Raw genomic sequence first — 72,089 nt, 5'->3', positions numbered from 1 at the left:
GTTTTTTAAAAAAGTTATTTTTATGTATTTTATATAGAGCTGAGATTCCTGCTACTTGAATTATATATATCTCCTATCAAATTATTAATGAATGTTCAATTTTGAATGGTTTGATTGAAAATTCCTAGAAAATATTTATGAAACTACAAAATCAGGCATAAGCCACCCATTAACGAGACAAAGAAGTGCCTGTGATTGTTGGAAATTGTACCTATTCCTATGCCTAATTTATTTTATAACTATTAGATATTTTGCTTGTGATTTTTTAAATAGCTTCTTATGCCAATAATTTAACATTCACAATTTGTTAAGTCATTGTTCAGATGTAAGATGATGGCTATATTAATATTTAATTTTATTTTGCAGGCAGTGTCACTCAACCCTGTTCAGATTATGAAAGACCAGGCGGAGGAGGAGCGATCAGAAACTGCTCGATTATCTTCATTTGTTGGAGCCATCGCAATTGGAGAGCTGGTGCGCTCCACTCTTGGTCCTCGTGGAATGGACAAAATTCTATATTCAGTAGGACGCAGTGAAGGTGTGTTAGAAATTTTTTTTAAATTAAGTATCCATTTGCCCATTCATGGAAGAAATTTTTTATTTTTATATTGAGTTTTTCTGAAAGGCAACATAATTTTTGATGTTGATGATCTGTTTCTTTAAAAATTTTAAGATTATGCAATTGCAATATGATGCAAACTAAATTTGTGAAGTAGTTAGCCTTTAGTGGAGTTTTGACATGACTACTTTAATATAAATAATCTGCTTCAATCATCTCAAAGCATCCTGTCTTCAAGTGCTAATGATAAGGTCTGTGCATCTGTGTTATTTCTTACAAACAGAGAAGCTTATATTTCTGATTTCTTCCAGTAATATTGAATGATGTCTTTGTCTTCACAATGTGTTCTCCAGTCCAATGCCAATGTCAAGGTGAAAGTGGTATTTCTGAAATGAGGAATTTAGTCAAAAAATTGAATGCCCAAAATTTCCATTCAAAATAATTACCATATATTAGAGTTGATAATTCACAAATTCTACTAATTTTAAAATTTTAACTTCATCACATAAAGCTGTCAGTAACATTTCCTGATGTTCCATCTTTCCTAATTCTCCAAAATCTATATACATGATCATTATCTGAGGCAAATCATTTTGATGATATTAAAATTTTCTATAGAATTTAGTAGTACTTTTGTATAAATCTAGTTTATTTTTCTTTGCTTCTATAAAAATGATTAGATAGGTTTTATTAGTGATGTACCGTAAAATGGGGTAACTTAGACCACTTTTTTTTATAAATGATGCCATTTTTTTACTAGCTAAATTAAACTTGAATTGAAACATGCAAAATACAATTCTATACTCTAGCTTCACTCACCATAAATTGCTGGCTCCTGCCTCTCATAGTCTTTATGTAATTTCAAAAAATGTGATGGTCTTTGTTACCCCAGCTTGACAGGCTTTAAATAATAGCTTTTTTTTCGTGGGTCACATTTTTAATTTTTTAACCTATTAGATATGCAAACTTTTCAAATTTTTCTATTGTGTTATGTAGCCTCAGTATTAGGCCTTTAATGCCCATTGACAAAATTTTTCTATGTCAAATAATTTTTGAGTTGTGGGGGTTTTTGTTAAAAAAACAAAAAGTGGTCTAAGTTACCCCGCCGGTCTAAGTTACCCCATTTTACGGTATTTAACTCCTACCTTGTCTCTTATATTGACAACTGATCCACTTTATTATTCTTTATCCTTTAAACATATATCTGATGTTATTCTATTACAATTATTTACAACCCCAGGCAATGATTAGCAGGATTAATTTTATGCATTGTTTTTCAACTAGAATGATATAGTGTGTGTTGTGATATTTTACTAAGATCGCAGTTGTCATGCTAGTATATTAATCTGAAATATTTTTTCAGGTGAAATTGAAGTCACAAATGATGGTGCCACCATCCTGCGAAATATTGGTGTTGACAACCCTGCTGCTAAAGTGCTTGTCAACATCAGCAAAACTCAAGACGACGAGGTAGTATTTGTGTCCATGTCCTGCTCATTAAATATTTATGTATTGAGTGATACTAGTAGTTAGTACTGATAACCCACCAACTAGTGTAACCTGAGTTGATTACCATTGTTAATCAAGCAGCTAAGAGACTCCTGGGTTGGTGGTGTTCAGTTTAGATGTTGCAAAAAACAAGTGGCGCCCGTCTTGCTAAGCTGTTCAAATGCACAATGTCCTGGGTCCAAGACATCAGTAGGCACCTCTGACTCTGAGCATATAAATGATACTGTGTAGAGTGCGTGTGTCTAACATTAGGAATATCCTTGTTGTTTGTATTGTTGTGTTTGTCTGCTCTGAATTAACCCTTTTAAGAAACAAAGAAACCAAATTAATACTCCCAAAAAAACACTTCATGTACCTGACACTTCATAAAACGACCCAGGATGCCTCCATGAAACTAACCACGACCTCTTCCACCCCTGAAACAACTAAGCCTCAACCCTCGACCTTCATAAGCTAGAGGAATGAGCAGACTGTCCTATATTGTGTTCTGGGAATGAAACTCAGTTTATTCAGACAACTATAACTGAGAAAACGGCGGAAACATGCCACGGGACCCAGATGAGGGAACAATCGTTCCTTTTCTGTAGACCCAGTTTATTGGATAAAAACCTGATTGATCATCTAACCAGACATTCTGTTACAATTTCGTGGAGTTAGGTATGTGTTTGAAGCTCATTATAAACTCCTTTTGCTTTAGTTTGTTGATAAGGCTTGTCATCACATGATATCTCTTGTATAGATTATTAGATATTAATGCAGTAATGGAAGCTTTCTGGAAATTTACCCTGAATCCCCAAAATTTGAAACACAAGGGTTTTGTATCAATAGGTAGCTCTTACCATCATCAGCGTGATCTTCTTGCACAGCTAGCCATCGCCTCTGAGGAGTCCAAGACCTTTTCCAACGGCCATTTCCTAACTATTGCCAAATACACGCTGAAGTGGTTGCAACTAGTGTCCACATGTGCTGTTATTTCACTACCTGCAGTTTTAAATTAATCAGAAACGTGTGGATTTTCAAATAACTATGATAATGCTAGGCCAATAAATAAGAGTATTGGTTGACACAGGTTGCGGCAACACCAGCAATGCTTGTGCAGTAAAGTTGTTAAGGCCCATTGCCACAATATGATGCTTTAGGTTTATTCATGGTCGCAATTAGAATTGTGACTGAGAAATGCATGGTAGACAATTCAATGAAGAATAGTAAAACCCACACATCGCGCCTTATGCTAGCTGCGGCTGTGTGGTGTCCTCTTCTCTGACAAGTTGTAAGGAGTGCCCCACCAAGTTCTCTATAAAGCTAGTGATTGATTTTTGCATACTTAAGGGAAGTATTAAACTGTTTAATTATATAATCAGATTAAATATCTCTCATTTTCTAGTATCAAATTTGTGTAATCTGTGTACTGTGAAATTTGTATGCCATTATCCGACGTAATGACGCGGCCAAACCATAGAAAAGTATCAAGAGTCCAGATATAAGAACCATCTGACTGCTCCGAGCTCTACTCAACACCCAATCATTCTAGTCTAGTGCTATTCTGACCTAGTCGCAGATGCCGCCTCTCAGCCCAGACGATATTGTTCCTAGTGATGCAAGTGATAAAGCAGGAGCTATGGTTGTTGGTGATGGCCCTGACGTGAATAGATTTGATGTTCCAAACTCAATGAACGAGAGCATCATGCCTGTTGCTGCGCCTACAGTCTCTTACAGACCACTTCCATCTGTTGTATACCGGAACATAAATCTGGAAAGCAATAATACCAATTCAACTAATGTTCCTAATAACCAATTCTACTAATATCCCTATGTATTTTCGAAAATCTCAATTTCAATGTGCCTCCTAATGCTGAATTCGTCAGAATAGAACCCATTGCAGATCTTGATCTACCTAATGCATGTTCATGGTTTATATACTATGCTAATAATTACCCTAAGCACAGCTCTTGCTAATTCACCATTTGGCAAAGATTTCTAAAAACCCTAGGCGTTAGCTTCTCCTTAAGATACAGGATGACTCGCCTGAAGACATGAATCAGCTCCCAGGGGCAAGCAAACTGGGTTTGTGGAGTTAAGATACCTCACCGAACCCGGAGGGGCATATCAGCTGACACTGGGAGTGATACAGGACCTGCACTAGGAACCTCAAACGCAACAATATAATTAATCTATCTGCAAGAACTATCAAAAAATTTCAAATTATGCCTTCGGAACTAAATTGAAACTACCTACCCTCATATACAGGCTTAAGCAGGGGAAAATGCTGCTTCTGCATTCCTTTCCCATTAACAGAAAAACAACAAAAATTCGTTATTTAAATTGACTTCAATATAAGAACACCAGCTGAGGACCAGAAGACATACACTGCAGAGTGCTAAAAAATTTAACTCAGTACTCACTGCAGTGAGTGACAGAGAGCGCATTTTCTCGTCAACGAAAACTTGAGGTCACGGACAGATGGACAGACAGACTGACGGACATGGCGAGCACAATAGTGCGTTTTTTCCATAAATAAGAAAATGTGCTAAAAAGAAGCCTTCCACTCACTGCCATAATTGCCATATGTGTGGACTTTTGACTCCATGCTAACACAATAGTGAACAGTCGCTCTTGTGGTCCGTAAGCTAAGCAAATCACCCTTTATGTAAGCTTAGAAAATCGCCCGAGCTACCAACTTATTGTACTGATTAACTGATGCGAGGGACAATAATGAACAACACACAAGTGCAAGACACAAATGCAACACAGAAACGCTAGTATCCATATAACAATAAACTAACCATTAACTAACCATCAGACTGCAAAATACGTAGTTCAAACCAATACTGAAAGAAAGTATACCGTGTGCATATTTCATGTAATGTAAAAAGTTTGGAGATCCAAAATGCTATCCTAATTACTATCCTATTTTTTTTGCAGGTTGGTGATGGCACAACCTCAGTTGTTGTACTGGCCAGTGAATTGCTGCGTGAGGCCGAAAAGTTGGTGGCTGCAAAGCTCCACCCACAAACTATCATTGCTGGCTACCGCAAGGCCACAGACGTCGCCAGGAAAGCCCTGGACGATGCAGCTGTTGACCATTCCAGCGACGAGGAGCGCTTCAGATCTGATCTCATTAAGATAGCCAAGACAACACTCAGCAGCAAAATCTTGTCGCAACAAAAGGACTTCTTTGCTGAGATGTGCGTTGATGCCGTGCTCAGACTTAAAGGCTCTGGGAACCTGGATGCCATCAAGATCATCAAAATGCAAGGGGGAACTTTATCAGACTCATTCTTGGATCAAGGTGGGTCCATATTTTTTTTTTTTGTCCTTTTGATCAAGAACAAATTATGTTATTGAAATGAGTTTTTTTCTTAAATTTGTTTCATTTTATGATGAGCTCCTTATACTTTGATTTGAATAAAGGATTCGTGATTCATTTTATTTGTGTGTAATTTATTTGGAATTAATTCAGGTCTCATCATACTTTTTGTTGATTGATGCATAATAAGCGATTCATTGCAATGATGCACAATTAACAACTGTGTTCATTAAAGCTTATTAAGGTGCAATGAGCTAAATATTTGTACAAAATTGTGTTCAAATTCTTTAACAGATATCATACTTTAGTAGTTATTTTTTTACATCTGGACTGTTTTTTTAGGTTTCAGTCAAATCGATTTCTGAGGCCTGGATTTTTTTCAGGTTTCATTCTAGAGAAAACCATCGGCGTCCATCAGCCGAAGCGCATCGAGAATGCCAAGATCCTTATCGCAAACACTCCCATGGACACTGACAAAGTCAAAATATTTGGGTCTAAAATTTCCGTGGAGTCCACTGCTCAAATTGCTGAAATTGAACTTGCCGAGAAGGAGAAAATGAAGAACAAGGTTGATAAAATTCTCAGCCACAACATTAACGTCTTCATCAACAGGTGCCATTCAGAACTGCCTATTGTGGCCCTATTAAGACGCATTATATATATATATATATTTTATGCATGCGTTGGTTGTGAATTAATATTCTGCAAAATTTGCATAGTTCTAAAATTTGTGACCATGGTTCCCGCTTTGTGGGAATCTGTTGAATGTTCTAAAATTTCTCATAGTTACAGCATTTAATTTTTAAAGTTTTGTTCATTTGATGCTAAAGTGCTAAAAATACTATACAACCTCTTAAAATGTGTTCAGTATCTGGTTTTGTTATTATTTTATATTAATATGTAGTAACATAACTCTTCGGCAAATTAGTCCAACTTAATCTATATCTATGATATAGTTCTTTACTTTTTTAAAACTTTATTTGCATGTATGCTCTTGAAAAATACAATGCTTGACATGAATTTACATTTACCTGTTGGTTTCACGCACTTATTACACGTTTGTTTGTATAAATGTCACGTGGCTTGGGTAGGCCCAATTTGACACACTAGTTTGTGGAAACTTTTTCCTGGAGATGAGAGGTATGGACGCTCATGCGTTGGGTGATGTGCAGGCAACTGATCTACAACTACCCCGAGCAACTGTTCGCCGACGCCGGCGTCATGGCCATCGAACACAGTGACTTCGATGGCATGGAGCGTCTTGCTCTGGTCACTGGTGGCGAGATTGTCTCCACTTTCGACCACCCTGAGCTAGTCAAGCTTGGCAAATGCGATCTCATTGAAGAGGTAGATTCTACAAGTTGCCGATCATATGTACAGTTGAAATGACTTCCTATCATTTAAATTTTCTTACTTAAAAACTTTCTTATCATTTAAATTTTATTCTCTTCTAATATTTACTAATATAACCTGGCATGATATCAGTTCTGCACTGCCTATAATAATGACTACCAGATCTTTCATGATATAACGTTTTGCTTTTTTTGGTCTGTATTGTGAAGGCAAAACGCAAGATAATATTGGTCAGAAATCTTTTGTTACAGAGCACATGACTTACATTAGTATTGGCATCTTTTTGTGTCCTTACTTTTATTTAGTATTGCAGCAAGCTTACACCTTGGCACGATGAATATTTCATATGAAGAATTTCAAGTCGATGGTAATCTATTATATTCCGTATTAACGGTATTATGCAAAGTACCATAGAAACGATAATGATGGTTGTTATCAGGTAATGATTGGTGAGAAGCGCATGATCCGGTTCAGCGGAGTTGCCATGGGCCAAGCCTGCACAATCATCCTGCGTGGAGCTACTCAGCAGATCCTAGACGAGGCCGAACGTTCCCTTCATGACGCGCTGTGTGTGCTCACGCAGACTGTCAAAGATCCGAGGGTCGTTTATGGTGGAGGTGAGTGCTCTTCAGGCAGATCTACTCCCTTCACTTCGGTTAGCGTAAACTACTCACTTTAAAAGTTCCCTCTGATGAGAAATGAGTAAGCATTACATGCGTCTAGAAATTGGAACATTCAATGATAAATTAACGGAGTAGAAAGGTGGCATCATTGCTGTCACCTCATGTCGTTAATTCAGAGAATATTTTACCTCACAGGTTGCTGCGAGGTGATCATGAGCCGTGCCATTCGTGAGGCGGCCACACATGTCGCTGGGAAGGAAGTGTTGGCCATGGAGAGCTTCTGTCACGCGCTCGACATGATCCCCACCATCATAGCCGACAACGCCGGCTACGACTCTGCCTTCCTGCTGGCATCTCTTAAAGCTGCTCATGCCAAGGAAGGTGGAGCTTCTTACGGCCTCAACATGGATACGGGCGCTGTGGGCTGCATGGAAGACCTCGGTATCACCGAAAGCTACTTGGTGAGTCATGCAACAAATTTTGAGGGGTCAACATCTGTGGTCTCTTACTTAGAACTCTCTGGTGCCTCAGCTTAGACTCGCCGTATGATGGGCTTGCAAACTCTTCGTCATCCAGCCATCACTTGTCCTCTATGTGAATTTGTCAACAGAATTGCCAGAAATTATGAGTAACGAGTCTTGACTGCTCAATAGAATCTGAGCATCTACTTTCATTTTCATTATCGAGCTGTTTAGTTAATGGTTAGAACGGTCACCCATGTGCAATACCGCTAATGCTACGTATAAAATAATACAAACGTGCAAATCTTCATTTAAGATGTGTTTTCTTGCAGGTTAAACGGCAGGTTCTAATTACTGCCTCCGAGGCGGCTGAGATGATCATTCGTGTTGACAACATTCTCAAATCTGCGCCACGTAAGCGAACCACTGACCGCAGTCACTGCTGAGGCGTGAAGAGCTACCTTCTTTGTCCTACGCTACACCTAACGTCTGCTACTCACGCCTTTCTTGTGATTAATTTAACGCTATTTTCTACCATGTTGTTCCAGAACAAATTCAAGCGATGAACTAACTGTACACTAATATCTCAGACAAAAGAAGTGCGATTAACGAATGCTGGTTTTATTGTCCTGACATAATTGCCACGGTAAAATTCCTACGAAATTTTTGGTTGATTACTGCGCACAAAAATAATCGTTGCTGAATTCTATTTGCTACAATCCACTTTGTGATCTGAGGAGTTGTTCTAGAATCTAGATGAATTATAAAAATGAAGCAATTTCTAAATTGTTATGACGCTTGTCTCCGCTAGTACAACTTTTGGTGGGGCTGGAGATATAGCTTAGCTATTTTGACCAGTTTTTATAAGTGTAACTTTTTGTGGAGATATGCATAATCCGTACACCTAAAATTTTTGGTTTAATCTGATGCTCATAATCTCCCTTCGTCTCTGGAAAAACGTACGAGTTATTTTGGGCTCGCACATGCCATGCTGCTGTACCTCGCTCGATGGCCATCATGCGCTACCTCGAATCGTGGATAAAAGCTTGTATTTAAGCGGCAGCTCTTCCAAAAAATTCGTTTTTAATGCTTGCATACGTTTGCACCGGCCCGAATTTTTAGGGCAACTGTAGATTTTTGCTCCAATTAAAGTTTTACTAAGAAATGTTCAGTCAGAAGACAGATTACAGATTAAAAAAAATAAGAACGTAAGTATTATATGTGCTCACGTCCTATTAGAGTGGCGGCATAAAATGGAAACTGCCACTTCGATCGTAACTGATGTAACTCAAATGTTATTAAAATAAGGTTAGTATTAGCTGCTGCAATTTAGTTCTGACCAAAAAAATGACTTCTATGAATAAAATTTTAAATTACTTGGCCGCACAAATGACATTTGTGAGGTAATTGTGACTGTGTTTAAACTTGGAATGCAGATTAATTTATTCGAGAATCCAATCAAATTTATTGGATAATATTGTGATGGTTCCCATATAAGTAATTTTAGAACAATTTTTTACATCTGCCAGATGATAACTTTATCTACGAAAATCTTCTATGAAGCGTTTCACGAGAGTGTTATGGGTAACTTATAGTGTTCGATTGTTCATGGATAGTTATTCACACAGCAAACAAGCACGGTAGTATTTCCATTGGCTAAAGCAATGACATTTCCGATCTGTCCTTGGATGATTAGGAGTTACTTAATGAGACAGCTGAGGCTAATCCAAATCTCACAAAACTTTAAAAAATATTCAATTTCACTTGAAAACTATCATTAAATTGGATTGAAAGTTTTGTTTGTACAATTTTTGTCCCCCAATTTGCGACCTACTTTGCGCGTCGGATGATTTTCAATTCTCCCCGAGAGTCATAATACTATGCCAAGAATAATTGTTCGTTCACAGGATAAAATAACTGCTTTAACAATAAAACAATTAAAGTTAGTAAAATGAATATTTAGCACGATTAAACAGATGTTAGCCATATTAATGCATGTAAGTTTACATCACAGATTTCATTCTGAAATGAATTTGCCTCAAGTGGATGACGCCTTGCGATGATTCCCGCGGGTCGGAGGTGGTTGTTTCTTGTTTTTGTTGTTGTTAGGCTGTTGAACGTTTGTTGAGTGATACGTGTTCTGATATTTGCCTTTTGCAGTGTACGCACTACCTCGATACTCGTATTAAATATTACTCATTCCAGCTTTGACATTAGTAATATGCGGACGTATGATATTCATAACTTTTTACATCATTCGAAACCGTGTACAAATGACTAGCTCTACAAGGCTACCTCTACTTCTACAATAAAACTTAGCTACTCAATTTATAAGTTATGTGTGACTTATGACAGAAGTTGTGAGTTTGTCCGTATACGGGTACCTGGTTAATAAATCCATAGACCATAGTCGTTTATAAAATGACTTTTCCAATTAATTACAGTAGAGTGTCTGCACTGTTACCTGAATATTTGTTCAAAAATTACAATTGCATCACTCGACCAATTTTGTTGGCTGATGTAATCTAACACTGACGTGGCGTTTCATGCAAACCCGAAAAGAATAAGGAAACAATCACTCTTCAAACGATGCCACTATTTTTGGAGCATGAGACCATGATGATTTGACGAGTGTAGGCCTATTGATTTTGTACTGGTGATAGATATCCCTGTATCAGTCAGATGAAACAAGGCGCACAAATTATGGGTGAAGTCGAAATATCCTATTGTTCATTTAATTTTTTTCGTGTTTGAAAGGCTACAATTCAGGTTTGTCCTAAGTTTATACTTGCCACTGCGTGTTTTTAGCTGTAAATTTACTAGCTTGGCCATGAAAAAACTGTTCAAACTTAATTTAAACTTATTTACTCATAAGTTGTAATTCAATTGTTGTTCAAGTTGCCAAAGCAATTATATCACTAGCCTTCAAGTTCAACATAAAGAATTAATGTTATAAAAAGAACTGAACCACAAGGCACAAGCCAGTGAAGCCACAACTAGCCTACTAGGTATGTGTTAAGCAATAAGCAGGACTGCAGGATCAAAAGAGCTTGGTTTGCCTATCAAGTTATTAATTATTATGGGGCCATCTGCCAGCCCATAATTCCCATAAATAATCATTAGGTATAATTATGGAAAATTGGGTAGAAGCTACCTGCGATGGGGGGAAAAAAATGTCCATGCTTGTAGTTGTAGCCATTCAATTCCACTAATTTTTTATGCATGCCTAATTTATTTCTAAAATAATAAGTGAAACTGGTATACATATTTTGACCAACAATTTTCAGAAAATGTCCATGTTCCATGAAACCTTCAAAATCATGTAGGTATTGTGTTTTGAGCAAAAAGATAGTGGTCTGCAAATGTTTCATTTCACTAAGTTTTTAACTTTATTTGTTCAGTACTAACATACTTAGAGACTCATAGTGAGTACTACTTATGCTCTTTCAAAAATGTCCTGTACCAGTGTACCTACATTATATGCACCCAAATTTTTTGCTTCTGATCACACACACAGCTGCAGAAGTGCACTGTGCAGTAATGTCAGACAGTCAGACTGCAATATAACTGTATTGTTTCTTTGAAAAATTTGTGAGAAATGCATTATTGCATAAAGTTCAAAGCATATTACGTGGCAAAAAAGGTTGTGCGATTTCCAGGATAATGTTAGAGATGACGTAGATCATAGAACATGTTCATGGCTTGGAAAATGAACTTACAGTTTGGCAAATTAGTTTGTGGCTTAAAAGTAGCTTCCAGAAGCCTGGAAACTGAATTCATGGCTTTAAAAAATGGGAATGGCTCTAGTATTCAAGAATTCACTACTTCACGGCTCCAAAAATTCAGTCTTTCAGCCGAAAATAGATTTTTTTATGCTAAGAGAGCAGAATCTTTTTACCTAGAAATTGCATGAAAAAAAACTTTAGCGTTCAGAAATTTCTGCCCTATCTTTCAGATTGGTCATGTGGTACCGTAGTTGAACAATATAATATTGTAAAATTTTAGATAAGGAGGTTCTTCTGTCTTTCGTAATCCCATGTACTCCACCCATGGTAATTTGCTCAGTAGTTGGTATGGAGGCTCTAATCTATAATATTGGCTAGAATTTTCCAAAGTTTCCCAAAAAGAAGTTTAAAACTATTGTTTAATGGGCAATCACCAAAACTGTGAAGTTTTTCTCATTTTTCATGGAGGAAATTAGGCAAGGGCTATAAAAATGGGTGAAATTGATTGCAAGCATGGGTATTATCATCTCATTCTTAGGTCACTCCTCCTGATTTTCCAGAGATGCATAGGCTCACAGTGGCTTTGTGGGATGTTGTTTTTTGGAATGCCATGCCAATAGTTTTTATTTCTTACAAATCAATCTTGTTATTTTCTTGGGCACACAATTTTATCCATTGGTTCACTTAATCCCACATATTTGGTAGATCATACATATTACTTGTGTTGGATGTGAGGCAATCTATGAAGCTCGTGCTCTTGCTACTCTTTTTGCCAGAATAGCCTGCCCTCATCACAATATTTGGGATGCATCAATTCATGCAATTTTTTATGCATTTAAAGTATTTTCATTTAAAAATATGGTAAGAATAAATTTTTATGTGTTGTGTCACAGAACTTAATAAATATAAAAAATATAATTTTTTAGTTATTACGTGGTAATAGAACTCAATAAATCATAGTTCTGGCCAATATTATACGTTTTTTTAGTGACGACCGGAGATTCGAATGAATTATTTTGTAATGGCGACTCTTGTGTCATTGATGGTAGAGAATGAAAAGGTTCTAAGAAACAGCCATCGTTGAAAGTTGCAAATAAATTTGAAAATCACATGTTAGATATAATATATATATAATATAATATTAAAATAATTTTTAAATTCATTTTTTCATATTTTGCATTGGCCTGAAAATTCATGATTGAAGCCAAAATCACTTAATTTGTGGTCTCTAAAGATAAAATATGTGGGAATAGTCAGATGTTGCAGTTCATTGCTATGCCATCCCTATGTGGAGTAATAGCAGCCTATTCTGTGAGCAGCAGTTGTGAGGTACTGCTTCCTTGGCTATGCTTTCCTTACCAACATCACATTGAGGCTCATAAATACTTGTGTATTATCTAACTTCTGCTGATCTAAGCTTTCATATTCCACTCTTGTCCCCTGGCAAGCCATAAGCTATTACAAGCACAGTGTTGCTCATCATAGATGCTTTTGTCTTTGGTTTAAGTGAACCAACTTTTTTCTAAATTATATGCATTCAGGACTCATCCTGTTCATTATTTGTGAATTGGTAAAGATGCTAATTGGTTGATTAATTTTTTTATAGCTTGTATTTATCATGTATCAAACTTGAAAAATGTATGCTTTTGTTTGAGCAAAAGAAAAAAATGGTTAAAACTCTATGATTCCCATTGTTAGGATATTTATATAAATTGCGGGTGCTGTTATTTGGATAGCTAAGAATGATCAATCTTTGTGTAGTTTCTAGCATTGGCACTTTCCTGCTAGGAACAAGCCAGTTGTTGTTGTTGTTGTTGCTGTTCCACGGTCTCACTTTTACAAGTCACCCCCCTTGCGCAAGTACGACACCACCGACAGGGGGTCGCTCCAGAGCTGTAGGACTGAGGTTATGTGGTGGTATTGTCTGAGGTCCTGCCAGAGCGAACATTCCAGGAGAATGTGAGTGATTGTGTGGGGAGCTCTCTGGCAGGATGGACAGGTGTCTGTGTCTGCTTGGCCTATTCTGTTTGCATATGTTTGTAGTGAGGGGTGGTGGCCGCAGCGCAGCCTGGCTAGGGGTAACTCTCTCCAGTCTTGAGAGCTATATAATCCCACTTTGCGGGTGCTGCTTATGTCAGGTGGTGGGTGTCCAAGGACTTTGTTGTTGCTGGCCAGCTCCAGCGTTCTCTGTGGCATAATTGTGTGCAAGTGTTTTTTTATGCTGTTGTTGCCTTGGGGTGGGGATACTGTGTTTATTTAGTATGTTGGTGTAGTATCTGTGTGGGGTTTGCATTATTTATCTGTGTGTAGGTGGGTGGTCTCGCAGGTAGTGGCATGGGTGTTCTGTGTTGTTTATGGCTGCGGCTATGAACTGTGTTCCTCTCATGTCAAGGTGTGCTTCTATGGGAAGTGTTTTTGTTTTGGCATGAAGGTGTTCGATGGGGGTACTTTGTGTGCAGCCTGTGACTATCCTGAGTGCTTTGTTTTGTAGTGTTTGGAATTTCTGTATGTTGGTGTTGGATAGTGCAGGCACCCAGGCGAGGCTGGCATATGCCAGCACTGTTCTGATGAACTGTTTGTATGTTGGTGCTAGTGTTTATTTGTCTTTGCCAAATTTGGTACCGCCTAGGGACCGTAGTGAGTTGAGTCTGATGTTTGCGTTGTTCACTATGTTGTTGATGTGAGGGCCAAAAAAAGTCACAGAGGTGTTGTAAGTGACTCATAATATTTTTGTTTCGTGTGGGGAACACCCAGTAGACAAGTATTGCATCAAAATCTGATTTGCTTGCTCCCACAAACAACATTTTTTCCATTTTTGGACCACCTTAAATTCAAAGGACCTTATCTCGCTTTGGTCTAAATTTTAAATTTTCATCATTAATGTAAGCCAGTCATTGCGTTACACCTAATGACAGCTTATCAAAGCAGTTTAACGATTTCCGCACATCCTGTTATCTGGATCAGGGCTTATCTCGCCTATAGCATCATCAAAAGTCGTCCATTGAGCTTAACTCCTTTAGTACGTGTATCGTTAATTATATCAACTAAGTCAACGCTATTACACAGTCCAACACGGTAGTACTTATTTATTTACTAATTTGTGTGCGTGAATACTATACCTCACAGTCCAACACGGTAGTACTTATTTATTTGTTCATTTGCGTGCGTGAATACTATACTTCATTACCGCGCTCGTGGAAGACCTTTCTTGGCGATTGATGTCTACCTTATACGAGCATCAGCTGATGTAGTGTATTATATTGAGGAAATGACAACGTTCCAGCTGCAGCGCGAGTTCGTATCCCTACTACGGTGGCGTGTGGGCTACCCGCACTGTGGTCGTGTCGACCATGTGAGTGTCAGTCGTGATCTAGCTTCGTGCGAGTAAGCACCTACTTTGTCCCGCGGAGTGAATTCAAATGCCCGTGGTTATCGTCGTTCTGTGCTCGTTCATGACCAATTGAGCGTTCTAAGGAAACAGTTGAGGTAATTGTGATGGGAATGTGACTTAGAGAAGTTAGAGTCTACGGTTTCTTAGTGTGGTGTCAACTTGGTCACGTTTTCACTTGTGTGAATTAACAAACAAACGTGGTTTGGTTGTTGTTTCGTGCATAGCGATGCCTGGTTTTCTGATTTTATTCGATCACTCGCATGTTCTTGTTGCATCATCTCAAGGTCATGGACACTTTGCCATCTTGGTGCTCATCTTCATTTTCGTGATCCTGTCGTGTGTTCAGTAACAAGATGTCTCCGAATACCCGCTGTTGTTCAGGTAGAAATTTACGTATCCCCTCAATTACTACGCACGCTGTCCAGGACATCAACAGTGCGGCCTTCGAAAGTAGAGTGTAAGTAGTGTAAGTAACAGCTATTAACTATCTACAATTGCATACTTTGCAACGCTCAGAAATTTCACCATTAAATAACATGTTTGCAAAGTGAATAAATTTACGGGAGTTCTTGCCCGGTATTGTTTGATCTTCTCCAAGATTTCAATGCATGTAATGTGCTAGGCGATAAAACTGCTGCATTAGTCAATGTATTAAATATATTATTTATTATTTAAATAAATATTTAATAATATTATTAAAGCATTCATATATAAACATATAAATGCTTCATTAGTCAATGCATTAAGTATGCAATATGCATAGCATATCTAAGAAAAAGCTCTCCCATTCACGGGCTTCAGTTAGCTTGTACGACTGCGACTGTTGACCTGCCAAATAAACGTAAATATGTGCCAGCGCTCAGCCACCTGCCTGTGCTTCCTAGTGAAAGCTCAACCAGCTGTATGGAGCACGTGTCTCTGCCACCAGCTGTATGGAGCACGTGTCTCTACCACCAGCTGTATGGAGCACGTGTCTCTTAGCACGTGTCTCTGCCACCAGCTGTATGGAGCACGTGTCTCTGCCACCAGCTTTATGAAGCACGTGTCTCTGCCACCAGCTGTATGGAGCACATGCCTCGCATTGTTTAGACTAAGGATACGTGGGCTCTGCTGCTAACTCCGTAGAGGTAGAGGTAGATCGCTGATGTATCTACTAGCCTTTCACTTATTTGGGATTCCGGCAGTAACAGCCTTGTCGCGAACCTGTCGCATCGATTAATACGTATTTAATACTCGACGTATTGCAGTAAGAAGTTGATGTACTATTTCTCATACGCAACTGGTGCTTGGGTATTTCCCTGATCCTGGTCAATCCCTGGTAATTTTCCATGGGTAAGTTTTGTCGTTGAGTCAGACGCCAGGTGGGGCCTTGACCGCAGGCATTTAATCATATTTGTCCGGTTACTTCATTCTGCTCGGTCAACCGCTCGAGTTTATGGGTAGTTTTCGTTTGGTATTATTAATTAATAAATGACTTTATTTTGTTTAGTACGAATTGATTTCCTATGGAGTTTTGGATTTTCTAATCGACATATTTTTAATTTCGAGATTTATTGAGCGCGGTCAAATTAGGAGACGCTAGGTTACCGTGAAGTTGGATACCTTCTTAGTACGGTCTGCGAGCCACTCTAATATATATGTTATATTATTTGAATAGAGCAATTTACGTCAAAATATTAGTCTACACATCATAAATATCCCGTATCCTCACTTTCTTCTAAGTACTTATATCATTTGTCTGCTTATATCGCAAGTTCACAAGGAATTTAAAAGCAAAGAAAACGCCAAGAAAATTCACCATATCGATATTGAAAACGTTTCGGAGTCCAGCTCCATCATCAGTTCGACTAAACTAAAAATGAATAAAATCNAGGCGCACGCGCTGCTCCTCCATAATACGCATGAGGCGCACGCGCTGCTCCTCCATAATACGCATGAGGCGCACGCGCTGCTCCTCCATAATACGCATGAGGCGCACGCGCTGCTCCTCCATAATACGCATGAGGCGCACGCGCTGCTCCTCCATAATACGCATGAGGCGCACGCGCTGCTCCTCCATAATACGCATGAGGCGCACGCGCTGCTCCTCCATAATACGCATGAGGCGCACGCGCTGCTCCTCCATAATACGCATGAGGCGCACGCGCTGCTCCTCCATAATACGCATGAGGCGCACGCGCTGCTCCTCCATAATACGCATGAGGCGCACGCGCTGCTCCTCCATAATACGCATGAGGCGCACGCGCTGCTCCTCCATAATACGCATGAGGCGCACGCGCTGCTCCTCCATAATACGCATGAGGCGCACGCGCTGCTCCTCCATAATACGCATGAGGCGCACGCGCTGCTCCTCCATAATACGCATGAGGCGCACGCGCTGCTCCTCCATAATACGCATGAGGCGCACGCGCTGCTCCTCCATAATACGCATGAGGCGCACGCGCTGCTCCTCCATAATACGCATGAGGCGCACGCGCTGCTCCTCCATAATACGCATCAGGCGCACGCGCTGCTCCTCGATAATACGCACGAGGTGCACATGTTACGCACACGCCACGCTACTGCACACATGTGCTCCTCTGCGTATTACTGCGCAGTTGCTTGTGTTGCGTCAGGACTGCTTGCCACGCCGCCGCTGTGTCGGGGGCAGGGCCTCTTAGGCCGTGTGCATGCCCGGTCTGGCCTCCCTGAACTCAGAGAAATATGCGAGATTTTGTCTCAATAGTGATGCACTTCTTGCCCTTGTGTGGGTCATCTTGACCCAGTTTGGCCTGGTAAAAATGCGTATATTTGCTACGTCCGCTATCTGTTAGCGCTGTGGGTGAGAATGTGTCACATTTTGGACACTATCACCCATTACTTTTTTTTAGTGCGTGTGCCGAGATGCTTGTGCGGTATTTACTGTCAGAACCGTCACTCTGGCTTATAGCTTTCTGAAGATCATCTGTTTTCTTTCTCATGGCTTCTGAAATTAGAATTCAACGAAACACTTGCAGAGGAAGTTCGTGTGTGACGCCTCTGAATATAATGTTCGACATAATCTTCCTCCTTAACTTTTATATATAGCCCCGTATAATCGTGTAGTATCAAGCTCATTTCATTATCGTTGACATTCATGCACTGATTTTGAGTAAAGTATTTACTTAATCCCTGGCTTTAATTTGAATTACCGATCTGTGCCTTGATTGGTACTTTATACTGCGACGTTATCGATTGCGGTCTTTCTTTTAGTCGGTCTCCGTCTTTTTTATTTAGACCGTCTCCGTCTAAATAAACTTATATTCCTCCGTGACTAGTGTCGACCATTCGATTGCTAATGCAGCGAATGATAAAAACTTGAAAAATAGCTTTAAATCTTGCCAGATTTGAAAATCGACATTTTGTCACGTACAATACAGTAAAAATTCCTTGTTAAATTATAATTGTTTACGTCTAATTCTAAACTATATATTTACTGGGAATGACTTTTTCAGAAGACGGTCATACCCAGAACACATGCTGCTGCTAGAGTGCAGGGTTTGTACCGCAACAACAACGTGGTCACGGTCAAGTTTGCCTTGCCAGACCGCTGTATTTTTGAAGCCGGTGCGCGCTCTTTGCTCACGTGCAGCCTCAGCTGCACGTGAGATGAGAGTTGCTTGCGTTACGCAACGTACAACTCGAGCTTTTAGTGGGACATGCTTTTTAATTTAGGTAATATACGCGTTTTGTTACTGACTTAGACGTCGTGTCCTGGATAATTGTTCGGTGGCGTTCGTAGGCTTCACTTTCTACCGGCTAAATGGGCCCATAACTTCATTTGTTACGCGGTCAACAGTTGAATTGTTAAGAAGTGGAGCGGTCTAGAGGCAGCCCGCGACCACCAAACGAAACAATGCATCCTTAGGCTGTTGTGTTTTGCCGAGTGGAATTATCAGACTGTGAAGCATTAGCAATACTCTCGGAAACAGTAGAATATATTGACAGAATATTTCTTTTTCGGCCGTGTGCAACTTTAACGGTAATTGTAATAGTTTTTGAAACGATATTGATTGAGAATGAGTCTCGTCAATATGTCTCGTCGGGAAAAATGAAATTACTTCGCCATTATGTTCAAAATTTGAAATGAAGTTAGAAACCCACTGCACTATGATTGTTATATTTTATTTATTCATGGCTTACCACGAAATTTATATGACCTTCCAATATTTCCAATTGACTTCAGTGATGATGATGTCAATGATAATTAATCGCCTTTGATAACACATCCACCTGTGTGGGAGTGTTGTTATACACATCCACCTGTGTGGGAGTGTTGTTATACACATCCACCTGTGTGGGAGTGTTGTTTCATCACCACCACACCTAACACTCATCACTACCACACCTAACACTCGTCATCACCACCACACCCAACACTCGTCATCACCACCACACCTAACACTCGTCATCACCACCACACCCAACACTCATCACCACCCCCCACCGCTACCAGTCACAGGTGTTGGCTGGGGTGGGGGAGGTGGGGGTGTTCAGTCGTCGCTGAGGCTGCAGGTGCATGTGCTGCTGTCCCTGTGTTGGCTTCGTGCCGACCGTCTGAGCGCGTGCACTTGTAGACGCCAGTGCTGTGGCCGCCATTGTAATGGACGCCAGTGCTGTGGCCGCCATTGTAATGGACGTCAGTGCTGTGGCCGCCATTGTAATGGACGTCAGTGCTGTGGCCGCCAGTGTTGTGGACGCAAGTGCTGTGGCCGCCATTGTAATGGACGCCAGTCTAGTGGCCGCCATTGTAATAGACGCCGGTGCAGTGGACGCCTGTATCAGTTTACGCTAGTGTAGTGTACTAGTGTACGCCTTTGTAATGGCGGCCAGTCTAGTGGATGCCAGTACCAGTGAAATTGCAACGATGTTTGTGTTGACCCGAGCACGACGGGAGTTGCAAGTGATGCTGGTCACATACGCTGTGTGACCGCACATACTGACATGAGAGTCAAGATTGGCGTCGAGTTTTCACTTGCATGGGACGTACACTACTACACTTTCTTGAGGTTGTTCCTGTCATGTTATGTTTGATTTTTCGGCTTGTTTGCTACAGTTTTCGAATATGATTGTGGGTGGTTGAGCTTTACTATCATTTATGCGGGATCTTTAATATCATTATTAACTAGGTATATTTGCGGTGCCATCATGTGACGCGAGTCTTGCTTTAAAGTCTCGCTTGACAGAAGCACTTTCCACGCTATACCTCATTATTGTCAGCGTAATTCGGCGTTTTATTATTTAGTATATATTTCAAGAGGGATTCGTTTCCATTCCCGCTGATATCTCAGTGTATACTGGGGGATTGACTCGCTCTATCCTTATTATGTACGTTTATTTCTTGACCATTTGTGTGGTAACGCACGTGATGATCTGCACGGAGTGTACGTACAGTAATTTATTGATTATACCTCGTGTTAAAAATTATAATAAATGTATTGAATTCTCCCTGAAGACGTGTTCATGTCGGTGCATTGAAGGTCCTGACGATGAGATTCCTGAGATTTTGAACTCTTGTATGCCTTCGTCTGTAAGGACAGAATTCTTTCTTGATCCAGGGTTCGAATTATGATTGAGTAGCGAAAATAAAGGTGAGCCATTTTCATGATCCCGATCATCTGAACGATTTTAAAGCGTGTAGTTTTAGCATGAGAATATATTTTTTACATTTCATGTAATGTAATTCTTACATGCAGGGTTTCCATACGCCGAAAAATTTCCTTGTCTATTGTTTATTAAATGCTATGGACTTTCACTTTTGGTATTGTATCGTGCTTAAATTTAACCCTAGCATATTTAGAACCTGTTGAGTAATCTGTGTGCGTTTAAAGTTGTGTAAGCGTAATCTAAAATCTTATCACAGCTGCGCGAGGCTGCATACAGCTTGCCGCTCATACAAAGTGCTGGCGCGTCACTGATCAAAGCTGCACGATAGGCAAGTGCTCTATCTCCTGATATGTGGCATTGTGAGTGTCGTGCAGCCCTGTGGTGGAGTGTGGCATTGTGAGTGTCGTGCAGCCCTGTGGTGGAGTGTGGCATTGTGAGTGCCGTGCAGCCCTGTGGTGGAGTGTGGCATTGTGAGTGCCGTGCAGCCCTGTGGTGGAGTGTGGCATTGTGAGTGCCGTGCAGCCCTGTGGTGGAGTGTGGCATTGTTAGTGCCGTGCAGCCCTGTGGTGGAGTGTGGCATTGTGAGTGCCGTGCAGCCCTGTGGTGGAGTGTGGCATTGTTAGTGTCGTGCTACTATGTGGTGGAGCGTGACTACGGGGGCACTCCTGTGAACTATAACAGCGAAACCCAAACTGTATAGCAAGAAAACAACATATAGCAAAATGTTATCTCTTCCATGCCGTGCGGTGTTATCACAACACTGACAACAGTGATGGGCGGAGTTAAGTTGTCGCAGCTGAGCAGTGTCCCGTGTTACACCAGAATTCACGCCTCTTGCTAGACTTCTTGTTAGGCCACAGCTGTGGTGCATGACTCATGCTCCTGGGCGCCGACTTCACAGCAGAGTGCAATGGCTCACCGGACAGTTCAGTGGCCGTAGTGGCAGTGCAGCTGATTTTTGCGCCGTTCAGTGGCCGTCCGGTTAGTTCAGTGACCGTACTAGCAGTGCATTTCCGTGTAGTTCAGTGCCCGTACGTACAGTTTAATGGAGACGTTATACACAAGTTTATTCGAAAGCGAAAAATAAATTTACACGAAAAAGGACGAGAACGGATAAAAATGACCAAGCACCTAATTCATAGGCTCTACGAAATAGTTTTGTCTTCTGGCTTCGACGAAACACCTGCGACGAAGGATCCGATGTTACGGAAGTCGGCAGACTGTTTCAGGTTCTGCCGGCGGCGACCGGAAATGCTCTGTCGCTGGTAGATTAGACGTGTAGATGGAACGACGAGGTCCTCTGTTGATGACAAACGTAGTCGTCTTCTAGAAGGCAGATCCGACACGCGCTGCAGACATTCCGTGGACATGCAGACATAATAAGGCGCCTTCACCGCCAAATCCTGAACATGCTGAAGGAGGTGGCCTGGGTGGACGTGGTGTATTTAGACTTCGCGAAAGTGTTTGACAAAGTTGACCATGGAGTGTTCTTCATAAAATTAAGACTACTGAGGGTCGGAGGTGAATTGTTGGCGTGGATCCACAGCTTCCTAACTGAAAGACTACAAACTGTCCTTGTTGGAGGCTCAAGATCGAGCGAGGCTAGGGTGAAGAGTGGAGTACCGCATGGAACGGCCCTCGACCCTATACTCTTCCTCATTCACATTGCCGACGTAAATGCGGCAGTGAACCAAACCTCTGCATCGTCATTCGCGGACGGCACCGGGATACTAATGAATATTACGGACAGGACAGACTGCGAGAGGTTGCAAGAAAACCTCCGCAATATATGACTGGTCCCAAGTAAACAACATGCAGTTCAACGGGACCAAGTTTGAGGTTCTGAGAAATAGAGGTAGCGGAAGAGCTAGTATGGAGCACTGCTACCTGGCTCGGAAATCGAAGAGAAGCGATTCGTTTGCGATCTAGGAGTGTTGATGAATACTCAGGTCAAGTTTGGTTATCACATCGCGGCAATAACCGCAGGAGACAGGCGGCAGATGAGGTGGATCTGGCGGACGTTCAGAACAAGGGAAGCGGACCCGACGATCACACTCTTCAGAACACTTGTGATCATCTCCTTGAATACTGCTGCCAGCTCTGGAGCCCGTTCACTCTCGGCGCAGAGCGGCAAGTGGAAGGGGTTCAGCGAACCTTCACTTCCAGGATCAGAGGGACGGAGGAGTTGAACTACTGAGGGAGGTTAGAGCTCCTGGGTCTATACTCACTGCAGAGGAGACGGGAGAACTTTGAGAGCGAGACCTTCAGGATTGAAACATACCATTACATTACGAGAGAAGGGGAAGACTGTGCAGGTTTCGCTCACTACGAAACGGATCCGCGGTCAGATTTCAATCCCTGCGGGAAGGATCTCTTTCCGTGGCAGGGCCGAGGCTGTTAACGTCCTACCAAAGGATCTAATAGAGGGTTAGTTCACCCTGGAGACCATCAAGAGACGACTGGACGTGTTCCTGGGCACAATCCCAGATCGACCTCCCCTACAACGCTACCAGCGGCGAGAAGCAAGCAACAACATCGTGCATCAGCTGGCCCAAACGAGGGCGGATACGCGATCCATCGTGGCCTGGGACTGCTACGTGCTATTAAGGAAACTGGCAGTGCAGTTGACGTCTGAACCCGATACGTGATTGGTGGACGAATTACTTCGCTAAATTCACTGTTTCTGGTTTTCTTAACAATTAATGCCTAATTTTCTCAATTACTTTAAAATTATTTATTTGTCAAAAGTAGCACTCGTTTTAGGTTCATGCATAAAAAATAAACGCGATTTTTCATATTCGCTGTCGAACACCCGTATTCCTGGCGGCTAGACTCGCTTTATTTAGCTTGCTTACCCATTATATTTAGTCTGTAGTGCTTGTACATCTTGTGTGAATACAAATCGGACGTATGTTTACAATGTGCATTAAGCCTATAGATATCTGATGACAAATTTTTAAATTCTAGACCTTACATGACAGCTTTTTGAGGTTTCGTTCTCCACAATCGCGCTGTACGTGGTACGATGTCCAGATTAGGCTTAGGGAGGTATAAGGTCTTCTGGTTAGTGTTAACAGATTGCTGGTCTCACCAGGTTAAGGTTCGTGTATACTCCTGGAAAATTCGACTGATAATTTTGACCCTGCCCGTTGATTCTGCAGCTGAATATCGCACAAAAATTTGCTAGAAGAAACACTACATTTGCTATAACTATCGATATTGCACGTACGCACGTATACGTAACATGTTTTTGATACGAATGTATCGTATTCGTATACATTTGGGCATGGCATGGACATGCGTAATTTAACTGCCTAACAATAAAAAGAAGACAAGTTCTGGCTAAATAGAACGTAAGTTTCTAGATAATTGCTGCGATGCAGTAAGGAGCCTATTCGCGAATCATTAATATCAATTATCTCGCTCATGAAAGACGCAACAGAAAAACTAACCATCTTAAGAGATCGTCGTGAACGCTGCTATATAGGAGGCGTTTCCGTGCTGCCTCCCCTGTATCTGCTGATGTTGCTGTTTAACCCAATACAAGGAGGCAGTTCCGTGTGTAAACACCTCTGCCATATGCTTCCTACTATTAGGCTAGGTCTATTTTGTGCAGTCAGCGAAGTTCGCAGCGAGCTGTAAACGACACCCATGCATCTACGAAATACGACCTATATCGAGTTACTCGTAGTCGTTGTATCTAATTTTATCGATTCGATAACTATTTCGTATATTTGTTGTGGGTGATTTGTCTTTATGAAATGGGTCACGTGTGTGGTTGTGTTACCATGTATTTTTTTAAATGTTGCGTTTCTAATCTTGCTGACGTCATCAAGCGATTTCAAACTAATGGTACAAGTTCCATTCCACCATGCAAATATTTCTACTATGAACCTTTCGTCTAATTTCAGTCGCTTTAATTATTCTCCCTTGTCGTCTGATGTTCTTAGGCCTTATTTTCTAATTTAGTTCGTAAAATTGCTTCAGTTAAGTCACTTAAGTGGCACCCATTCATATGTTTGAATTTTCATTGCATTTCATAAGTGAGATCATCACTATATTTCGCACTCCAGCTCCCACTATAAATATATGTACCTGCATTCAGCTATCTATTTCTAGAAGCATATCAACCAGTGTGCCTTATCTCACTGCTTATCGTAGACTTTATAAACTCAGACATTGATAAACTCTGCCGAATAGTTGACATACGCAACGCTGTGACGTTATCGCTGCTGAACTGTGATTTTCTGTGCTTGATAAGATCATATCACTCAATGTGCTCCCCGGAGCAAGGTTTGCGAGGGTTCCATTGTAGTTACTCCCGAAGTCACTTCATTTAAATAGGATGTTTAGCTTTATTTGTCTCAACTAACTATTCATCTCATATACTACACACAACAGTCATGTTAGAAATTCCAGGAACTTGGTGTTTTAATATACCTCAAATTACTCTAGTCGCACTCTCACTTCAAGTTTTCTGGACTTTTCGTGTGGTTTCATAGCCGCCGTCTTGCGGAGTGCGTGATGCCTGTGGTCGGACGTCAATGGTTCCGTCAGGCAGTAATGCTAACTAAATACGAGGCTGCTTTCCTGCTCACATTATTGTGCCATCTCAATGTGCGTCTCGAGCTACGTGATGCACGAAGGCTCGTGTGTCTTACAGCAGGCTTTTTACTCAGTCTTCCATTGATGGCATCTTGTACGTGAGGCCTCTCACTCTATGCCGTTCCTAGGCTGTCGATTTCACCCTGACAAACGCAGACTTTTTCGGCCCTCCGAAAAGGACGTCACATTGTGTTCTAAGATGCCAGTTTCCTAAATATGTGTATTATACAGTGCCGTCGGTATGTATTCACTTATATAGATTTATTTATTCGATATGCTATCGTGTTTTGGGTGCATTCCTTAAATTTTTTCAATGTGACCAGGTGCTGGAATTGTCTTGAAAATATTAACGTAAACAGTTATCCAGTCTGTAAACGCAGCCTACCCTATAAAAGCTCTAAATTATTTGTACAGTTTGTGAGTGGCCTCCGTACGTTTGTTACGAAAGGCATGTGGTCTGTATGAATTTCACTCCACTAATAGGCTGTTTGAAACAAATCTTATTTGTTGAGTAAACTCCAAAGTTACTGGTTGCTGTAGGTTTCAGGCATGAATCAATGTTACAATGTTCATAATTGAGGATTGTTTTCATAATGGTTATTCCGTAAACGATTTGAGTAAAACGAGAAGAATATTCGAGTTATGTTGACTATTTGGAAAGAAAGAATACTATTTTAAAAACAGTCCCACTTGCCTCCCTGACTCCTGCCAGCGCCGAGCTTTTTATAGTGCCATTTCTGATAGTACGAGTTTCTGGTGCAAGATATGCTAAGCAAAGCTGCTGAATGTAACTCTCAAGTTCAGGTACCTGTAGCTTGTTCTGTATCTTCACTTGTTGCATATGAGACGAATCGTTTCATCTGATGTATTTTTAGAAAACATTAGTAGGTATTCTAACTCCTAAACGTTTTGACGAGATTGTACTTTGATTGCATATCATATAAGAAGTATTTAGATGAGATTAATCAGGGATGATATTGCCTCGAATGTAAAGGGCGCTAATAGTGCCTCGTTGGAGCCGTTCGAGATTTTAGGTATTTCCGATTGACTGGAGAATAGATGTTGGTTTTGACTTCATCTATAATGTCGAGGTTGGATGCAGCCTCACGAGTTCGTGCTTTGGACTACGATATTTTATTGGCCGGTTGAACTATAAGTGATGAGGTTTCCTTATCTTCATCCGAATACTAATGTTCCTGTGATCGTGGTTTATGCATTATGATGAATGTGATTTCGACGTCTGGTGTGAGAATATCTGCAGCGCCTCAGAAATAAAGTATTTTGTGTAGTTTTAATAGCCGTTCTTTAATCTGGCATGCTTTGACAATATGTACCTTATATATGATCTGTTGGTAGTGCTATACCGGGTGTTGTCTGAGAAAGCATGCAATAGTTCGTAGATTTTCTGACTTGTTTATGTCACAAGTTTAATAAGTATTTGATGCACAGCAAATACCAAACGTTACGTAACTCTCTTGGCTACGTATCCTTCTGTCATATTAGCGATTACGCCCAAACGATTCTTACCACCATAGAAGTAAGAGGAAGTTCTTCTGTTAATTATAAAGAAAAGAGTTTATTTCGTTTGTTTTCTTTATAGTAATTCAAGGTTCTTTGGATCAGAAGATTTGCGATGTTTAAATGCGTGCAGGTTTTATGCCGGATGTGTCTGCACATATTTTATCGTATAATATCTGCTAAACCAGGAATCTGGTGATTTCGCACCACCACTAGAAATCAATGACTCTAGCAATCAACCAGTATCAGGTGCATATTGTCAATTCTAGCATACTGTTCTGCCGTTAAATAATAAGTACTGACTAACGTCATTGGCTGACTAACGAGTAACGACTAACTGTCGTTAGTAACCAATGATTAACTTGAGGTGTTGTTAACATGTGCAGGTTCTTTTTTTTACGGGAGTGCAGGAGGCATTAGAGTTTTAGTTAGCATGTTGGTTGTGGGGGCGGTCGTGTAGTGGAGAGTCTCTGCTGAGTGCGTCGCCTCGCCAGTCATGCGCTGCCCTGCAGTAGCGGCCCTGCTACTCCTGCTCCGGCAGGTCAGTCTCATTCACCGCACACGCTTCTTTTATTATACCATTTTCATCATATCTTTGTCTCTTCAATGTCTTATTACAATTTTTTAGTACGGTGTTATTATAATTTAATGTGTTTTCAATTGTTGTGATCTATTACAAGTGTGATCTATCTAGCTTCTGTTAAGCCAGGTTTACGAGTAGCACATTTGGAATCACAGGTTGGCTGCTTACCGAAAGTCTTGTTTTATTAGTGTGTCACATCACTGCTACTACTGAATATTGATTGCCGCAGGTCTCAATTGTTGCTGCGATTGATGCAATGTTGACTTCTATAGGTAGTAGGAATAAACCTATCAGCACTTTCATCATCAGCATTGTTCATTATTTATGACGGTGGACTTTGGTGTAGATAGTTTACCACCTCTGGTATTATTGCTGCCAATGACATACCGTTGTTTTTGTATTGCTACTTATTCTTGCTATTGCTACGTCTTCGCTTTAAAAACGAACGTACTAAACTCGTCGCTCAAGATGTAGGCAAGATAACTGGTGGCTACTTCACACACCACAGACACTGTTTCTAGAGTGCGACTGTTGCAGCAATGTTAACACTGTTATCACTATGGTCGTGTATTGTTAACGTTTTACTTATTAGTGCTGACTCTGACGTTGTTACGTTTCATTTACAGGCGTTGTTATGAGGGTGCGAGAGTGTCAGTGGCCGCCAGTACCAGTGGTGCAGTGGCTGCACTGTGAGCTGGAGAAGCGAGCTATACCAGGCCCTCTCTTTGCCCACACTCTGCTCTCTCTACTGCACCCCCACTACTGCCCCTACTGCTGCTACTGCCTCCTCCCTGCCACCACTGCTGCTGTCAAGCCCGAACACTCCTCTGCCAGCTCTACCGCCGCCACTCTAGCCACTCCGCTGGATGGCGATGCCCTTGCGAGCATCAGGTGAATATTTGTTGTTTTATCTACTAAGTAGGGGCCATTTCAAGATCATATTCAATAATATTTCATGTTGTATTTGAAATAACTCGTGTGCAGTTAGATGAAGCGTAATTAATGAATCAAAATCAGGTTGAACCTTATCACGCCTTTCCAAGGCATTAATGAGAGTTTGTTAACGGGTCACACAGTTGGCTGGCCGAGCCTTGCGCGTCTCTTGAGCAGTGCCACAAATGTTGTGGTCCATCTCGCGAGACTTGCCATCGTCTTGGGGTAGATCCTCTTTCACGACCTCTCGCTCCCACTGAGCAAGTGCCACTCTGCAGCCAAGATGGCGGTTGCCTGAGAACGTCCTCATCCTTTCATAAAACCAATCCTATCCTCGAAAAAAACTCTCGGCGTGAGACTAAGAGCATCAAGTCTCCTCGTAAACTCTTCGACGCTAAGAACCTCCGTGTGTTCGTTGCACGCTCTACCAGCGACGATCCGGAGGTGCTGCTAGAAGAAGAGGAGGAGCTTCTATTCGGCCATGGTCTTCACCCGGACGCGGACTTCCCTCTTGAACCTCACCCTAAAACACCCAGAAAAACGCCCGCACCCTCCGACCAAGCGGTCAGTCCGCCAAAACCTGAAATGTGCCATGACAAGTTTAGGCTCGATCAAAAATATGATTCATGTACATATATCGGAATGGAAATATCGGAATGGAATTGTTTTATGTATTATAGGTGTACAAATTGGTTTATTTTTACAGCCGTGTGGCTGCAATGCTGTGAGTCGACGTGCTCGTAAGCGTTACAAGAAGGAGCGGAAAGAGCACGAGCTTCTCTCTGCGCAACACTCGGACCTGTTGAGCGCCTTCCATCTTCTGGCCTCTGCTGCTGATCAGGTACGTGCGCTGTAGCAATACAAAGAATGTTAACTTTTATCTACCTTTATGAATTTCAATACTTTTACTCTGTATACACAGGGGTTGTCAAAATAAAGGAAACACCTGACATTTTGATATCGTAATTTTTGAACATGTAATAAACAATGAAAACTAGAATTATTTTTATGTTTTATTGTTTATTGTTGCTGCGAATTTATATTTTATCCTTGCACGGATATTTTTTAGTAAATTTTTCAGTATATAACCTAACCTATAAATGGCAAACCACTCTAGAGACTATAAAAGAGGCCAAATTGTTGGTGCTCGTATGGCAGGTGCTAGTGTGACAGAAACTTCCCGAATGTTTGACGTTTCTCGAGGTACTGTCTTGAAAATAATGACTGCTTTTGAAAGAGAAGGGAAAACGTCCTCAGCAAAGCACAGGTCTGGTCGAAAGTTGAAGTTGTCTGAGAGACACCGTTGGTACCTAAATCGAATTGTGAGACACAATCGAAAGACCACGACTGTTAAAATTACAGCAGACCTCAATGGACACCTACAGAACCCAGTTTCCATAAAGACTGTCCGCCGAGAGCTGCACAGATCTGGATTCTATGGAAGAGCTGCAATTAGAAAACCTTTGGTTTCAAATACAAATGCTTCAAAGCGTTTAGAGTGGTGTAAAAACCTTCAGAGTTGGTCCCTCAAGCAGTGAAAATGTGATTTTCTCTGACGAATCATCATTTACCCTATTTTCAACCTCTGGCTGAATTTACGTTTGGAGACAGCCAAAAGAGTCATTTAATCCCGACAGCCTCCTCCCAACCATCTGGCGGACCAACGATTTCTTTTCATGGAAGAATCAACAGCCATGATTATTTGGGAATTTTGGAGGACCAAGTTCCTCCAATGGTGTAAGCACTGTTTCAAGAGGAGAACGCCGTCTTTCAAGATGATAATGCTCCGATCCTTATAGCTGGAATTGTTGAAAAATGGCACGAGGAACATTCTAATGAAGTTGAGCATTTCATTTGGCCACCACAATCACCAGACCTGAATATTTTCGTGCATTTAGGGTCGATTTTAGAGATGCAAGTCAGAAGTCGATTCCCGCCGCCATTGTCTTTAATAAGAGAGCCTAACTGAAGAATGAGTTAGAATTTTTTTGGAAACAATTCACAATTTGTATGAATCAGTACCTCGGAGAATTGAGGCTGTAATTGCCGCAAAAGGTGGTACTACACTATATTGAAATATATTGTGTATTTATTCAGGTGTTTCCCTTATTTTGTCTAGCCCCTGTATATTGTATTGAAGCCATGGTCGCCTGTGATGTGGTGATTCATCACTCATGACCTGATTGCACATCTACTCACTTGTACTCTAAGTACAAGCTTGTTTACACGTCTGCAAGTGCAACAGCGGTGTCACAAACGTGACGCCCGTGAACATGCAGTATAACAAATGTGTTTAATTGTTAGGTATGTCATCACACATTGTGATGCACAATTGTCATAACATAAACCATGATGTGTCATAACAGAAACTATTAATGAATTTTCTCCAAGACACGAGCCGTGTTGATGTTTTTTTTTTGCAAAAACTGTACCCTAGTTTAAGTATGTCTTACATGGGTCAAGCTCGGTAACGTTTATATTTTCCGTGTATGCGCTTTGTCATACAATAAATGCTCAACAACGTTTTTTTATACCCTACGTTATGTTATGACACATGTATACCTTATTAACAACAAAAGCTAGCTAACTTTGATGCACATCCAAGACCGGATGGCCAAACTTTTGTTGATGCTACGCCCTGTGTGCAGGAGTGCGAAGACGCTGCCCAGCTGTTGCACGCGCTCTGCAGTTTGCTGGACCAGCTTCAGAACAACAACAACAACTGCCCTCTAGACGCCCCCACCTGCGACCCTCCTCCAGCACCTCCCGTATTATCTCCTGCACGCAAGGTGAGATATTTGTCCTAGAGTTGACTTATCCTCATACGTCATACCTTCTCATACGGTTTGAGTGTTGAATTCATAGTAATTCTTTATTTGTCGTTCTCGTCTCTCTGTGGCTCTGGCAATTCTTTTCTCTTGTCAGATCAGCGTTGATCCCAAAACCAATCAGCATTTAAATATTATTGGGCATGAGGTTTGTAGTAAAAGAAGAGAAAATTTTGTACCACTTATTATTAATTCATTGATATGCACTTTGCTCACAACGTTTGTGCTGATCAGAACATTGAGATTTATTTTAGCCTGCATGTTGTTATCCATTACAGGAACTTCCCATTGGCTCCAAGTCACAAGTAAAGGAAACTGACTTATCTTGTGGCGAAATTTTTCACGAGGCACTGAAGTGAGTGTGGAACGGTATAGACGTTACAATCTAGCGCTTACAATGATGTTTGTACTGATATTAGCATTGATTGGGTTATCTGTAATCTAGTATTTTCTTGTACAAATAGGAATACAGTTTAGTTGATAATGAAAACGGTCAAAAACCCAGTTACTCAGTTACCGTCAAACCTTTCTTTGGTGACCGTTGTCCCCGTAATTTCTTCGTAGATTAGTTTATTATGAGCTTCTCATAAGGTGATTATCTTTTTTATTTGTTATTAAAAAACATGAAATTGGCCAAGAAACTACTACATTTTCGATTCCTTAAAAGTCAAGTACAAAATCGAATTCCTTTGGTAGCGATTATGCCTCTGTGTCTAAAACTAAAGAATGATCTATTTGAGTGATGTAAGGAATCAGATAATAAATTAGAACGATTGTTTCAGGTACTTCAAAGCTTTTCCAGCACTTTGCCGTGACCTCGAAAGCTCCACGGAAACGAACTCTGCAGTGACCTCCGACGCCGTGTGGTGTTCAGATAAGAGCAACTTGTCCAACTCGGGCGGTGTTCCACAAGAGTCAACTCAGCGTTCTGCTCTGATTTCTCTAAGTCCAGCGAACGTTTCTTCTTCCGGTTCAAAACATGGCAAATCATTCGATCAGACTGATGTGGAGCCATCTATTGTAAAATCGGATTCAGTGCCGCAAGTTCATACCAATGAAGTTGAGTTGGCGTGTTTTACCGATGACGGGAAGCGTTCAAGTCCCAATATTCGTCCAGCGTCTCAAAACATAGACAAGTATTCTCCTACAGAAAATAAGTCTCCTAATTGGTCGTGCTCTAAAAATTCTGAACAAGCTACACTGGAAGTATTGAGCTCAAATCAGTTTGAGTTAACGAATCTACAGGACGTAAATGTTGATGCAAAGGCTTCATGCATAACATCACCATATATTTGTAATCGATCCACTGCAGCCGACCAGGAAAAAATCCCATCGATCTGTCATGTTGACTTTGCTCAAACTCTGAACTTGAAAGACGACAACATTGACTCCATTAGTAGAGTTGAAGTAGAAAATTCGGAAAAACCTGGAGATGCTGATTTTGGACCTCGAAATACCTGCTCTTTTCCTGTATCTTCTAGCATTGGATTCCATACGCTGTCGCAAGATAGATCAAAATTGAAAACTGCTGAATCAAAATTTTCTGATGAAAGTAATTCAATTCTTCCAAACGACTCCTTCTTTTCTCGGAGCTTTATTGAAGATGGAGCTCAGAATTTTCTAATGCCATCTCATGTGGATGTAGAAAGTTCTGAGTCTGATGTGCTGCATGTCTTATCTGATGCCGATGGAGGTGTAAAGTTCGTCGATTCGAAATTTCCCACCAATTCATTTTGTGTTGGAGCTTCAGTTGTTCAAACTCAAAACCACAAGACAACAAACTCTTGTCATACTATCGATTACCATGACTCGGTATTTCCTGTTAATGGGAATGATACTGCATATGATTCCTTGCTGATGGGATCGATAGATTTTCTGCCAGTTCAGGAAGTTCAAAATCTGACGGATGAGTCTAAATTAGTGGAGCTGCTTAACCTTCTGGGTCCAGGGCGCGCCAATCACCTACGTGATCCTGTCCCACAGCCTAGCGTTAACCCTGGTCAGACCCAGCCTGAGGCTGATAATCCTTTCTTGGCAAATATCTGGTCGTCTCTGTGGAGTGAAGACGTCCGTGCTGAAGAGGATTCATTGCTTTCTCCTGGCAACTGGCCTGGCCCGGCTCTTGCTAATGGTGCTTTGAAAGATAAAGCGGATAATTCAGAGACAACGAACGCGTGCGGACTTCGCTCATTAACTGGAATTAATAATCTCTCTAGCTTCAGCCCTGCTTCATGTGGTCTGACATTTAATACTGATTCATCTTTCAACGATTCGCCTTGTCTTTCAAATGTTTCTGTCTATACCGATACTGTCTTGTCTGGTGCCAAACAAAAACTCCAGATTATAACCGGGCTCGATTTTCTTTCCAAAAAGTATGGCCCTTGCTGCGTGGCATACACAGGCGACTGCCTAAAAAAGGCAACTGAGGGAAGCAATTGGCTTGATTCTAATGTTTTTGTTCATGGCTGCGGTATGGAAAAAGGCAATCTGATGCCGTCAGCCACTCAGCCCGTAGTTGTGGGGCATACTCCTGCCGTTCAAGTTGGCGACTTCACCGTTTTTCTGCCTGTCCACGGTTCTCAAGGTAACACTCAAAAATCTGAAAGGGATAGTGAACAGTCTCTTTTTCTAGACAACTCGGAGCTCAAGAAGAACATCAAAGATTTTTCTGAAGAACATATTTCAATGAAGAAAAATGACCAGTTCCTTAGCATGCCGTTTCCTTCTGCTCAAGACTCTAGCTTAAGACAAGAACCTGTCTGCTTGGCCAGTTCTTCTAATCTGTCCGTACACGATTATAACAATGCTCCTTACGTTCATAATTCAGTTGGCACAGAAAATGTTCTAAGCTCGCGTGGAAGCTCGGGGGGTCGGGTGGAATATGATGCATCTCTAGCAGACGATGAGGATGAGACTTACCTTCACGGGCGGGGCCAGCCGCGGATTAATTTTACAGGCACGGAATACTTGAATGTAAATCGAGTGTCTGCTACAGAGGAGTCGAACAGAGAGGCTTTGGCTTTGATTGAAACGCACCTGCAAATACTGAAAAACAGTGAGGCTGCCACTGCCGGAGCAACGGAGCTTCAATGGCAGACTGAACAGTTTAGTGCAATGTCCACGCAGCAAAATGTTACGGACATGCTCAATAACTTCTCTCATCCTCGGTCTCATCAAAGCTTTCAAGTTGAACCGATCTCAAGTTTGGCTTACAATCCCTTGTCTGAACGTCATCCTCATCAGATAGAGAGTGTTCATGAGAAGATGTCTGATTTGCCAGAAGTGTCACACAATTCTTACCATTGCCCAGATCTTGGAAGCATTCAGACAAACATGCTCGTTCCTCAGTCGTCGGTAGATGATGCTCGACAAAAGAGCTTTGAGAAGCACTGTTTTGTTCCCATCCTACAACCTCACTCATTAGCTTTCGGTACCACTCATGCCGGTAATGAACACCGCGGTAGTGAGTACAATTCTTTCTCTTCCAGGGCTGACATTTTACAACAAATGCAACCAAGTCCTGAAATGGACGAAGCTTGGAAACGCTTGTGTGAGTCTTACTCTAAATTTTCTCAAAGCCGCGGTGGTGCAGGCATTGAGGATTCGAGCGAGAAGAATATTTGGGCGGATTTAAATGCCAATAATATACTGTCTTCGTGCGTTCCATCGTCTGTAGCTGGAAGTACTGAGCAGGATGGTGTTAACGCGCCTCACGAGTTGGCGAGATCTCTTCCTACTGACGAAGAGCAAATCCTCTGTCGGACTTTCCAGTCGTTGGGTCTGGAGAAAATCTGGGATACGTCGCCTCGCATGCCTGACGAATATTCTAAAATGCGGGACCAGATGTTGTTTGCAACATCAATGTTGCAGCAGCAACAAAGTAATCACAACATGTGGACTCCAGAACTTCAACAAAGGCATGAGCATCCATCTAATTTGCTTTTGCAAAATCAATCTCACGCTGAATCGTTGATTGTGAATTCCGGTCATCTATACACGGAAAATAATATCACCAGCGAATTTGGCACGTCAGGAATTGATGTCTTCCTGCCTGATTCTTCTGCCAACGATAATCTCTCTGACGGTGATAAGCTGCTTATTGCTGGACCTTCAGGCGTCCAGGCCGTGCTCCCACACAGTTCTGAGAGCAACTTCAGCAGTGTCGTACCACGCCGTACTAACGTGCAAGAAGCTGCAGAATACCTCAAGGCTAGTGCTCTCAGGACAGATTCTTATCGGTCTCGCGCGTCTGAAAACCTGCTTACGTCCCCCAGAACACACTTCCGCCCGATCAAATCGCAAGAAGAACAAACTACAACCAACCCTCCTTCCGTTTCGACGTTCACCACCACCGCGACGCAAGTCCAGCTTGATTTACCGTACCAACGATCGAATAGCGGTACCCTATTTCTCGAAAAGGATGCCATTGAGGGATCTCCAAAGAAGTACATGGTTTACAAAGAGCCCGTCGAGAAAATGTGGGAGATTGCAAATAAATTGTGCCCGAGTCAGGAATCATCACTGATTCCTAAGTTCAAAGTTGTAAAAAACGAAAAATTTTGCCAGACTGATGATATTGATGAATCAAATCTTACCACCAGTATGCAATCGTCCGACTCCACTCCCATTCAAGATTCTGATGATGAGAGTGACGTTTTTATTTTCCAGCAAGAAGATCAGTTTCTTTCGTCCGCTAAAGCATGGAATCAACAAGAAGTCCTGTCTTCAGATAACTGGAAAAACTCACAGGAGAACCGTGCTGCCGGCCAATCATTATGGCTCATTGAATCTACTAAAAATTGTTTTGGTGAGAGAGGAACACATCTGCCAAATGATAGTTTGGTCGACAAGCTCGGTAACTCTGCTATCATTTGGTCATCTGAAGGATCCCCGAGTCGAATTGTTTTCCGACGCCGATCTAGTAAGCCTCTTATTAAAGATGCGAGTGCATCTCCTGATAAACAAGAACGCGTCATTGACACTCCAGCCGCGAGAGCAATTTGGTCGAGTGATCCGCGCACTTCGGTGACAGCAACCGCTCAACATTACCACCAGGCTGCCATGGCTTCGCAAAACATCAACCCTGCCATCAAAGCCTTGTGGTCTAACTCACCCGATAAGGTAAAGCTTGCCTGCGGCACCATATCTGATCATCAGGATGGTCTTAAATGGAATGAAAATGGAGCGATTAGGCGTCAAGAAAACGAGAATTTGCTTGATGTTAGTTCTCGTTTGCCTGCCTGGACGATGAACGGGCGAAATAACATTCATGACATTGAAAAACAAATACCAAATGATTGGACTCCAGAAACCAGCGTTTTAATCGATGAACAAAGAGATTGTGAGAGCATTGCCAATTCTTTGACTCCGTTGCCGAGCAGCAGCTGGAGCAGTAATGCTGAAACTATTGCCCTTGTCGGAAACGATGTCAATAGAAATCTCAACAAAGAAAAAATCTGGAGCACTAATGATGCTGCTGCTGCTGCTGCTGCTGTACATTCTGTTCCCTGGGGCGATCAATCGGTTTGGAGTAATGCTGAAGAAGGTGCTCCTTGGAGCAATGCTGATGGCAAAGACTTATGGAGCGATGGTGCTAACAATGCTTCATGGTGTAATTCTGATGCAGTTTGGGACGACGAAGAATATCTCAAAGCTAAATGGTCAAGAAAAGGAAGCAAAGGAAATCCTTGCTACACTGCGGCCGAAGTGGATGACTTGGCTCTCCTCGAAGAGGCCAAGCAATGGGAGAAGGACGTCAGGTATTCACACATTCAGAATAATCAATCAATTAATTTAACCTTTATTTAGTAGGATAGAATTAATTTTGCAAGGCAATCGGCCTGACAACTTGTGAACGTTATATCTTCTTTAAAACGAATGCTCAATATTTCAGCTACAAACAAAGAAGAAGCTATTGCATCAGATTGACATAATATGATTTTAATTTCTTTATTGGACAGTATGGATGCAGTTGGGTTCCCCGACTCGAAACAAGAAGATCTGGAGGAACTGGATCCTGGCTGGCAGTTGCAGGACGGCTTTGTGTGGGCCCAGCAGTGCGGCAATTCAATGATGCTCTCAGGGCACGAGCCAGGCGTAAGTCTCAAGTAACTCTGACTCCTTACGAGCTCTTTTTAATGATTCGCTCTTTCTGTATTTCTACTCACTTCGGTTTATTCCTGAGCATATCACTTCTTAACCATTGTCAAACTGCATATTTACAACTGTACCTACACTGCTATAGTAAAATTGTAAATTTTCCGCAGTCTGACAAGGGTACGTATTTCATGCACTCTGTACTCATTATCTTATATTGGTACCGTAGATCGGGATGGACTGTGACGATTTTGACGACGCGGCGAGTTTAAGCAGCTGCAGTAGTAGCAGCAGCAGCGAGGTTGTGATGATGCCCACTGAAGATGGTGGAACGCTAGCCGTGCAAGTTGAGTATCTTGACGAGGAACTCTATGACAAGATCTTCGGAGCTCCCGATCTGCAGATGGCCGGATCCCTTCCTGATCTGCCCAATAATCAGGTTAGTAGCTGCTCAATTGTGGTGATCCACGGATCTTCCTAGCTACTGCACATCGTTTCTTCATGTGACTTTTAATTTAAAAATTTACTTGAATGCGCCTAGATTCTTCCTTAACTCTGAGCAATGAAACACACTTTCGTTTTAGTTCTTCAGCTCTTGCATTGTTTCGTTTGGCTCTACAAGCACTTCGTTATAAAAGCATTATAAAAGCACTGTTGTGTTTAGGTTTGACACCTGTATTTTGGTTTTAACAACGCCAGAGCTGAGAACCCGATCTCGCAGAGATATGTAGTGAAAAAAAGAGATGCTTATGCATAGCTCGCAGAGATACAATGTGGTAAGGAAAGCAATATATATATAAAGCTTCTGCCTTATGATAGACTATCTGTTTACTCAAGTCCAAAAATCGCTCAGTGTCTGAGCAGTAACCCTCAACCTTGCTGTGGAGTCAGATGTCATTTCTAAAAGTTGATTCAATTCGGTTTGCTTAAAAATTTACTGCAGATGGAATAGAAATATCTCAGATTTATTATTGAGTTTTATCGTTTGCTATTTTGAAAGTAAATATGAATCCAGATTTTTTCATTCCTGAATCAGGCCGGGCTAAAGGTGCTACGCGAGCGCTGGCTGCCGCCGTGGCGACGTCCTTGCACCTTCTTCATGGAGGGAACGTGTCGCCGCAAGCACTGCAAGTTCTCGCACGACCTCTCAACCATAACCTGCCGGTACTTCATGCCAATTGTTTTTAAATTAAGTTTGCTTTGTATGTTTAAATGTATTTTAAAAATTTTCCATTAACCCTACAGTGATGGTGTGGATTAAATTTGTAATAAATGCAAACGAAAATCGTCGCGACAAAACTGACTGACAAGGCACTAATCTGGTATGTTTTGTTCGCGACCACTGTAAGGTTAAACAAGCTCATCTTTGTATAGCTCTGAATTACAATACCCAGACTACCGCATGTAAGTATTAAAGTTTGGATTCTTTCATTGAATTCAAAGTTATTGTGATCCATATTGCTCGTATATTAGGAGAGCAAGTTATCAGGATAACTTGTCATGAAATTTAATTTTGTTATGACTCATAAGGGTATGTCTTTGAGACGCATTTAAGTAAATTTCCAACCATATTAATAGAAGTAATGTAAGTAAATTGTAAACTAATTTATCAAATTACGTTTAGTTGTTTGTGATTTCCTGGAAGACAAGTGGTTCTACAACAAAGAGGTTCAGAGGTGTACCATCATGCGTGTGGTCAACTTATTTTTTATGTGGGCATTGTTGTCATATTCTAAACGCCGTGCAGGTTCTGGCAAGAAGGCTCATGCCTGAAGGGGAGCGAGTGCCCCTTCCTCCACGGCTATCCCGTGGTGACCCGCCGACGGAATAGAAGCGAGGGCGACTCAAGAAGCAGTGGAGGGGCTGACCACAACAAGAACGGCCCCGGTCTCAGGAGGGATGCCAAGCACCGTCCACACAGACTGTCGTCTTTTGAACTCTCCTCCGAGACCGACTTCCCGTCCCTCGGCTCCGCTAGCGATGCTAAGGAGAGTGAGCGTTCCGGGGCATCTTCTGCTGCCTCTGTTTCTTCTGGACATGGCGGATCACTGGTTGCGCAGCAGCAGAAAAAGAAGGCCAAATATACTCCCATCACTGCTGCCATCCTTCAGGTACTCTGAACGAGAGCACAACCGTTGAACCGTGTGCTTGCAAGCATTTTACTATTAATAGGTTGGCATTGAATTGCCTTCATTTTTTAATTTGCTTCACAATTATTTGTTTATGAGAAAATGCTTGCATCATGTAATGTTAACCTCGCAATCTATTTTTATCTTTACATTATCAAGACATTGGAATCATTTATTTAGTATTTTTGTTCTAATAATCATTTCCAACTCATCGCAAAAGTTCAATTTATTCCCTAAATTGCCTCAAGGTTGGTAAGAATCACGTATGACCAAGTTCAGGTAAAAATGTGTTGAAAATGTATTATGACATCCGAAATAAGTACCTTGATAGTTGAACAAAATATAATTGGAAGTATTGCTGCTCACATTGACTTGCTCATCCAGAATCTTTTCCCCGTTTATCAACTGCCATTACTTGTAATTTAATTGAATGCGATACTTAATTAAATTATTTAATTTAGTGATGGTGAATAAATACCTTCACAGCTTCAGGTGAACATAGATCGATTTAATTAAACATTTTTCCAATATGGTCAGTTATAATCATTAAATTGCAGGTCAGTTGTCACTAATACCGTAGTGACTGACGTCAACAACGCGTCAGAAAATATGAAACTTTTATTTGTGTTCGCAGTCAAGCAGTGGCAGAAGCAGACGTCGCCGGCACACCCACTCTGCTCAGCGTTGCTCGTCTCCTGACTCTAAAGAGGCCGAGTGTAGCCGCAGCATCGGAAGTTCCATCATCACGGCTGGCTCGTCTCATCCTCGTGTCTCTAAACCCATCAGTTCTGAAGGCAAGACGCTCTCGTCCGCAACCGGAACAGATGCTGCGTCTAACACTGCTGGCAAAAAAACATCCGGTAAGACAAGCTGCGCGACTGACACATCGGAGAGCACATCAGACAACAAGAACTCGAAGCAACGTCATCGACGCCACCGTAGTAAGGCAGCGGCTTCAGCACCCGTACGCAAGGACGCGAGAGCCAACGTCTCACCCGATGATTGAGAAAGGCAACTGTGGTAGGAGCAACGTTGAGAATCGGGCTCTGTATAACAATGTTCTCTTGGACTCCATATCTCTGTGACAAGTTCGCACTTGTCTCATGTATGCAATCTTTGTCATTTCATGGAAAAAATTGTCCCCTATACGGTTTTCGTGGCCGCACTGTCGTGTGCGCGCCTCCCTCAGTCCTCTGTCTCTTATCACAGTGCTCAATATGGCGTATTGTATTGTCGTTAGTAAGTAGACTTAATTAAGCACGTTTATTTTAGATTTAAAGCCTCCATGTCATTGAACAAACTGTTTACTGAAATGACATCATTTGTTCCTGTCCCTTTGCTTATAATATTCCAGTGCTTTGTTGTCACTGTTTTCATTAGATATCAACGCTGATAGATGCTAGCAGAAGTGAAAATGCAAATGGCTAATTTCGTTCATGCTCCCAACCTATGTCGAACGCTTATATTCGCTAAAATTCTCATCGCCTGAACAAGACAGTGCTGTGGTTCTTAGCTTCGTTTTTTTGTGCTGAAATAAAGAATGCAGCGACGGTACTTATAACTTGATGGCTTATCTCATTGTTCCTATGACTTTCTATCAAAAATGTCCCTCTCATTCATGAAACCCTAACCTCGGCGATGCCTTTACACCGTACTCGGTGATGATTTTAAGTTTACTGTTTCCGTAGTATTTAGCTTCACTGGCAATAATCCTTTCTTGTCGCGGTGAAGATGCTTGTGCAGTTTCTGCTTCACCTCTAGACGCGTTAATAATGTAGTTCAAGTGTCGTGTAGATTGCGTAGTCTCATATTAAGTGTAATAGCATTGCAGTACAACATATCTTCGTCATTCATTTTGTTTCTAACACTTGAAATTATGTCTCAGGGTTATAAGAGTCAACCTAGCAGAAATGACTTGCTCTCGCTCCTTGTCATTCGTATTCCGAAACTTTAGCCCCGTCACTGTGTGGGAAGTTAGTCTTTTTTTCCGGCTATCTGAGCTCATTTTCAGAATTTTTTCCGATATGAATTGTCTAAAATTTCCAGAGTACTTTTTAAAATTGATTTTGTTAAGGTTCTTGAATGCATCTGGGATATAGAATGCATAACATACTACATCATTTGGTATTATAAGTTTATCTTAGCCCACTGATGCCAGACGGATGCTGATGTTCTAAAATAGGCTAATTAACTTCTTGATTTAGCTAAATTGCACTCTAAGTCTTTGCGTAATCGGTATCTTGGGTGAACTTCTCGAAAACCATGATTGTCTGCATTGAGCGTTGTCTGTGGACCGATTTGAAAGATTTTCCCAAGCTATCGTCGTATTCGTAATGAAATGGCCACGTGAGAGGTTATACGGTCAATAAAGGCTGGTCTAATGTGACTTATGTTTGTGGCGTCTGGTAGATGTTTTGCACTGGAACAATAAGTTTAGCATGTAAGCAATGTCCTGAGTAATCTGTTTTTTAGCATATGTTGTTCCAGTGACAAAAATGTAATATTCATGCTGTTGCATTGTCATAATTTTAAATTATTAGTACCAGGAGACGAGAATTACCGAATGAAAATGTGCATTGCCTGCAGCCTGGCGTCATTGCCTTTGCAAAGTGCGATGAATGTGTGAACTAAAACTTGCATCAGTCGGCTTCAAGTTACTGGTGAAACAATTGGTTGATAATTTTTTTGACTGTGCCTTATTCCAAGTTATTTCTCTGTCATTTAATCCAATGTTCAAGTCGTGCTCGCCTTGACGGTGGGCAAATACTTCTTCGCTGATGAAGTCTAGCAGGAAAATGTGCTATAGGAAGTGAGCAGTGGTGCATCATGCGCTCATGCAGTGAAAATGTGTAACAAGAAAGTGGAGATTATCACGTGTGAGAGCCATAGACTCGAAGACGTCAAATAATAACCTTGAAAGCCTGCAGTGATGAAAAACTATTCTGTGTGTTTGTTTACACCAAAGAAGAATTCGAAGTGTTACTTATAAGTCAAGTCCATTGATATCGAAACGAACTAAATGACTGGTGAAATTGCAGTCTAGTTGCAGATATCTTTGTGGATAGGAGTGAAGTGGACTATTAATATCTAACTTTTCCCGCTACATAAAATTTATGAGTGGTAGTTACAAGAACATAAAATCTCAGCCTCAGTTCCATGGCTGAGAAGACTTGTGAACAGCTACCTCATAGAAGATTTTCACACTCGTGTCATGTCTGGATCTTCTTTCCGCCTTACATTTTACCTTCCCCGTTTGCGGTACACAGATTCTCCTTCACTCGTATCAATTTCCTGATGTGCGCTAAAAGGATTTTCCGATTCGGGAATTTCTGCTCGCCAGGGAATCTGTTTATTCATTTGAGGCGCTTGCCGCACCCGCCCACTACCCTGGAAATGTCCCTTCTCTTCTGGGCCTTTTCTTTGTCTCGCCAGAATCTGTCTGCGTGGAAGAGACCTCCTTCATTTCTCCTTTTATCCTAACTCGTACCCAGTGGTTGGTGGTGCGATTGTCAGCTCGGTCTGGTGGGTCAGTTGAGGGATCAGAGCTGATCCACCGCTGGGCTGTGGCTCGGCTTCTCCGTATTGTGGTCCTTCACTTTCCCTCTTGCCTAGAATAAAAAATAACCTCTCCGGAGAGCAGGTCACCCGGAAAGCATGTTCTGAGTAACTATAAAGCTCTTTATTCATTCATATCGTATTGCAATTCATGTTGTATTTCTTCAAAAGCCTTGCGTATTATTCTTATTCCGATAAAACGTATTTGTGCCTGAACACTGGTCACTGTTGACAGCATTGTTTTTAGTACAGTGGCTGCCTTCAATTTGGTTTAATCGATGTGTGAGTGAATGTAAATTCATCTTATTTTACTCTTCCCTATTGCTCAAGCAGTTTGCTGTTTGGAAATATGATGGAAATAAAGTAAAGATTCATCCTGTTATCGGACCATACGCAATTTGTAACAGTTCAATAATGCTCAATAGTGTCCGCCTAAGAATTATTAAATGCAAGCTCCGCGTCAAAGCCGCAGCGATGGCCCGTCCAGCGCCTGTTAGCGGAGCCCACGTCGCACACCCACCGGACCACAGCGGTACCTCCACTTCGAACTTCTACGTTAAGAAGCGGTCACCATATGATCCCTGTTCTCTCTTTTGTTCTCAGACGTGTACATGCCGTAGAGATGCATACACCACTTAAATTTCTCTTTGAAGGGCGTTCTTTATTTGGTCAGTAATATTCTACATCGTGCGAGTAAAATTTTTTAATTTGGTTTGAAATGTTCAGTTATGATCAGAATATTTGTGCCTCGTCATTGTTCACGTTAGCATTTTATTTTGTCTGCCAATCGATAGTGGGTATTGTAAAACCTTGCGACCGTTATTTGAGAAAAACTGAGAGAACAAAGTCTTCGTTTTCTTCCCTCCAGTTGATGGTCATCATTGATATACATGCGGATGAGTGTTCCTTACTTGAGTTTATGTACATTTACGAGGAGCGAAATCAGCAAGAAGCAGATGAACGTGCATCTCAAATCAAACATACAAGCCAGTGTCTTTTATTTAAGGTCAGACAGCAGTATATTTCATATTTACGAATCATCGTATGTACATGTAATTTCAGTTAAGTATCTTGACGACCTCTAAGTTGTACAAAATAAGTCATCGCAATCGAGAAAGTTTAGATACTAATCAACGCTCGGATGAAACCAACCAAAGAAAACAAAAGTTCCTCCGCATGCCGATGGCGGCATGCGCAAAATCGCATGGCGGTTCCAACGAATCAGGATAACAACGGAAACAAAGTTATGGTGACAGTATGACTAATGACACGACTACGCAATATGTTGAGACAACTCGAAGTCAACAACAGCTGCTTCGACTATATACACTCAATAGTTAAAGGTATTAAAACTCAAAAACCATACAGCTTTTGCACCCAAACGAGTGCAAACAGCTCTCAGATTTATCCCTGGTCGGGAAAAATGCCTCAACCCTCGTTAAATGTAGACCCAAAACGGTATAAAATAATATAAAAGTTCTTACAAACTCGTTACTATCAATAACACGAACAGTAACTACCAACATGGTGGGATTGTTTGGCAAGTTAAATTGCCCTTTTCGGGGGCAGCAGGTTGCCAATAACAGTCGTAGTTTAAATTTTCAGTAATTGCTACAGACATTAGAATTAAGCTCGCTGTAAGTAATAAAGAACTTACTTAACCACTTATTGACGAGATGCTGCATTGATTTCTCCAGCGACGACACTCGAGCCGTGATGGTCGTCACCATACGCTGGAATAACTTCTAAGGCGTATAATTCACCAATATGGCGAATAAGGTAATCCAAAACGCTGCTCAGGCTCAACAAGGTAGGTATCTAATTTTTCAAGCCTTTTTTAAGCGAAACAAGAAGATACACATTTTTAATACAGAATATTTCTGTGATGGTATTCGGAAATACATTTCACTGAGAGTACCATCAAAATGTTTGCTCAACGAAGTAGCATTTTTTAGTCCCCGTCAAGAAGGCATTCTTCAATGTAAATTGCAATAGTATACAAAAAATCGTCAGGGTGGTGCATGTAGCTCGAAATGTATTCAACATTAAGTAATTAAAAAAGCCACGCTCGCATATATTCCCAATTAGTCGTCCGTAATAATTCGAGAACTAGTCATGGACCAGTCCAGTCTTCTATTCGGTAACTGAGACATGAATTCGCGTCGAGACTGCCACGAAAGCTCGACCTACACAGTTGGCAGTTTGACCTAAACAGTGAACAGGTCGCCAGCTGAAGGTAGAGGGGGAAGCGTAGAGCCAACTTTAGGCATCCTGGATATGTCTGGAAGATTTTGCAGATGCGCTCGAAGCTCGGCCTTAATTTTGAGAACCTTCGCAAGCTTCACGCGGTACTCCTGGAAGGATGCAGAAAAGTGTAGTCACACGGTAAAAATGAATAAAATTTATGAGTATAAACATTTGCGCTTTTCCTATTTTATCAATATAAGTTTGTTCAAAGAAATCAGTCATTTTGGATGAACCATCGTCTTTCTAAAAACTATTTGAGGCGCAGGAAATAATTTTTGAGAGCTGGCAACTTTTTGTGACTTCATTTCCTGTCATGCAACATATTTCTTTAATAGATAATCTCTATATATAATAGATAGTCACTATATATCCCACGCTCAACATTAAAGAATGACTTTTGCTCGCGTTATGAATTTGTCACAGAAAAGCATGCCTATGCAGGCGGCTGTTGTCAAGCTGAACGCAACTATGAGAACAGCAGGGAAAGAAATTCCCACCTCCAGCATCTCTTCGGTGTGCACAATTTTCTCCTTCTGATGTCGGATGGAATCATGGAGCAACTTGGCCAGCGCTTTGCGAGACTCCATCTCCTTTGCAAGACGACCGTTGTACTCCAGCAGCAGCTTCAGTGCTTCGTCCACAACCTTCAGTAGCTCCCGTCCTTCTGTCGCGTCTGAAAGCAAATGCAAATTCTTCAATATGATGAAATAAATGAGGCAGAGGCAACTAGACGGTTCGGCAGTTAAGTCCAATTGCACTTTGTTCCTATAAAGCTTTTAGGGAATACGGTGGGTACTCAAGACGGTTTTAAAGCTTCTAGGATTCTCAATATTATAGATAAATAAAAGGAAGTGTATTTGTGATGAGCAACTACGTACTAAGTCGTAATCTCTCCAACACACTTTAAATCTTCACTCCACCTGAGAATCACCTTTTAGTTTTGCAAGGGACGAAGAGTCTGACACTGCGGTTGGCATCTTGGCAATCTGCTCTCTCGTTGCAGCGTCAGCCGTGGCTGCCGACTCCAGCGACTGCATAAACCACAATATTCCAAGTCTCATTATGAAGTATGCAGAGATTGCTGCCACACTTCAATCATGTAAATCTGAATCAAAGCCAACGATAATCAATAATGATAATCAGATCCGATGATTATCTGTAATTAATACTGAAATTTCTTGACTTGGAGTCAGTTTTAATGATGAATGTTATATCCCAAAATTAGAATGTGTTCCATATTAGACGATCACTTAACCAACTAAATAGGTGCCAAAACAAACAGATGTAGGTATGCTTCGTTTCTGCAAACTACAGGTAAATACTAGCATAATTGGCTGTCTGGCAGAGAGAATAGTGAAAACACCGCACACCACGTAGCCCTTCTGGCGATTAAGTTAGGAAATATGTAATTGAATAATTCAGCTCTGATGCTCCCTATTCTAAAGTATCATATAAAACTCGGAAACGAGATTGGCTGATGAATAAAGAGTACCAACCTTATTTTGAGCAACAGGAATAAATTTGATAAGCAAAGATTTAAATTCAGGTACAATCAAGAATTGTTTCCAGCTTCTTTTATACCTGCAGGGAAGATATGAGTAGCTCAGGGTCTGGCGGAGACTTCAAGGGCGGTGCAGAAGAAGGACTTGGCGGTGAAAGATTGACAACAGCCCCAGCAGGAGTGGCAGTGGCAGCCGTAGCAGCTGCGTTGGAATCTTCACCATCCTCAGAGTCCACGCCACTCTCCATGTCTTCGTCCGACGCAGCTCCCAGACTGCTGGACCCTAACAAAATTAAGTGGGAAACACATACATAGTTAGCTAGCTAAGGACACATTAAAAAGGTTTTTATGGCAAATTCAGGTGGTCACATGTAAATATGTTTTCAAATGTTCAAAATTTCATTGTAACTTTAAAATTTATGATGCTAGAATTACTTGACCAAGTTGATCACTCACTTCTGGGTCGCTTGGCAGGCGGCTGTTCAGTCTTAGAGGCTTTGATGGAGATGTTTTTCAGGCCTTCTGTAAACAGAGTAATTCTGTGTACACCTTTGAGTGAAACAGTTTATTTCCTTTCATAAAAATTAACTCATCAATTATCTCATTACTACATCACAAATATAACTGTTTAATTGTTATGTATATAAATAAGCTTTATACTTTACTAATACTTTTAACAATATCTTGAAGTAAATGTTTGAAAAAATGCTTGACTAAAAGTAACTCACCATAACCCTTTTTGAATGATTGTATTGCAGATTCATTGAAGACTCCTCGTTCCTCCCACACGGCCAGTAGCCTCTCAACTCCTTGCTTAGATTTGCCATCCAATCTTATAGCTCCCAAATGTTCAAAAACCTATTAGGTAAAAATTGTAGTAATTACAGGTGGAAATAACACTAAAACTTGAATACAATACAGCAAAATATCTCAGGAAAACTTTAAAAACAGTTAAAAATTGTGATGTGAACATTTTTTAATAAATTATGAGTTAATACTCACCTTAGGTAGTCTCTTTAGGAACTCTTTGCTGTACTCTGGACCTTTTTTCTTGCTATTTTGAATGACATCATTTGCAAGGTACATAAAAACCAGCTTCCGTGCATCAGACACTGCAACAAATAACACGCTTTAGTCAAAACTCTGAAGCCAGAATTATGCTGGCAAATTGGCAAATAATATACATGGTTTGCAACTTGCCACTCTGCACAAATAGTGCAGACATAAATACAAATACATTTTAAGGAAGGAAATTACAGTGTAAATACAATAAATTTCACAGAGATTTTTTAATTTTTTATCAAATTTTTGGTTCTCACTTCAAACAATCTGCAGTCAAAGTGAAGTTAGTGTCCAGGTATAATTTAAAATGAAAAAAATACAATTACAGATGACTTCCATAAAATTGAAAGTAAGGTATTGTAAAATTGAATCTTTTGTAGAGGTAAGCCTAGAAAATTGTGAATATTATCATAGAATACAAACTTAGTTTTGAAAAAGCCTATGACAAGTATATATGTATGCATATTACATTAGTGTGAAATGAGAATTTATTACTCACCTTTCATGAGCTCTCTCATCCAAACATTGACAACTGTGTGGGCATGCTTCTTGTGGTGTATCAACCACAATGATAGTGTTTGTATAGATTGCTGGGACATGTTAAGATCATTCAATTTCTTTTTAAGCCCATCTTCATTGAAGAGAGCCATACTGGCTTACACTAGTGTTATATATTGAACTGTTATGACATTAATTGATCTGAAAAATAAACATAAAAATCAATTAATTATTTCAGTTGGTAAAGTTGTGCCAAGGTGTGCCATGTGAAACAATGTGTTTGTTTGATAATGAATGAATGATTTGGGTTTTCAAAGTTCGAAATTATCGCCTGCAGCTTTTATTTTAATCACTTGTTTAGGCTTGTAAAAAACTACATTAATTATAAATAATAACTTGTAAACAAATATGAATAGAAAAATAGGGTTGGTCCAAATTTATATTGATATAACCATGAGGAAGCAAAATCAGTTTGCATTTCCTGCAGCTTTTTCAATAAAATGTAAGAGTAGGTATAGAATGAATGACATACCATAGCTTCATTGAATTGTCCAAGATAAACAATTTTTTGTGATATTTTTACACCTTTGAAATCTCTTGGCTGGTGATCTTGGTGGTACTGGTCTCAGTACCAGCTTTATTATCTTTAGATCATTTTGATTTAAGATTAATGGGCTTCAAATTTTACATCAGGGCTTTTATATTTTTTTACTCACCATATTCTGCATGCAGAATTTAAATTTTTTATGGAATATCTTTTTGCTTAACGGATTTTTGAAATGATTTAGGATTTAGGTGTATACCTAAATAATGAAATTCATGTCCAAGCGGTAAAATGAGGTTGCTCCCAAGCACGACAGTAGGAATGTAATTTATTGCTCTCTTCAATACTTTGGCCCTGCATCTGAAACCATGTCAAGGGAGCTATAACCTTTGTTTTCAAAGTACTTCACAAATGTTAATCTTTGTGTTTTTATTTCCCAACAATTTATAAATCTGTATTTTTTAGGTACAAAGATGCATGCATATCCTTATGCATATGCGAGCAGCCCCAGTTTATAAATATGGTGGTGCACAATGTGCATCTGCGTACATTTGGACGACATCTCACAATCCTTATTCTAGGGTCACAGAACATAAGGGTAGTTGTACAACTGGTCACTTACTATCGTGCCTCCCTTATTCAGCTGTGCATGCTCATGGAAAGCAGTGCGTTGTTCGAATTTCTGAAAGTGACTTCAAGGTTTTAGATTCTGCTTCCGAGGTTTCTGTTTTGTGCCTTTTAGAATCATTGTATATTTTTTAACATAGGCCTAGTTTAAATTCTGCTTTTGCATTTGTAAATAGATAGGTTTTACTGCTTAGGTTTTTTATATTATCATTTATCAACTGTATTAGTTACTGATTTATCTGTGTTCTAGAATTTTCATACTGACAATGGAGCTGGACTCTAAATGTTTTCTTTAAAGACTACATTTTTGTGGAATTATTTCAAATTTTTATTTTTGTGCACTGCAAAATAAGCATGTAAAACCGTGTATATAATTTCATAATTATTGGCTATGAATTAAGGGAATAAAACGTAGCTACAGGACTGATTCACCCGTTTGCACCCATTTTACTGTTTTATTTGCAAAGGAGATGAGGTAAGTGTAAAGGTGGTATTACCATATATAAGACTCTGTAGGGTAAACGCGGTATATTCTGACACATTAAGGACGCACCGAGAAACGAAAAACTATAAAAAAATAACTGTACGCGATACTCGAGTTCTGTTTGCTTTATGTGACTCTCAAAACACCGCACTACGCGCCAGCAATGATGAAACGTCACAAAATGTTGCCATATTTATTTAAAAGCTTTTAGAATGCAAACCTACCAAATCCCTATATTACGACACTGTGTGTGACTATATTTGGCACGTGGTGAGACGTATTCCGACCACGCTTCAAATTGTACTAATACGTAATTCTGACACCCACGTGTTCGAATTCCGATCGCTGTGTGAGCTGTATTGGAATACCACACGGCTTTGAATTAGAACACTATTGAATATTGAGCACTACTTAATTAGGCTTTTAATTAACAGTTATTAAGCTTTTAATTAAGAAAATTTTAATTTTTGCACACAGCTTGGAACGAACTCTGTGTGTCCAATTCAAGTTGTGTCAGAATTAGTTTTTAGGTGTCTAAATCTGTTTCTCAACTTAATCATCTATTAATTTATTTACCACTTGAAATCAGCAAATACAAGTATACCTAAAGGATTTCTAATATATTCACAGATGTATTTAAAAGTCTCAAACCATAATATTCTTTCTACACAAACAGTTTATCACTATTTGGTAGAGCAAGGTCAACTGTCAACTTTGACACATTTTTCAATGATCTCATTGGGTGGCATCACTGGCATGCACTGTCGCTATATGGATCTCAACATTTTCCCGCTAGATGGCCCAGAGTCCCAGACCTAGTGTTTTAGCAGTAGTTTGACGTGCAAATGTATGACATCACTATTTCAACTATCAACGAACGCATGAAACTAAAACAAAGCTTAATATAAAGGAAAAACTAGAGAGGTGTCGGAATATACCACGTTTACCCTAGAGTCTGAAACATAAAGAAAAAACATTAATAGATGTATCAAACATGAAATATGTTATATATGGCAATTTTAAATTAATTTCAAAGCAGTTCTATGTTACCCCATCATGGCTGACATTAGGTGGTCTAAGTTCCCACATTTGTAGACATTGCCCCCCATTAGCAAACAATGACACTTTCTTCAAATTTGTCATTTGCATATGTAACTAGAAGAGTTCTACTACAATGCGCCAAAACCAAGAGTTATTTTACCAAAAAATAAAAAAATGGAGGGGGTTCCATGAGAGGCTTTAAATAATAGCTCTTTTTCATGTGTCACATTTTTCATTTTTTAACCTATTAGATATGCATAATTTTTCATCTTTCTATTGTGTTACATAGCCTCAGTAGGGTAAACACAGTATATTCCGTCACCTCTCTAGTTTTTCCTTTATATTAGGCTTTGTTTTAGTTCCATGCGTTTGTTGATGGTTGAAATGGTGACGTCATACATTTGCACGTCGAACTAATGCCAAAACAAAAGGTCTTGGCCATCTAGCGGGAAAATATTGAGATCCAAAGAGAAACAATGCACGCTACCCAGTGAGATCATCGAAAAATGTGTCAAATTTGACAGTTGACCTTGCTCTACCAAATAGTGAATAACTGTTTGTATAGGAAGAATATTATGGTTTGAGACTTTTAAATACGTCTGTGAATATATTAGGAATCCTTTAAGTACGGTATACTTGTATTTGCTGATTCCATGTGGTAAATAAATTAATAGATGATTAAGTTGAGAAATGGATTTAGACACATGAAAACTAATTCCGTCATAACTTGAATTGGACACACACAGATCGTTCCAAGCTATGTACAAAAATTAAAATTTGCTTAATTAAAAGCTTAATAGTTGTTAATTAAAAGCGTAATTAAGTAGTGTTCTAATTCAAAGCCGTGTTGTATTCCAATACAGCTCACACAGTGAATGGAATTCGAACACGTGGATGACAGCATTACGTATCAGTAGAATTTGAAGCGCGGACGGAATACGCCTCACCACATGCCGATTGCCGAATATTGCCACACACAGTGACGGAATATAGGGATTTGGTAGGTTTGCATTCTAAAGGCTTTCACATAAATATGGCAACATTTTGTGACGTTTCATTGTATCAGTTAAATTTGAAGCGCTGACGCAATACGACTCACCACGTGTCGGTTGTTGCCACACAAAGTGACGGAATATAGGGATTTGGTAGGTTTCCATTCTAAAGGCTTTTTAATAAATATGGCAACATTTTGTGACGTTTCATCGTTGCTGACACGTAGTGAAGTGTTTTGAGAGTCATGTGAAGGCAACAGAACTTACATAACGCATACGTTTTTTTTATAGTTTTTCATTTCTCGATGCGTCCTTAAAGTGTCGGAATATACCGCGTTTACCCTATACCGCGTTTACCCTAGTTTTTCATTTCTCGATGCATCCTTAATGTGACAGAATATACCGCGTTTACCCTACTACTGTACTAGGCCTTTAATGCCCATTGACAAAATTTTTCTATGTCAAATAGTTTTTGATTTTTTGGGGTTTTTGTTGAAAAAAATAAAAGTGGTCTAAGTTCCCCATCCCCAGGACAGGAGTCTAAGTTACCCTATTTTATGGTATATTCTAGTGGGTTTTCCAAAAGTGGCAACTTACATGGCATTGGTAGTACTCTATGATAGACTCTATGACTATGAGTCTATGTCCACCAAACTGTCATACCTATAGTGGCAAAGCAAAATTTTTTTTTTCAGAGTGATACACTCTGTGACTCTGACTCTCTCTCAACCTCAAGTTCATTTTTGAGTTTTATAAATAGAGCAGTAAAGTGAAATGTCTACCAGCATTATCATACATTTATTACATAAGAAGTTGGCGTAAATATTAAGTAAAGGAGGATATTAAAAAGGAACTGATTCTAAAAAATCTTTGGTTCGTCTGTCAGTCGTCACGACTCACGACGACGACGTCACCATGCACCAAAGCTTACTATACGATCTATACTACTATCTATACTATATATATATCAAAGCTTACTATACTAGTTTCCTCAGTCTTTGGAAATATCTGGATGCTAGCTGACACTTTTTTGTTGGCGGAAATTGATACTGCTAAGTGCTAACCGCAAGCCTAACGCGATAACCTCAATGCCTGCAGTCTGCAGATGCAGACCTTTCTTTTTTTTTTTTTAGTTATTCTTATAGGAGCACTGGAAACTAGTCCATATAGCCCCTTGCCTAAACTGGGTTTAATTGGTACCTAACAGTCTAACACCTCTGAAAGTGAAAATCTGGAACAGAGAGAGAACACACACACACGAAAAAAAGAAAAAAAAAAAAAAATTTAACTGACAAATAATGAGGATAAAATAGGTAAAATTAATGAAATTACTGTTAAGTTTATTTAACGGAAAAAAAAAACAAATTACAGGGAATGCTGAAGTTATGAATGTAGATTAATGTTATGAAAAGTTAAGTAGAGTAATGAAAAAATAAGTAAATAAATAAACAAAATTAAATAAAATAATAATATATCTGTGAATATTACAACATTTTCTGATTGGAGGAGATTGGTTTGTGACCAACTCAAACCTTCTCTTATTGCAAATAATTCGGATTCAATTACCTGAACATCCGGACGAAACTTCCAGTTTAATAGGACCCCTCTGGAGGGAATTGCTACTGCAGCTGAGGTCGAATGGCTAGGAGTGCTCACATGAGACCCATCTGTAAATATTGCTGAGTGGCTAGAATATTTGAATTTAACAAGGTCTTGAAAAATTTGAGCAGCAGCTTCTGAAGATGTATCTGATACAGTCAAGGAAGAAAAGTCAACTGAGAATAAAACCTTGGAATTGAACCAGGGAGGAAGTGGGGAGACAAGGGAAGAGGCAAGCAGATGAGGAACTGGGATTTGTAATGAAGAAAAGATAGCCCTAGTGTGAGGGACAAAGCTGGCTGGTGACGATGTTCTCTGTGGCATGATAGGAGGTACATTTGCAAAGAACAGATCTGACATGACAGGACACTGGGGCAACTGAATGAGGCGGAGGTAGTATTTGCACATTAGCACTTTGCGGTGGACAGGCAGAGGGGGATTTTAGCCTCCACCTCCATAGTAGAGACTGGGGTTGTTTTATGGCAACCAAGAGCTATGCGCAAACAGTTGTTTTGGATCACATTTAATCTAGAAAGATTTGTAGGTGCTGCAGATCCATAGAAGGCTGCTCCATAGTCCAGTCAACTTCTTATCAGAGTTGTGTACAACTTTATCAACAATATACTGTCTGCACCCCACTGTCTGCCTGAGATAGACTGTAGTAGGTTTACAATTGGGATACAATTTAATTAAAGGGCATTGATGTGTGGTTCCCATCTTAACCGTGGTGCATCAAGAACCACACCTAAGTATCTGTACTGTTTAACAAACTCCAGGACACAGCCATCTAAGGACAATGGGATTGTATTGGCTTGTTTGTTGGTAAACAGCATGCATTTAGTTTTGGCTAGGTTTAAGGTCAGTCCCCATTGTTTGGTCCAAGTATAGAATGTGTCCAGTTGTGACTGCATTCTCTCTGAAGCTGTAGCAATGTCATGGCTGCTGGTAAAAAAAGCAACATCATCGGCATAGTCTGCCACACCCACTCCCTGCACTGATGGAAGGTCTCTCATCATTACGTTGTAACTGGGCGCACTAGTGGGTGGAAAAAACTCGTTCACTTAGTGAAAATTACTCATAGTGCTTGTCACAGAAAACGGGAATTAATGAATTACTTAGGGATTTGCTTTTATTTGAGTATTTATTTCCATTTATGAAAAGAAAAGCCAATATGTTAAAATTTTATACAATAAGAAATAGTTTGCCAAACTCATTAGAATCGAATCGATAAACAAGCAAATTTAGGAATATGAAACTATGGGTGGAGCAATACACACAGCAACTGAAACAAACAAATAAACATAAATATACAAGCGATAAGAGAAATAGTTATTTATTTGCTATGCAAGGGAATTTAGTGAAATTAATTTGACTTTAAACATGAACAACAAAATAGGAGTGAATTAAGGAATATATTATAGAGTTAAAACAGTCAAGGGCAAATGCAAGTGCAAAAATGATTCAAGATAACAATTAAAGTAATTATTGTAACACAAGCATTGCACTAAAAATTAATCAAACTGACAGACATGAAAAGAACCATTATAACAATAAATGACAATAGAATGAATAAGAACCAAAATGCATAAAACAAATAGCCTAAAATATGTACATAATTGATAATTAAATAATTGATAATTAAAGTGCAAACTAAACAGCCAACTCACCAACTGGTGATGGCGGTGTGAGTTTCAGAATTTCTGCTAACTCGAAACAAGTATATTTGGCATGCATTAATTTAGGTTTATGGGGTTGTTCAATACCTGAAATGAGACAAAACAATATAGGGCGACATTAGACACAAATGCATGAAATATGACAAATAATAATCAGGTTTGCAGTAAATGAAAACAATAAATAAATGAAATAGAAAATTATATAATTGTGAACTGAAACACATGAGCTTGGTCTGCCCTAAGATTACCCCCGGTAACAACATTAAACAAGAGCAGTGAGAGAATAGCTCCTAGAGGGACGCCAGACCTGATAGGTCTTGTAGTCATTTTATTTTCTATGTATATTGATTATCGGCTGCCATTCTGCAACAAAATAATGTGTCTATCAATCTAAATAGTCATGGCAACAACTCATTGCTATTTTAATTAAAGATTCATTAAGCAATTCAAGTGTTTTTTTCCTTCCTAATTTTTATTCGTTCATAATTCTCTCGTTTAATAATTTTATCACAACGATTGTATCCTTGACTTGAGGTTTGTTTGAAGAACTTCGAAAGGCGATGTAGACTGAATCGACAGTTCTGAGACAAATTTCCACTGAAAATGTTCCACGTATACTTTTTTTAAATCGAAACCAATCTTGACCTAATAAAATGAAGGGTAGTTTTTTTCCATATTATTCAAACTTCGAAGTAGTTCTCTTCGATATTATTTAGCAAATTATGGCTACTTTTTATTCGCTGAAGTGTTGGACCGGTCTTTTTATACTTTTTACCATCTGATCACGCACAAGTTTGCCAAATAAATACAACAAGGAGATAATTAACAACTAAATTATGTATTGACGTTATCATTTTTTGTGCGTTGTCTTAATTTTTTTATCATTTGATTTCATTCAGCACGTCGAAAGCTAATTTTTATTAAAAAAAGCCCGCTTCACACACACGTAAGGGAGAAGCCAATTAGAAACAAAGCTATTTATTGACATCTAAAAAAATATTGAGATATAGCCATTAATTAATTACTATCAGTATATAAAAAATCTGATGATATTATTTGAAAATTTAATAGAACGATGTGATTCTCACAAGAAAAATACTTTCCAAAATTTTTTTTTAAGAGAACTCGATCGTCAAGTTGCATCTTCATATTTACTTTAAGTGGTGTCAATAATCTTCTAGCGTTGAAATGTCATTAGACAGTGGCTTTTTTTATTTTTATAACTTGAAATGTGCCATAAGTAATGTTCAAATAATTTCTGATGAATTTTAATAATACAAATCAGCTTTTCTTCAAGTATTTTTTAATTTTACTGAGTAATATCAGTTAAAACTTGTATAAACAATCGTGAAGTGCAATACAGCTTGCCATTGTACCTTTCAACATAAAATTAAGAAATTAAAAGCAAAAAGCGGTAAGTTTTACAAACAAATACGTGTAACTGAGGTCATACTTATTATTAGCGAAAGTTTTCCTGTGCATACCAGTGTCTGTTTAAGGAAGAATGTTGCTTTTATTAATTTATAAATGATCTTGAAGATTAGAGTCTTTTCGTGTTCCGTGAGTAAGTTAGGACTTTTTTAGCACTCTAAGACTATTTTGTATTGAAAAACCGCTTGCACGACGACTGCTGTGAGCCAGGCAGTGTTATCTAGACTGTCAGCGTGGGAGGTTGTCTGCCGTGCGCGCGGGGGCTGCGAACAGCGAGCCGCCACTCCTCTAATTTTAAGTTCGGCGTTCCCAAAACTCAAATTACCAAGGTAATTTAAAATTGATATGTAATTGCACCATGTCCCCCATAGTTAGCAGTGTGCTGGCCACCACAGTTGCAACAGAGGGGGTTTCCTTGTGCCGAACAGTCTTTCACATTGTGTGCACCGCTGCATGCAACACAGCGTGGGGCATTTTTGCAACTAATGGCATTGTGGTGAAATCTCTGACATTTAAAACATTGCCAAGGCTTGGCAATGTAGGGGCTAACTTGGAAGCGCTGATACCCAAGGTAAAGGAATGTAGGCAGTGTGCTTGAGTTGAATGTGACTTTGAACATTGATGTATTTGATTTATCTTTCCCTTTCAGAATTCTTTCTGCCATGGCACCGCTGTGTCCAGCCAGAACTAGAGCCTCTGCAAGGTCTTTGTTCGAAAGATCTTTGCCCAGCGGCCCAATGACACCAACAGATCTAACAAGATTGACAGGAAGGTGGCACTTTATGGTCCATGATGCAAGTCGATTGATATTCAATAAGGAGGACATCCTAGTTCCAAGCTCTCTTTCAAAGGTAACAACAAGAATTTTGCGGGCAAGATTCTTGCTAAACCCTGCAATGCCTGCTCTGCCAAAAGGTGAGTCTGCCAGGGCTTGCTCAGAGTCAAATCATTCGAGAAAAATTTGTCTACTGGATGGGTATCTGCAACTGGCTCAATGATAATGACTTTTCCATATTGGTTAGGAGCAGCAGGCTCTGTCTCATGGATGGGTTTGACACCGACAGGGTCTCCAAAGTTAGTGATAGTTTTTTTAGTACCAGCATTTCTTTGAGCAGGAGTCAACAGGCTCTCACCCTCAGCCTCGCCCTCAGGTACCTCAGACTCAGAGTCTGAGTCAGGGTTGGTGATAGAAGTTTTAGTGCCAGCAGTTCTTTGGGCAGGAGTCAAGAGGCTCTCACCTAAGTCACCTTCAGATTCCCCTGAGTCAAGTGGGAGCTGACTAGGTCCACTGAGACAGGTAAAACCCTCAAAGTTTCCAATTCCAGGATCACCAAGCCTATCACCAGAACTGGCCAGTCTGGCCTCCTCTACATCTTCCAAGACTGGCAATGGCAGTTCACCCAGTTGGTCAGCTCAGCTAATGTTGGCATGTTGGAGGTTTTGGAATCGGAAATGCACATCGAGCTGTTCGGCGCTGGCAGTGAACCATCTCCATCAGCAACTGGCAATGATTGGCTATGAGGGTCTTCCTGTGAATGCTTTGGTTGTTTACGGGAGGTTTTCTGTTGCGTTGATGATGCAGTCGCAGAAGAGCCGGTGTCCCCGTCTGAATCAGACATAGACGAACTGCCCCCCTTACGCCGCTTCTGCCGACGCACCGGCATCGTTTAGATAAATAAGGAGCTTCTAGCCTCAAGCTTTTGCTCCACACACCTATCAATAATTACAATATCAAATATTCAACTATATTTATGTGATTTTCACAGTCGGGCACAGAGCACAGCAACTTACGTCCGTCTCGGGCCGAAGTTTAAACCGGAATCGCAAGGTGCAATCGGATCATCGGACTCCAGCGTGACCCGTACGTAACCGGGCCACTGGATTGCTACTCAAACTCGTCCAGATATTTCATTTGACTTCTGCGAGTTGAGCTTCATCCGAGAAACGCTGAAATGTTTGACTGGCAGAACAAATTCCGAAGTTCATCTTCAGGAATTCGTAGGAACCAAATTGCGTGATAACGGTGGTTTTTGGAATGTCATCGGGATTCGGGGTGAATTGGTACCTTTAAGGCCCGTTTACACTAGGGGCAACACACGAGAGTCAAGTGCCTCAAAGCGCATGCAGAGGCGCTTTGCAGCCTCTGCATGCGCTTCTTGATACCCGAGAACATTGGCCCACAGCTCAAATTCGGTGACATCCATCCTCATTGACATCTAGGTGGCAACTAGTGTTCAAAGCGCGCGGTCTCAAACAACCGAGTACAAAAGTAGTGTAAACGGTTGTGCGCGGTGAGGCACTGCAGCAAACGACTCAAAGCGCATGTCGTTGCCTCTAGTGTAAACGGGCCTTTAGGAAGGCAGATTTAAAGGTCTATGCGCGCAAACACTTTCTTACCGTTGAGTTCAGCTGTGAAATCTGTAAGGAAAGGTAGGTGTAGGTGTCAGGGTCACTAAAAATATATGGGGTATTTGGTTTTATTTATCCATGTATATGTATTTTTAGACTCGCTTCAGAGGATTATTTCAGGCCAATAGAATTGCGTCTTGAATCATTCGAATAATGCGCGATTATGCGCCTGGCGCGATGGAGGGAGGTTAAGTATGAGCTGCTTTCCGAGCAGTTCGTCTAAGCATGTTATTCGTGCTGCTAAAATTGCATCTACGCGAAATTTGTAGACATTTATTATCCTCTGGTAGTCTGGTTGTACATTAAGATGGCAATGAGACCTCGGCATTGCCTCACACATCATAATTTGATGTTCCCATTTACTCATAATATATATTTCAGTTAGTTGCTATTTTGAACTAAATTCCATTTTATCACACCGTCACACGGGCTATTTTTAAGCGAAAATAGTTATTTCCATTTCATTCGATAAGACTTTCAGCTGTTTCGACTTTCAAAGTTATTTGCCCTCCACAGTCCACATTGATCAAAAATTGAATTGTTTGTTACTTCTTGGAGCTTTTCTATGATGCATTATTCACCAGCACTTCTTATGACTCAATTCATCATTCATGAACTAAAATTCAAATGACGATTGAAAAGATTCATTAATTGTTTGTAATAAAATATACTGAGATGTATAGGTTCTCCTGATATTCGGAAAGACGCTTTGGCTCGTAGCTAAATGATTTACCAATAAAATCTAGAGTCAAATCAACTCTTCTCTCTTAGTCTCTATAGTATAGTATAGAATAGTATAGTATCTTCGGCATTAATGAATAGGCCTGGATAGGCCTGCCGCCGATTCTTGTACTTTTCTTGACTAGACTGGCCTTACGGACGGTAGATTTAAAATCGCTTCTAGATATCAGTTGTTCCGTAGGGTACGAGGCATTTTAAGACTAAACATATGCTCATGCATGGCCTTGTCTAGTCTGTTCTTGAACGCGTTCATACTCGGAGCGTCATTTACAATATCAAATATTCAACTATATTTATGTGATTTTCACAGTCGGGCACAGAGCACAGTAACTTACGTCCGTCTCGGGCCGAAGTTTAAACCCTGCAGACCTTTCTGATGCAGAGCGGTTGTTTACGTTGCAACTTCATCTTCCTGCTTTTCAGTTTATATTGACTTCGCGGATAGAACTTCCTCCGGTACAACTTCTTTTTTATCATAGGATAGAAAATAAGGTAGAGCATGATTGGACCACGGAATAAAAAAAGCATACCAGAATCACATAAATTTTTATCAAATTTTACGCGGCGGCAAAAGGGGAATGAAATTTAAGCTGACTTATGCTGTAGGATTGATAGGGGTGTGACACAAAAGAAAAAAAAACACTACGTAGAAATGTAGAGTGATGCGTATCAGGAAAATATTCAAGTAGCTGATCTCATGTCATTTGCACCTGCTCTTCTCCGGTTATTGAGAGTGATATACAGGGTAACATTGCGTGCTTAGTTTTAATATCAATGCGTTGGTGTACGTTCACGCATTAATGCTCAATGAAACCTATTTTTTCTATGTTTATGATTAGTGTGGCTGCTCCCATGAACCCCAACTGTTGTAAGCGAAAGCCACGTCTCGGACAAAAACGCGGCCTCTCTCACGGCCGGTCTCGCGGCCGTGATTCCAAATTCAGTGAGCGTGGAATATCTCGCAAAATACTGATAAAAATTGTCACGAGCTAAACATCACCGTTAGGCTCTAATGATTATGTGTACCAAGTTTCATCGAGCTACGTTCAGTATTTTGCGAGATATTCCACGCTCACTGAATTTGGAATCACGGCCGCGAGACCGGCCGTGAGAGAGGCCGCGTTTTTGTCCGAGACGTGCGAAAGCCGAGGTAACTCATCAAGAGCTATAACATAAATTTCACGACATTCCTCCCGCCTGAAAATTTTAAACCAAAGGTAGTCGGTTCATTATGGACACATGAACGCATTGATCATATTGTGAAGCAGGATACATAGAAAAACAATTAAACTAAAGTAAATGTAAACGAAACAGGATTCATCTACTATTGTTAGATGTACGTATTTTTCGTAGCCGATGGAAGAGATCCCTTGAAGTCGATGCTTATATAAATATAGGCGCTCCATTGGCTGGGTGGCTTTTATGAGGGTTCCCTTTTATGAGGGTTCCCTTCCTTTTTAAAGTAGCGCACCGCGCTACTTTAAAAACAATCTGGCATATTGCTTCTACCTATAAACTCTGCTACCCATTCTAAGACTGTTCAGTCCCTGCTCCTAACATCGCTTCATTCACTCAAGAAGCGTGTACTTTTCACCCGGGAAACCCACCAATTACGCAGCTTCTTCACGCCTCGATCGGAGGCGGCCAATGCGATTGGAAAAAAACTCCTAGAATCCTAGAAAATGGATGGGATACCCACTATACTTTAAAACCTACGTTATGGCCATTTATATATGTATATAGTACATGGGAGCACCTTGAGTACCTGAAAACCTTAACCGATCCAACTGGGCCTTATCCACAGCAATACATTACGGCCACCTACTACATTCTAACAAAGCCCTACTCTTTAACTGCATAACACCGATCTTGTTCTCATGTCGCCTCTCGCACGGCCGTTGTATACTACAAACTATCCAGAGCTCGGTCTCGCGACTCGTCGCCAGCCGCCTCAGGATGACAACTATCGACCACAATCCTGGCCGAGTAAGGCGTCCGTTTCATTTGTCCCCATTGCGTGTCCATAGATACTTCCAGCCCCATGCAGCCCCCTCCCATCCTGTTGGTTTCTGCTACACATAGAGTGCCGCTGGATGTGGGAGCTTCTTCGAGTGGAGCGCCCCTTCTCACCGGGGGGATTCTGAGCAGTGGCAGCACCTGTCGGAGGAAGCGTGCGACCTTCGGCGGACAAACTCCTCGACCTCAACCCCACCTCGGGCGTTGCCCCGGGGTACATTGGGTCTTGGGCGGAGCCATCGGCGGGGGATTTGACAATTGTTTTTTCGACAGAGAGGTTCTATGTCCCAGCCATTGAATCCCTCTTACACTTACTCGCTGGGGACATAGAGTCCACAAACATACACAAACAAAATTGGTCAGACGCAGACACCTGTCCATCCTGCCAGGGAGCTCCCCACACAAACACGCTCATTCTCCTGGAATGTCCGCTCTCAGACAACACCACCACATAACCTCGGCCCTACAGCTCTGGAGCGACCTCCTGTCAGTGTTGTCGTACTTGAGTGGTGGGGTCTCCTGTAAAAGGGGAACTCCAACAACAACAACACATAGAGAAAAGCTTCTGAATGTTAAAATTCAGTCGGCCACCTCATAGCTCTTCTTTTGCTGCAGCGTATCATGTCAACAAACTTCTTCAGGAAGGCGAAGCGGTTCCTCCGCACCGTCGAACGATATTGTGCTGAGATTTCCTCTGTAAAGCCTTCAAATTAATATCATCAAACAAGCGATCTTGTGCTGAACAATCATAGAAAGAAATTGCCGGAATAAGACGGAAAATTTGTCAGCGCATTGAGATTGCTACTGTAAATGTAAGTCCAGCAAGTTCTAAATAATGCTTGCATAATAATTGATTACAAATTTCTAGATTCCACTAGCATCACTTGGCAATTTCAATTGATAGGCAATTTATTAACTATTTCCGAGTATAAGCTGCTCTAGCAAACGTCGAAAGATGAAATGATATAAAATTGTCCTCACAATTATTCCTGATTTAAGCAATAGTGTGTGGAAATAACATGAACCCTACACAAAACGAGTTAATGTATGAAAACTTTGGAGAAGTAAAAAATCGAATAATTTCAAGCTATTCGTATTGAAGCTTCAATCTCGAGGGAGTTGATTGATTAACTAACTTCCCGAAGTCTTAGTCTACTACATCGATATTTGCCTAAACTCCAAATAATTGGGGGCGAATTTACATCGTCAAACAAACAAAAGCCGCGCGTGTGACTTGACAGACATCATAGAACAGAATTAGGATACAATTAGGATACATTAATTAATAAATTAGGATACAACATTAATTAGGATACAACAGAAGCTATAAATAAAGTTCTATTGGTATTCACATATGTCGAGGGAAGAAATGGTGAAGCGATCATTGTTGATCAAACGGTTAGTTCACTTTCGTTTCCAGTCGTGTAGTGCCAATATTGCTGGCTGATTTGCATAAAAATTTGAACGCGCTGCCGTATTCATTAGTTGTTGTTGTTGTTAATTGTCCGAAAAATGGACTTTCTTAATCCAGGTTGTGCGGGAGTGAGTGGAAATGGCGGCTGAGATGTTGTTGTTGAGGTCCGGTGGGTTGGGGTCCAAGGCTCGGGCTCTGTCACGCTCTTGAATGAGAGGGATGGCAGATGGTTGGGAATGAAGTCCCTTCTACGTTCGCGGGGGATGTGTCAGCGGGCCGCCAAGATGAGAATCCTCCTAAAGAGGATCTCTCCCTGGGAGCAGGAGGAGGGGCGAGCAGCAGCGCTAAAGGCGGCCTCTGTATCGGCGGTGTAGCCATCCCAGTCAGCTCGACGGAAGTTAATGTAAGTGCGGGTAGGACCGTTATTGGGGGGGGGGGGTTCAGGGAGTCCAAGGAGATGGAGATGGGAAGATGGTCAGAGTTGAGGCGGGCTAGTGGGGTCCAGACAGCGTCCAGGGCCAGATGGGGGCTGATGAGGGTGACGTCGGGGGATGAAGGGGCTCCTTGCGACGGGAGCCTGGTTGGGGTGTCTTGGTTGGGGAGAATGAACTGGCCGGAGTCTATTTGGTTGATTAAGGTTGCGCCTCGGGCAGCCGCGCGGTCATCCTGAGTAGCGGAGAACCACGCAGGGTTGTGAGCGTTGAAGTCGCCCATAATAATGGTGTTATGGGCGTCCAGCTCGAGCAGTGGGGTCAAGGAGGGCGAGAAGCCAGGGCCAGGAAGTGGGTGGTGGGATGTGGATGTTATAGGGGTGGAATTGTGCACCATCAATAGAGATGGAGATGGCCTGGTGTTCCGTTGTGGAATCACCAGGGAACAGGTGGTCAGAGGGGTTTGGGGAGTATGAGACGGTGTGATTCACAATGAAACGGAGACCGCCACCGCCAGCGCGAGGAACAGTGGATCTGTCGTGGCGGACCAGGGTGTAACCGAGGAAGGTTGTGGGGTTTGAGTTAGTTAGTTAATTTAGTGGCCAAATGTTTACTAGCGCTTCAGCTATTTAGCTATCACGTACCGAAAGTCAAGATAAACGTCACCATAGAGGTGGAAGGTGTCAATCATTCATCACCCACAAGGTGCGAAAGGTCTCAGATGTCCAGCCCGCTGAAGCTGGCTCGAAGAAAGCAGCGTTAGCATCTCAAAGAGACGAAGTGACAAGGAGGGACAGGTGAAAAGCAACAGAAACTAAGACACTCGAACAAGAGGTTGCTTACATGGGACGTCGGCCGCCCGCACGAGAGACGCAGAGAAGGGAAATGTAAGGAATCCTACCTACATAATAACTTAATGTAAGGAATCCTACCTACATAATTCACCTGGGGCAGGTCCAGGTGCAGCAGTACTGGGATGCCCGGCTGAGCCCGGAGCACCGTTTATGAACCCAGAGATTGCACCAATTGCACTGGAAGGAGACTCCCCACCAGGTGACCGAGCGCCCGCAAACGATACAAGGGTGAGAGCTGCCAGGGCCGGGGTGAGGGTGGATCCCGCCATCAGGAGAAGGAGGGCGACGGTGACTTGGTCGAGTGGGCGAGCTGCGGCCGAGGACAGGAAAGGCGAAGGGGAGAAGCGACGCCCCACGCGGAGGCGCCACCAAGCTGAAAAAACGGCTCGCAGCAGGTCCGGGAGTTGTGTCCGTGTTTGGCCCCCCGGGAGCGACGGGTCGCACCGGAGGGGTCCATCCACAACGAAGAGGCCCGGACGTCCGATGGATTATCCCTGCTCATTAGAGCAGGGATAATCGAAAGTCATCACGTCTCATTTTAGTCAGGTTTGTGCAACGGAAATCGATCAATGATTGATCGAAGCGATAATTGACTACTACTATAAATGGTAAAAGTCATGATTTGGGGAAAAATACATAACACAAATCCGGCAGTATCAAGTTTCAATATTAGTAGCAAATTTCACCAAGAATTTAAAATCAAAGGAAACGCCGAACTAGTTCAACATGAACGTTTCGGAGCTCAGTCCTTTATCAGTTCAAAAAATGCACAGCGTTTTCTTTGTTTTTAAATGATTGATGAACTTGCGATTTAAGCAGACTAATGATATAATTAGCAAGTTCCTGTATTTGAACAAACGCTTCTAATAAGAATGACCACTTACGTACTGAAGAAAATGTTTCTTCTGTAGGCATGCCTTCACTAGCTTGGACTGAGATGGTTCATATATGCGAGGGACCTGCTTCTGCGAATGTGACCAAAATATCATCAGTTCATTAAGTCCAGATGAGCATCAACTACGGCTTTTGTATAGGCGAAAACTTAAATTGCCACATCACAAAAACTCATTAATTATAGAACAAAGAATAAAAAATGATAAGAGTCTTGCTGTGAAATCATGCGTTTTTTTGCAGCATGCATTTAGTGTGCTATATCTTAATTAATTAATTAAATTAATTAAATAATTTTACTCCAAGTATGAACGCGTTCAAGAACAGACTAGATAAAGCTATGAAAAAATATATGTTCAGATTTGAAATGCCTAGCTCCTTATCGAACCCGGTGGAAGTCTAGTAGCTTCTTCAAACTATCGCCAGTCATGAAAAGATCCGGTCAAATGACACGAGTTTAGATTCTATGAACAAGGCACGAAAAGGAAAAGAATCGGCGACAGGCCACATCAGGCCTAAACTTCAGCGCCGACATCACTATGTTATGTTTATCTATGCAGTATGCATTTCTTCTTGGGTGTTATTTCTACCCTCCATAGGCGTGTCCTCGATAATACTAACAATTAACGTGTACTCGGTTATTTACGTAGCAACTGTTGAGAAATTCAAAGCTATAATGGGAACTGTTCTTTTAATTTTCATGTAAGTTGCAACTTGAGTTGAGGAGCGATTTCGAACCACTTTTTTGCGGGGAACTGAGCATTCAACGATTGTATGTTTTAATCTCAATGAGGCACATAAAGCCATCGTTTGGGTCAAGGTATTTTTCAAGATATTAAAGGAGCATTTTTAGAATAGAGGAATGAAAACGGAATTGTAATGCTAGAATCTTATAGAGTAGTTCAATAAACAAAATACTCAAGAGTCTTTAATTCGTCAGTCAATGTGTGCCAATATAGGTTATAGCAAGTTAGTAACTCGGAACTGACACCCAGACACAAAGAGGTATTATTTTTTTCAACAGACAAACGTCATGATAACGAACCTGGTAAATATTATACATTATTACGGGCTGCGAGCAGCACTGAGGGGTGAAGAAATAAAGCAACAATCGATACTCTCTTTATTGACATGACAAGCGGCAGCCGAGCACAGAAGGGACCAGGTCTCGTCCAGTTCCCATGCACCCGCGTCTCCTACAAGCGACCAAGGAATAAATCTCAATTTTACTAGGGAATGACAGTGAGTAGCCTTCAGGTCGACACAGAGAAGCTAAAGACTAGAGATAATATACTGATAAATTGTATACAATTAAATCTTAAGGGATACGAAATGGATGGCTTTAGTGTTCAAGGCAGTTTGAAATTAAGATAGCATACCTAAAGCTCAGCGCTAGAACCGTACCAAGTCGTTACAACGTTGATGACTTGATTGCATAATAAAAAAATGCGGCTGAATAAGGAAACGATAACTGAAGCAAATTAAAAAACAACTAGATGCAATTTTTGTAAGGTTAAGAAACTTGACCAATTACACAAATTCAACTGGAGCCAAACAGATTAATGTAATCTGCATTAGTCAGCGAGGCAGGCACTTGAACAACAAAATAATATCAATCTGCTTGACTCTCACACCATCACTCCTCACTCAACACGAGTGAAGGGAAGCTAGCCGGCACACCGCTCCACTCCTGTCACATCCACACCTCCACTGTCACACTATTTGAAATGCCTGTTATTGTTGGTCCACGAACACCATACATGATCAACTGTGAAATAGACCGTTCTTCTCCGTGTTCCAGCACAGTGGCAGGGTGGATGTGATGTCATCAGAGGACTTTCCAAGCCTCATTAGAAATGTGAAGATGGACTGGGTGGTGAAGACACAGAACAGAGCTGGTGCCATCACCGCACTGTAGTAGAAAATAGCACTACCCTTGCGGTGATGGGTCTTGACGAGTGATGGGGGCTTTCAGGCTAGATAGCGTCCGAGCACCGACCTCAACAAGGCTCAACTAATTTGGAAATGAGAGTGGTAAAAATCCAGGTACATAGCAGTAAAGAAAGAAGAAAATAAGATATGAACAGGTAGATAACTCTGTAACACGATACTCGAGTTAGGCTAAGGACGGAAACATCGACTACTACAAGCTTCTGCGCCATACAAGTCACTCACACCTATGCGTTCCATTCGCTCGGATTCTGTATTCTTAGTACCGCTGCAAAAATTGGAAGGCAAATAATAGCTTTTTTGTTCCAAGAAAAGGATCTGATATAACATATATGAAATAATTTCAATGAGAAGTAAATAAGGTAGCGCATTGCCTCATTTTATCAATAAAGACAGGATATAATTTAGATGTTCAGAATCCTGAACTAGTTTGGCTGATAGCCCTCGCGCTGCCATTGCTCCAGAACGCACACATGAAAGAAACGTGCAAAGATTTCCAACCCAGGAGCGTGAGCCTGAAAATGTGAGCAAATGCAAAGAAAATTATCATGGAGCTTCAAATGTAGTCGATGATAGGATCGGTACATTCGGTACACATCTTCGAAATTTCATATTTTGTCACCTGTGATTAATAACCAATTGATTTTTATTAATTCCTCTTTTTTTAAATATTGAATTTTCAGTAGCAAAAATCTGACGATACGATAAGTTAGTAATGCAAAAATCTATTGCAGCCGCAGATTGAGTGGTCACTTACACAGCAAATATAAATGATCTAGTACGCGTTTGAGAAAAATAACAGAAGATTATGCGGGCGACGACGGCCCCAGATATTATTGCTTTCTGTGCGCACGCAGCAGGTGCCTTAGGGTACGCACACAGTGAAAGCAGGTTTGCCCGCGCGGGCAACCTGCTCCAACCTGCCACAAGAATGAACATAGGATAATAATGTAAGTGTTCACAGTGAAAACCTGTACGAACAGGCTTCTGTGTTCTATGGTTTCAGGCGCCAGCCTGAGCAGGTAACCAGCACGCTGGCAACCTGCTTTCACTGTGTGCGTACCCTTACGCTGGGCATTGATGCACTTCAAGCAGCGACCATCGCTGCAGTGAATGCAAGGGAGATGCACGGGCGATCAGGTGATGTAAGTGACAGGACTCGTTTATTTGTAATAATTACCTTCAACACGTGGTGCAAACAGAGGCAAACAAAATGAAGCAAGAACAGGCAAAAGATATAAATATGATCTAAAGCAAAGGGTCAATATAATTAAGGGGAAAGCGACAAACTCGTCATTCACCCTCCACACACTCACAGTCTTAGACCTAATAACACCACAGACATTCCTAAACAGCACAGACACCAATCAGGATGTCGTCTGGCATCAAATCGTCTTCTTGACATCGCCTGTAAATTATCCTGTCTAAATAGGGATTTAGTGTCTTTTTAGAGCTTCAACATGATTTCTTACTATTAACAAATCAGCTGGAAGTGAATTTTCCCTACCAAAAACTTCAAGAAAAACCTGCAAGAGTTTGTCACTGAGTTTTATGGGAGTCGCGATGGAAAGCCAGGCAGGAGGTAGTATATGACAGCCGAGCAAGAAAGTGAGATCCAGCAGCAAATAATAAGTTGGCAAACCGAGTCAGGGGTTTTCTCCAAATACCTGGACTCTTCTGTATCTCAGAGACTTAAAAAAGTTACATCATTGTTATATAAACAATTCCAGTTACTAGGCAACATTTTCCAGTTTATAGAGGTTGTTAACTCCGCAAATTCTCACCAATTTAGAAGAACTGCCAACTAGGAACAGGTTCAAACTTCCTCAAGCAAGTGTCACTATTGCAATAGACATATCTTGGTCCGGCTAAGATCCAAGCAAGCGAAGTTGGCAAATTTAAATATATTTCAAACTGCACGGTCAACACTCCCTCTGGCGGGTACAAGCGCAAGGTCAACATTTGTTTGCCTTATTGTACTAGGTTACGAAAATGTACGGGTGCAGGAATAAGCAAGATTTACAATCTTTAATACCGTTTTATGAGGCCAAACTCCAAAGTTCAACGGCCGCTCACCTGGAGGTGGAAAGCAACACGCTGGAAGCTCACAGAACTGAGCATCTACACTAGGCAAGCCTACGTCAGGTACACCTATCACTCGCAAGCAAAGCTCAACATTATTTTATTAATTGTCCCTAAAAATACCTTCAGATATCGTCGGAAAACACATCAAATTTGACTCAAGTTGAAAATGGAGTACGTCGAGGCATACAATATACAATAAACTCTCCGAATGTCAAATTTTGGCAGAAAAAATACAGAACTTAGTGACACTAATAGTCGATCAAGATTTATCTCCCTTCAAATTTTAATTGATAACAGCCCAACTTAATGGCCCGCTTAAATATAGCTTGTATGAACAAAATTTTTTGCCATATTATTTAAGAAAATAATCATGGTATTCCTTTATCTATTAACATGATATTTGAAACCTGATATAAAATGCACACACTGCTAGATGCTCGGGACATCCAAGCTACGAGATATGGTAGCAAAAAAGCAGCGCTTCAGAAGTTCAGCCTAGAGACCAACAGGATTCACGAAGTTCCTAACGCAGGAAGAGTAGTCCTCATTCCCGTGTATCCTCTAGATTATACATTTAAAATCTTTGGTCAAGTCCGAGATTAGTCATAGACTTTAGTGCTCACTCAGTGTGTGCCGATTTTGTCATCATCAAAACCTCGTTTGTAAGTCAGAGAAGAACTAACTTCTGAGTTCCAAATGTAATCCAGTTGAGGGAACTAACTAAGCTACAGAGTTGCGATGATCGTAAAATGAATGCACATCGTATTTCTATTTCAAGCCAATTAACCGATGGAAAAAGCAAGAAGCGTCAGGAGGAGTAAGAGCAGCATGCGATGCGTAGTTCTGAACTCCATAGCAAGCACATAAAGAGCTTCTCATTAACGCTACCAAGCTTATTGCTTTAATGCTGTGACAGCCAAAGCGTTGTACATGAGAAGCATTACAACTTTCGACACACAAGCAAATCTTTTAGTTTAACATTGATACGTGACGTTCTAGCGCCAGGCGAAGCACGGTCCCTGTAGAGTACCGTCAGCAAGTTCAGAATTAAAATATTTTCTACAAGAGAATCAATAAAATTTCTTGGCAATGAATTTTCAGAGTGCAGTACAACTTGAATATATGTGCAAACATACTTACAGCGCTCACGTTTTACGTTGAGAAAAACAGGAGAAATATTATAATATCCTTCAAGAGTGACACCATTCAAAACTTTGGAGACCGACAAATTCAACTGAAAAACATAGCGACAGTTTTATTTTTGAAGCGCGACGGATAAGCGTTACGTTACCACTCGTACCACGCATGACGTCATGCCATCAACAGCTGTTAAATGAAGATGTCACTCGAGTGTGGAAGCTGCAACAATTTGGAAGATGTGATGCTTTGGTCCCGTAAGTGTATTGGTGTACAGCATGGATGGGCATGAATTGATCCCGTACAATCTTATTTGGTCATTTAAAACTGTCTTAACATTCGGCTGGATACAGAAGCCCTATAATCTGAGGCAGTAAATTGCCACAAAAAAAAAAAAAAAACGTTTTCGCTCTTAACCAGATTACAATGGAGAGTCCAAAAATCTGCTACGATGCCACATTAGTTGCCCATCTTTAACGGACACACAAACATAATTAAACTCATTACCAATAACTATTTATAACAAAAGTGTTAGCATTAAGCCAGTCAAAAGCAGTCGATTCAAGTTTAGCAGGGTAGGAAATTTATCTAAAGTCGATCGAAGTTTGAACACCCTGGAACTAGCATACATCGTCAAAAAAAAAAAAAATATATATATATCAAAATCTTATATAGCAGCAAAGAGGTAATTTTCTGAACTTTACAACGGAATCTCGGAATTGGAGTCGCACAAAAAATGAAATCTCATAAAACTTAATAGTCAAGGATGGCGACTCCAGCAAGGTTTTCAATTCTGTCTAGGTAAGCAGAATTGCTGGCATGCAATTGGTGTTTCGTCCTGAATTTCAGCTAGAAAACATGGAAGACAAAATTTATGAAACGCCATTAGCAAATTGTATTATATGGAGTTTTATTATTATTATTATCATTATTTCTCATTCATCAATATTTTAATTTTCATCATGATACGACTAAAAAACGAATCTTAGATTCATTTGTCTCATCCGTTTCAAAAATCCAATATAATTTTTGCATCATATTCTCTTCCAAAACAATATAAATAAACATTGCAAATTAATATCTTTCAGTTTCTTTCCATGTAACGAATCAACAATATGAGTGACACGACTGCTATCGCCATAACACATAACAACTTCACAGGGAAGTGACAGTTGCTGATGCAGTGGTGGTGCTGGCTACAACGCCCTGCTCTGGGGCACAGCGTTGAAAAGGTCGGTGGATGGAGGGCATGATGTCATCATCTTCGGCCCACGGGCGTCTATTGTTCGCTGTCCTGCTGCCCTCACTACCTATCTTATAGGGGTTGGGCAGGCTAGGCTTGCAGTTTGATAATAATGAATTTCTTTGCACGTCTATTTGAGTGGAACGGTCGCACTCTGCAAGGCTGTCGAGGATGTATGGTATAGACTTGTCATTGAGGCAGGACTTCGAAAAAATGCCATTGTCGTGAGTTTTATTGTTTTCAAATGCAAGTAAATCATCATTGAAATAATCAAAATGACTCGTCAATCTGGCAAGCAAATCAGTCGACACTTCTAATGGAGAAAATTCATCCAGCTCGATAAGAGGCGAATCCAGTATTGATTCTGCAGGATCTGCATTATCTTTAATAGGAGAGTTATTATCAAATGTCTGGGC

At 40.8% G+C, this 72,089-nt stretch overlaps 4 protein-coding genes across 4 annotated transcripts in view; 2 read left to right on the top strand and 2 right to left on the bottom strand.

Moving 5' to 3' along the window:
- Positions 1-8,425, top strand: part of LOC108679469 (T-complex protein 1 subunit beta) — a 10,277-nt gene extending 1,852 nt beyond the window's left edge. The window contains exons 2-9 of the mRNA XM_018168086.2: positions 367-538; positions 1,923-2,029; positions 4,991-5,357; positions 5,759-5,987; positions 6,548-6,722; positions 7,168-7,345; positions 7,547-7,812; positions 8,145-8,425. Coding sequence (XP_018023575.1) covers positions 367-538; positions 1,923-2,029; positions 4,991-5,357; positions 5,759-5,987; positions 6,548-6,722; positions 7,168-7,345; positions 7,547-7,812; positions 8,145-8,258 — 1,608 coding nt within the window. The 3' untranslated portion in view covers positions 8,259-8,425. The remainder of the gene's footprint in view (positions 1-366; positions 539-1,922; positions 2,030-4,990; positions 5,358-5,758; positions 5,988-6,547; positions 6,723-7,167; positions 7,346-7,546; positions 7,813-8,144) is intronic.
- An 18,642-nt stretch (positions 8,426-27,067) lies between these two features.
- Positions 27,068-43,646, top strand: LOC108679461. The gene is made up of 12 exons (XM_018168077.1): positions 27,068-27,217; positions 27,886-28,150; positions 28,336-28,756; positions 28,899-29,033; positions 30,841-30,981; positions 31,299-31,375; positions 31,803-36,779; positions 36,981-37,116; positions 37,346-37,555; positions 38,153-38,280; positions 38,864-39,227; positions 39,880-43,646. The coding sequence occupies exons 2-12, from the start codon at positions 27,894-27,896 to the stop codon at positions 40,249-40,251; spliced, it is 7,218 nt and encodes a 2,405-aa protein (XP_018023566.1). The 5' UTR covers positions 27,068-27,217; positions 27,886-27,893; the 3' UTR covers positions 40,252-43,646.
- Positions 43,647-43,781: 135 nt separating this feature from the next.
- Positions 43,782-48,311, bottom strand: LOC108679462 (regulation of nuclear pre-mRNA domain-containing protein 1B). Its single transcript, XM_018168078.1, has 8 exons — positions 48,110-48,311; positions 47,551-47,660; positions 47,277-47,406; positions 47,005-47,070; positions 46,629-46,831; positions 45,979-46,078; positions 45,545-45,720; positions 43,782-45,154 (listed from the first exon to the last, which is right to left on the bottom strand). The coding sequence occupies exons 1-8, from the start codon at positions 48,258-48,260 to the stop codon at positions 45,008-45,010; spliced, it is 1,083 nt and encodes a 360-aa protein (XP_018023567.1). The 5' UTR covers positions 48,261-48,311; the 3' UTR covers positions 43,782-45,007.
- Positions 48,312-70,909: 22,598 nt separating this feature from the next.
- LOC108679466 overlaps positions 70,910-72,089 on the bottom strand; it is a 4,940-nt gene continuing 3,760 nt past the window's right edge. Inside the window, exon 5 of the mRNA XM_018168083.2 lies at positions 70,910-72,089. This exon is cut by the window's right edge and continues 1,385 nt beyond it. Coding sequence (XP_018023572.1) covers positions 71,586-72,089 — 504 coding nt within the window. The 3' untranslated portion in view covers positions 70,910-71,585.

This window comes from Hyalella azteca, unplaced genomic scaffold (genome assembly GCF_000764305.2).
Source record: "Hyalella azteca isolate HAZT.00-mixed unplaced genomic scaffold, Hazt_2.0.2 contig11680, whole genome shotgun sequence".
Classification (NCBI taxonomy): Eukaryota; Metazoa; Arthropoda; class Malacostraca; order Amphipoda; family Hyalellidae; genus Hyalella; species Hyalella azteca.
This window is presented reverse-complemented; position numbering and strand designations above follow the sequence as displayed.

Excerpts from the sequence above, each read along its gene's own strand:
- LOC108679461 (XM_018168077.1), top strand. The coding sequence starts at position 27,894 with ATGAGGGTGCGAGAGTGTCAGTGGCCGCCAGTACCAGTGGTGCAGTGG. Across the intron at positions 29,034-30,840 it reads TGGCCTCTGCTGCTGATCAG|GAGTGCGAAGACGCTGCCCA; the intron begins GTACGTGCGCTG and ends CCCTGTGTGCAG. Across the intron at positions 36,780-36,980 it reads CAATGGGAGAAGGACGTCAG|TATGGATGCAGTTGGGTTCC; the intron begins GTATTCACACAT and ends TTTATTGGACAG.
- LOC108679462 (XM_018168078.1), bottom strand. The coding sequence starts at position 48,260 with ATGGCTCTCTTCAATGAAGATGGGCTTAAAAAGAAATTGAATGATCTT. Across the intron at positions 47,661-48,109 it reads GATGAGAGAGCTCATGAAAG|TGTCTGATGCACGGAAGCTG; the intron begins GTGAGTAATAAA and ends TATTTGTTGCAG. Across the intron at positions 45,155-45,544 it reads ACACCGAAGAGATGCTGGAG|GAGTACCGCGTGAAGCTTGC; the intron begins GTGGGAATTTCT and ends GCATCCTTCCAG.